This window comes from Zalophus californianus, chromosome 10 (assembly GCF_009762305.2).
Source record: "Zalophus californianus isolate mZalCal1 chromosome 10, mZalCal1.pri.v2, whole genome shotgun sequence".
Taxonomy (NCBI): Eukaryota; Metazoa; Chordata; class Mammalia; order Carnivora; family Otariidae; genus Zalophus; species Zalophus californianus.
Genome location: NC_045604.1, coordinates 5,210,734 through 5,263,915, shown reverse-complemented (window position 1 = coordinate 5,263,915; position 53,182 = coordinate 5,210,734). Strand labels below are relative to the sequence as shown.

General features: G+C 42.6%; 1 protein-coding gene across 3 annotated transcripts; it reads left to right on the top strand.

The window, feature by feature from the left end:
* The first annotated feature begins 5,606 nt into the window (after window positions 1-5,606).
* SLAMF1 (signaling lymphocytic activation molecule family member 1) lies at window positions 5,607-39,337 on the top strand. Of its 3 annotated transcripts, XM_027609741.2 has the most exons (8): window positions 5,607-5,965; window positions 13,595-13,933; window positions 15,733-16,017; window positions 24,837-24,973; window positions 25,836-25,870; window positions 27,505-27,588; window positions 35,180-35,272; window positions 36,666-36,699. In XM_027609741.2, exons 1-8 carry the CDS (start codon window positions 5,890-5,892, stop codon window positions 36,697-36,699), a joined length of 1,083 nt encoding a protein of 360 aa, XP_027465542.2. In that variant the 5' UTR covers window positions 5,607-5,889. The 3 variants fall into 3 exon arrangements, 2 of the variants coding, with proteins under 2 accessions (XP_027465542.2, XP_027465540.2); XM_027609739.2 differs by lacking the exon at window positions 25,836-25,870 and having other exon boundaries at window positions 24,837-24,935; window positions 27,515-27,588; window positions 36,666-39,337; XR_003522855.1 differs by lacking the exons at window positions 25,836-25,870; window positions 27,505-27,588 and having other exon boundaries at window positions 24,837-24,935; window positions 36,666-39,337.
* The last annotated feature ends 13,845 nt before the right edge of the window (window positions 39,338-53,182 follow it).

Here is a 53,182-nt window from a genome sequence, read left to right as displayed (position 1 = left end):
TTCCATAGACATATGGTCTTCCTCAATCTCAGAGGGGGGTTCCATATAGCCAAAGGGAAGGAAGTGCTGCTTTGTCACAAGTGATGGAAGTAAGGGGAAGGAAACGCTGCTCACTCAGGATTCTCCTGTTGCCCATACCTTCATCTGTGCCAGAGGGAATATTCCATGGATAACAGGTGATTGACCAACACAAGCCTAAGGATTGGTTAAAGTTCTTGCCAAGTGTAATGGAAGTGGTATGGTGAGTGGAGAAAGCACAGACTCTGGAGTCAGGTAATGCAGGATTTGAATCCAATTCTTCCATTTTGGGCACTCTGAGCCATTAGACAAGTTATTTAGCAGCTCTGTACCTCAGGCTGTAAAATAGTGATAATTATACCTGCTTTTTCCTATTATAGAAATTAATGAAATAACGTATGTGGAAGCCCCAGGCATCCAGGGAGTTCAATTAGTAGGATTTCCTTCAGCCTTACCTTCTTGAGTATTCATGGGGATAATGAGTACACTCCAGGGAAAGAGAAACAGGTTTTGACCTGGAGTCAGGGTTCCCAAGTTTGGTTCAGTTCCTGCCTTCCATCACCACCAGCTCTGCTTCCTTCATAGGGTTGTTGTAAAGATCAAATAAGGTAGTGAATATGAAGGCTTTTGAAAATGGACTTATAAACATGAGGCTTTATCACTTGTATATCTTTGGTTGTGGGTCTGTCCACATCTGCTCTTTACAGCTGATGGAAACAGCTTGGTATACTAGATAACAGTAACTACAAACTTCATGGTGGTCACCTTGCCCCTCAGGTCCTATCTTGGTTTCCTGTATATCAACTATATCAACTATAATAACAAACTTGATGTGGCTTTACTCTAAGTCTTTGTAAATATTCTTTATCAGGTCGAGAAAGTCTTTATTTCTGGTTGGCCAAAAGCTCTTATTATCAATTTTGTTAATTTTTTTCACACCTGTTAATATGATCTTGTGATTCTCCTTCTTTATCTTGTTGATAGGATAGATTGATTTTTGAATGTTGAACCAGCCTTGCATGCCCGGGACAAATTCCACTTGGTTGAAAACATCCCACTTTTTATACATCGTTGGATTTGATTGGGTAATATTTTGTTAAGGATTTGTGTACCTATGTTCATGAGAGATACCGGCCTGTGGCCTTCTTTTTCTTGTGATGTTTTGGTCTGATTTTGATATTAGAATGAGTTAGAATATTGAATAGAATGAGTTAGAAAGACAGTATAGAATGAGTGAGTGAGTATGCTTTCTGATTTGGAAGGTTATTTAATTGTTGATTCAATTTGTTAATAGAAATAAACCTATTTAGATTGTCTATTTCATCTGTGAGTTCTGGCCAATTATGTCTTTCAAGGATTGGTCCATTTCATCGATGTTATCAAATTCATAGGCATGAAGTTGTTCATAATATTCCTTTGTTGTCCTTTTTATGTCCATGGGTTTGGTAGTGATGTCCCCTATTACATTTCTGATATTAGTAATCTGTGTCCTCTTTTTTTAAAAATTTATTTAGCTTGGCTAGAGGTTTACCAATTTTGTTGATCTTAGCAAAGAACCAGCTTTTGCTTTCATTGATTTTCTCTATTAATTCCCTGTTTTTAATATTATTGCTTTCTACTCTAGTTTTTATTATTTCTTTTCTTCTGCTTACTCTGGACTTAATTTGCTCTTCTTTTTCTAGTTTCCTAAAGTGAAAGCTTATATTACTGATTTTAGGTCTTTTTTATTTTCTATTGTATGCATTCATTGCTATCAATTTTCCTCTAAGCACCACTTTTTTTGTGTGTATGGCTGAATCCCACAAATTTTGATAAGTTTTGTTTTCATTTTCATTTTGTTCAAAATACTTAAAATATTCTTTTGAGATTTCTTCTTTGACCCATGTATTATTTAGAAGTGTATTATTTAATCTCCACATATTTTCAGATTTTCCAGTTGTTTTTTTGTTACAGATTTCTAGTTTAATCCCTCTGTGATTTGAGAGCAGACAATGTATGATTTCTATTCTTCTAAATTTGTTAAGATGTGTTTTATGGCCCAGAAGGTGGACTATTTCGGTGAATGTTCCATGTGAGCTTGAGAAGAATGTATATTCTGCTGTTATTAGGTGAAGTAGTCTATAGGTGTCAGCTGATTGGTGGTGGTGTTGAATTCAATGATGTACTTACTGATTTTCTGCTTATTGGATCTGTCCATTTCTGGTAGAGGGGTGTTGACGTCTCCAGTGATGATAGTGGATTCATCTATTTCTCATTGCAGTTCTATCAGTCTTTGCCTTATGTATTTGAAGCTCTGTTGTTAGGCACATATACGTTAAGGATTGTTATGTCTTCTTGGAGAATTGACCACTTTATCATTATATAATACCCTTATATTTCTGATAACAACATTCATTTCTTTGAGGTCTACGCTGTTTGAGATTAATATAGCAACTTATGCTTTCTTTTGATTAGTGTTAGCATGTTTTCTCTTTCTCTACCCATTTACTTTTAATCTTTATATGTCTTTATACTAAAGTGGGTTTTGTTTTTGTTTTGCTTTGTTTTTTGAATCATACTTCAATTTATTGGCATTGTCAGGCTGTGAACAAGACAGGTATTTTTTTTCCCATGAAGGGAGATCTTTTTCAATCTGCCCTAACATGTGCCCACACATCATCACCTGGAAAATGCAGCGTTTCAAGCTTCAGTCAGAGTAGATTATTCCTTTTTCACTTTCACAATTTTTTTGCTGCTGCTGGAAGTCTTCTGGGCATTTGTTTTGAATTCTATCATCAGTGTATCTCTCACTACTTTTGCACAAATCTGGGAGTATCAGATGTAGCTGAGTGCAGTCTGTCATCAGTACACCACCATGATGTCTCAAGAGTCAGTGCCTCTGGCCAACTTGCAAGGACATGTCAATGCTGGCTTAGTGGGCAGCCCAGCTACAGGAAGATCAGGCCTGAGAAACAGAAGGAGCAGGACTCTGGACCTGCCAATCCTGCCACCTCTTGCCCCTATCCACCTCCCTAATGGTCCCTGTTGTCCACCAGGAGCCAAAAGGGTCTCGTTTTTTTTTTAATCCATTCTGACAATCTCTGTCTTTTCATTGGTTCATTTAGATCATTGGCATTCAAATTGTTTCTTGATATCGTTAGAATATTATTTACCATATTTGTTACTGTTTTCTATTTGTTTTTCTTGTTCTTTGTTGTTATTATTGCCTTACACTCTTTTTCTGCCTTTTGTGGTTTAATTGAGCATTTTATTTTCTCTCCTTTCTTAGTATGTATGGTATACTATTTTTTTAAACTTTTTTTTGTGGTTATTCTAGATTTTGCAATATACATTTACAACTAATCCAAGCACATTTTCAAATAACACTATACTGCTTCATGTGTAGTGTGAGTACCTTATATAACAAAATAATCCTAATTCCTCTCTCCTATCCCTTGTATCATTGTCCTTCATTTCACTTATATATAAGCATTCAGAAGCATATATATACATAAGAAATATACATAAGCACACACAATTGAATACATTGTTGTTATTATTATTATTTTGAACAATGTGTTATCTATTAAATCAATTAAGAGTAAAAAAATAAGTTTTTATTTTACCTTCACTTATTCCTTGTCTGATGCTCTTCCTTTCCTTATGTAGATCTGAGTTTCTGACCTATATTATTTTCTTTGTCCCTAAAGAACCTTTGTGAATATTTCTTGCAAGGCAGAACTACTGGCAACACATTCCCTCAACTTGTGTTTGTCCAAGAAAGTCTTTGTTCCTCCTTCACATTTGAAGGATAATTTCTCAGGATTCAGAATTTTAGGTTGGTGGGTTTTTTTCTTTCTCTCAACTCTTTAAATATCTCACTCTATTCTCTTCTTGCTTCCAGTCACTTTTTTTTTTTTTTAGGTTAAAGAAATGAGCAACATCAAAGATATATATTGCAACTTCATTTGCTGGTCAGTGACATTAGTGACTTTTTGCTGAATAAGATGGTAGTTATTAAATACTGGAATAGTACTTCCTCAAATTTGGCATGCTATTTACAACATCAAGGCTACAGTCATGATATACTTTTTTTTTTAAAGATTTTTTGTTTATTTTTTAACAGAGAGAGAGACAGCGAGAGAGGGAACACAAGCAGGGAGCATGGGAGAGGGAGAAGTAGGCTTCCCACCATGCAGGGAGCCCAATGTGGGACTCGATCCCAGGACCCTGGGATCATGACCTGAGCCGAAGGCAGACGCTTAATGACTGAGCCACCCAGGTGCCCAGTCATGATATACTTTTAAGTGTAATCTGAATCTTTATCTTTTCTTTATCACTTTCTTACATCTATAAAATCAACAAAACATTAAAACCAAAGCTCTGGTTCTATCATTTGCCAATAGGCTCCCACCCTGCCTGATTTCAAGCTACCAACATGGTGTCATTGAAGGTAGTACAGCAGCCCATATGATATCTGGTTTATTTCCACCATAGAGATACAATAGTGGTAAATGTCCTCAAGAGCATAGATAACAGTAAAATGTTGTGAACTAATTAGAAAGTAATGAGTTTTGAGTTTTTATTCCTTTAGTTTTAATATAATTTACTTAACTGTAAATTGATACAATTTGAATTCTTAATAATGGTAATATTTATCAATCACCCAGCTCACAAGATTCCTGAAAACTTAACAATCGGCTCTCACTAGTTGGTACATGCTGGCTCCCTCACACCACCAGGTAGTATTGTGGGGAGGATGCTTGAGTGTCACATGAGAGAGGGAGAAAAGCAGTGAAAATAAAGAGTAAGTTCACATATATCACCAGCTCTTGTTACCCTAATTTCCTCAGGAAGGCCCATTGGAGAGTGTCTCTCATCTGTTAAAATGGGCTTTTTTATTTTTAAGATTTTTTTATTTATTCATTTGAGAGAGGGAGAGACAGAGAGCCCACGCAGGGGGAGAGGGAGAGAGAGAGAGAGAGAGAGAGAGAAGCAGACTCCCTGCTGAGCTGGGAGCCGGACATGGGATTCGATCCCATGACCTGGGATCATGACCTGAGCTGAAGGCAGATGCTCAACCATTTGAGCCACCCAGGCGTCCCTAAAATGGACTTTAAAAACAAGAGTCTAGCCTCTCAAAGTAAAAGATGGTAAAAGCATCTTTCCAGTGTTTTCATTTTTATAGCTTAACTCATGGAAAAGTATGTCTTTCTTCTGCCAGTTTTAGTCCCTTCCCCTCCACAAAAAGTTAGACACAAGCTCTGAAATAAAGGTACCCCCTCCAAACACAACCCAGAGCTCATTAAATTCTACCACACTGCACCTAGCTGGGAAATTGGGTTTCTGCCAACTGATCTGTCCTTGCCTTCCCCATGTCTCTGTGGCTTTGGCATCAGGACCTGACTGCATGTGAAGTTGTGGAACAAATCAAACATGAGACGTAAGAACTCTTTAAGGTTTAGTCATCCAAGTTCAGCCTTGAACTAACTGACCCAGATTTCGGGACGGTCTAACAAGACTCCATCTCTTCTTTGCACTCTAAGAAGAGTTACCAGACAGAACTACCAGGGAAGGCAGGGGTGGGTAGGAGGGGGGTAAATTTCTGCTCAAGGCTGGGTTTGCTGAACTACTTTCCCGTCTTTAGCAGTCTGAGCATTTGACACGAACTTCTTGGGAACAACAAAGTGATTTAAAGCCTGAAAGGAGATGAGCAATCCTCGAGACTCAGGCAGAAAAAGTCCCAGTGATACAGGAAGCCATCTGGTTCCTGATGCATAACTAGGCGGCAGAGCTACCTCTGCCTGACACGGACCTCACTCACTCTGTCGTGGCGTCTGCAAGCAGCTGCTGGGCTCCTCAAGCGGCTCCCTTCCCTCTCTTCACCGGCTGATGGATCCTAAGAGGCTCCTCTCTTTGAACTTCCTGCTGTTTCTCTCCCTGGCTTTTGAGCTGAGCTGTGGAACAGGTGAGTGTTCATCTATTTGAGGATGTGAGTCCTGCCATTACCTGCCAGGAGTCAGCGAGCCCATGGATGGAGAGAAGTCGTAGGGGCTGGGGGTTGTGGTTTGGCTGCCTCTCTCTCAGGGCTTGGCTCAGAGTTCCTTCTGACTCTTTGAAAGGGGAAGGAATATTGTGGGTTCCTGGATGCCAAGGCTCAGCCCCACCAATCTTAGTTTCCACGGAAAGCAGGAGCCCTCAGCCAAAGGCACTGGTCACATTCCAGACCAGGCTCTCAGGGTGGGACGTTCTAGTCAAGGTTCTGGTTGAGTGGTTGTTTTCACATCTGACAAAGACCCAGGCTAAGGGGCTGAGAAGGACGGATGGAGCTTGGGGAGAAGATGACTCCTATATCCCTGCCCTTGAAGGGGATCCTCACACATGTGAGCAAACCAGAGCTATGGTCCAACAACAAGGAAGGGCTGTAGGGGGAAGGGAGGGTAGAAGTGAAGTGAAAACCTCAGGCATCAGCTGAGAACAGACAGTGGCCACAGTGTGGTCATACTGGTGGCTACTTTCCTGGAAGAGAACCTCCCAAGGCAGTGAGATAGGGAGAGGCCAGGATTTCTGGAAATGCAAATTGGGAACTCTCTAGGGTCAGGGCAGCTCTAGCGGTAGAGCCAGACACACAACACAGGGTTTGGGGCTGGGCTCTGCTCTTGTGTTTCTGGCTTGTGTTCCTCTCAGAGGCGAGCTGGGGTTCTCTGTTAGTAGTATCAGTGCTATGAGAAACAGTATTTGAGAAAGAAAAAGCCGTACAAGGAGTGGACTTTGGGCTCAGTGAGGAGTGTTGAAGTGCCTGAAGGCCGGTTACACTAGAGGAGGCAGCCTGGAGTGGAAGCAGCATTAGGGAAGGGGGGAAATCCTGAGGCTCTGGGTGTTTTGCACTTGGGGTTTTCAAGACCGCAAATCCATTAAGGACTTTTCCAGGAAAAGTCCAGAGATACACTAGGGATGTTGGAGAGGCTGTGCATGGGATCTATCTTTTGCCAGACTCCCAGATAAAGAGGACATTTCTCCACCCCCTGTTTCCCTTGAAATCAGACAGACCCATAGCTATTGCTTTCTGAGGTCTAGGGAAGGGGTGATTGAGCTCAGAGTTCAGAAAACCAAACTGAACCACTTTAAGCCACCAAAGAGAGAGCCAAGACTTCCCAGTGCACCTCATTTGTGACTCTACCATTTGGGGATATTTTTCAGTGACTATCAGGAATGATGGGGTTGAACAGTGGGCTGGACTTCTTAAATCTCTGTGCTTGCTTGCCTGCTGGCCAGCCTGGCCCATGGTGTGCCCATGGCAGCAGGTGCTGACAGCGCTCCACTGGAGGTTTGGAGGTCCCTTGTTAGTGAGAAGCAGTACAGCCCCGTGGGGGCTTTGTGACCAACCTTTGGCATCTGTCTTCCTTGCATTCCGTTTTCTCTGAAATATGCACATTTTTAGTGTTTTTATTTTTAAATACACACCCTTTTGTGAAACCCCAATTAAACACAGATGGAAAAGCTTTGCAAGTGGGACAGGTCAACCATGACAGTTACTCAACCAAGAAGTGCGATTCTTGTAAAATCAGGACCCACCCTCTTTCCCATCTCTACTCAGCTTGCCTCCCAATTCCCTGTCAGAATTGTAAAATCAAAAGTCCACATGTCCCTTCCCCCAATAAAGTGAATTTTCCATTCCCTCAATGGTATTTTTTGAAAATAGACTTTATTTTTGGAGAAATTTTGGGTTCACAGCAAAAGTGAGCAGAAGGTACCAAGATTTCCCCCTCCTCCCACACATGCATAGCCTCCCTGTTATAAGCATCCCCCGCCAGAGGGATGCATCTCTTACAACTGATGAGTTGCCCCAGGGGGATTTTGTATTCCTCCATGTGGGTCTGCCCCACCTCCTTCACACACATGAAGGACAAGTGTGTGGGTTCCAGACTTGACCCATCTTTGTTCACTGGGCCATTCTATCCCAAGATGTAGATCTAAGCACTTCTCAAAAGACTTAATACTGGGATACTTTTTTTCAAGAGATTTAATACTGGGATATAATGCCATCACCTTCACATCTCCAGCACCAGACTGGAAATCAGAACATCAGGGCTCATTGGTTTTATCCATAGACTGACTTTGGGCAATCCCATTGAGTAACTATCTATTAAGGATATGTGATGTGGCAGGAATTGTGCGAGGTGTGGGGGAAGCAAAATGAACATCCACAACCTCTGCCCAGCACCTGACACAGTGTCTGGCACATCAGAGCCCTTCCACAAATGATTGTTGAATGAATAATAATAGTATGCACAGCTTGCTTGCAATATACCAGGCACTGTCCTAAGTGCTCTGTATATTATTCATTTAATTCTCACACCAACTCTATGAGATATGTTATTATTGTTACCAGTACAATTTTATAGAAGAAGGAATGAGAGGCACAGAGAAGTTTAGCACTTTCTCTGTAGTCACACAGCTTGACTTCAGAGACCTCAATAAATGAACCTGGATAAACTTATGTTCGGTGGGAGTGGGAGGCATGTTAAAATTTGTATCCAGGTCCCATGGTAAAAATTAGAATATGCTATCTATAATTGGAACATATAAGTTGATTTTAATTGAATTGAAATGAAGTGCAGGAATATTCAAAAGGTGAGAGAAGTTGATAAAATTATAGAAGGAAGTAGAGGGCATATGGAAGTATTTGATCTGGAATTGGGAAAGTGGATAGGAACTTCTTTCATCATGTAAGTTTTCATTTAATTTTTTTATTAACTAGTTTGTTTATTGGAAGAGTATCACACATATGTCTATTTAAAACTTCAAAAGCACAAAAGGGTATATACAATGGAGACAAATCCCCCTACCGTCCCCCCTGCTGGAGGCAACTGCTATCACCAGTTCCTTGTGTATCTTCCCAAATATATACACTGGATTTTTGTAAGACTTGAAGAGAGTATTCCAGATGAAGGCACCAATGCAGAGGTGAGGTGTTGCGAGTGTTCAGGGGGATGGCAAGTGACCTGCTGAGCTTGAAGCCTAGGGTCCATAGCCAAGGCTTTTCCATCTGCTCAGCTGGCAAGCAGGGAGAAGGGTCCCCATCATTTCTCCCCACACTGTACTTCTTAGGGATGTTTTACAGATGAAACAGAGTACATTCTGATTTTGGAGAAGGGGGGAACTTAGACTCTGTAGCCATTTGCTCACTCATTCAGTTTTTCATTCTCTTGAGCAACAAGGATTTACTGAGTTTCCTCTATGTCCCGGGTGGCTGTTAGGACTATAAGTGGATAAAACAGACACAGTCACTACTCTCAGAAGCTTATTCCTGAGTAAGGATGACAGGCATAGAATCAGAGTTAAAAGCGTGATGAGTGATGTGAAGGGGACATACAAAGGCACTGGAGGGAGGCCTAGATGAGGCTAGGGGTCAGAGGCAGAGACGGGAAGGATGGAAGGAGTTAGTCAGGAAAAAAGAGGGCAGTAACTGGTGTGTTCAGGCTGGGGCATGGAAATGCAAGTACTCTGAGTCAGAAAGACCCAGCAGCATCAAGGAACAGGGTGGCGGGGGATGGGCAGGGTTGAAGAGGATGGCTCTTGGGACTGGAGGTTAAAGAACAGCTTCTCTTCCGGGGCCTAGATTTGCTGTAAGAAGTGTGAGGACTGGAGAGACGCCCGCCTCCTCTCCCTGAAAGCTATGGCGAGAGGCTGTGAGCCCATGTGAACGTGTTATGACCCGGCAAAACAAAGCAAGTGGTTATCGTTAGGTGGGAATCCCGTCTTGTGAAGGGTTGGCCAAGTGGGGCTCATTTCAGGAAAATATCCATGGGTCCATGTGAATCACTCTACTTTCTGAGTAGAATTACCCTTGAAGAAAGTGAGTTGATGTTAATGGCTACAAATGTTTCCTCCAGATTCTTTGAGTAAACAGGACTGACTGAATCACAGCCCGCTGGAAAACACGCATCAGGCAGTAGGATGTTTCAGGAGGGGGGACTCCACTTGAAGGGTTTTTGTGAACCACTTTAAAGTCCCCGCTTGTTTTTCCACTTGTGCTTAGGTGGTGCTGGTTTCTGGTACCCCTTCCAGACCCAGCCACTCACACGCACTCGGTTGTGAGATCACCAAGCTTCATGTGGGTTACAGGGTGTGAGGGTTTCTTCCTAACCGATTTTTGATCTCACTCCCCGTGCGTGAGTGTGCAGATGCTGCCCAGACTGCCTTCACATCTGCTCCTTTTCTTTTTCTCTTTCCCTTCCTATTTTCTTTCATTGATTTCTTTGGTGGTCGTGGTGGCTCCTCCCTATTCTGTCTTACATCCTCCCTTCCCCTCACTTTTCCTTAATCGTTACTAGTCTCCACCAATCTCACCGTAATTTCAGCCCCGGTGGACTGCCTATTGTTTTCTCCCAATCTCTGGATCTCTAGCTTGATACGAGCTGGGCCCTTTATGGGCCCGTGTTGAGATTTCAGGGCATTCTGGTATCAAGAACATCTGGACCAGTTTGTCCAATTCTCCAACAGCCCATGTGAGCCACAAGTCAATGGTGTCCTTTCTAGGTGACTGCACTCCTTAACCCGGCAGTTTTGTTTTACTTCTCTGGCTTCCTTATCAACTAAAGCAATCTATGCTCTCTGAGTCATGGGCTCATTCTTTTATGAGAATTAGCTTATGGTTAAGTTCAGTTACATAACGGACAAAGCTAAATGAAAGAGATTTTAGTTAGGTAATGTAGCTTTCAGCACTCATATTTTGAACAGGTATTTATTAAACGCCTACCATATACATGTTTTGTGGGTTAACTATTGTTGTAGGTCTTAGACACAAAACAATGAACAGAGGGGCGCCTGGGTGGCTCAGTCGTTAAGCATCTGCCTTTGGCTCGGGTCATGATCCCAGGGTCCTGGGATCAAGCCCCGCATCGGGCTCCCTGCTAGGCAGGAGGCCTGCTTCTCCCTCTCCTACTCCCCCTGCTTGTGTTCCCTCTCTCACTGTGTCTCTCTCTGTCAAATAAATAAATACAATCTTAAAAAAAAAACAATGAACAGAATGAAATTCTTCCTCTTAAAGAGTTTGCATCCTAACCAGGGACACAAAAATAAAATAAAATAATGTACGATGTATCATCTGACAGGGGTAAGTGTGCAGTCAGAAGGGGTGTTTATTTTATATAGGATGGTCAGAGCAGGTTTCTCAGAGGAGATAATTTTTTATTGTTATGTTAGTCACCATACATTACATCATTAGTTTTTGATGTAGTGTTCCATGATTCATTGTTTGCATATAACACCCCGTGCTCCACGCAGAACGTGCCCTCTTTAATACCCATCACCAGGCTAACCCATCCCCCCACCCCCTCCCCTCTAGAACCCTCAGTTTGTTTCTCAGAGTCCATCGTCTCCCATAGCTCATCTCCCCCACCGATTTCCCCCCCTTCATTCTTCCCCTAGAGGAGATAATTTTTTGAAAATAAAGTGAGGGAGTGCGCTATCCTGATATATAAAGAAAAAAGATATCTAGAGAACAGCAGAAGCAAAAGCTCTGAGCAGGGAATGTTCTTGATGAGGTGTTTGAGCCAGTACAACCATAGTGCAGTGAGTGGAGAGAGAGGGCAGGAGAGGGGTCAGGGACAGGTTTACCCAGAGTCTTTGAAGCCATAACAGAGCCTGTGGATATCTTTTCTATGGGTTTCAGAAATCCCTGGAAGTTTTAAAGCAGGAGAGAGACAAAATCTGACTCAGTTTAAAAAGATGACTCTGTCTACTGCACAGATGCCAGGAGATTAGTTGGAAGCCAATGGCTATGTCAGGCTGTGACTCCGGTGGCAGAAATGAGGGAGGTTTGAGGTGCTTGGATTGCAGACATGTTCTGAAGTTAGAGCCAACAGGATTTGCTGATAGACTCTGTAAGGAGTATGAGAGAAGGAAATGAGTCAAGCATTTGGTCTCAGAATTTGGGAGAGTTTCAATGTTGTCAGTGGGAGGGGCTTTGGAGCCAAGAGTTTGTTTGCTAAGTTTGCAATGCCCTTTCGACCTCCAAATACTGATCCATGTAGGCAGTTTGGGTGGGAGATCTATCTCTGCAAGCGTTCCAGAAGTCTGTCAACCCATGCAACTGGATGAGCATGGCTGGGAGGGACGAGGTCTGAGTACTGAATCCTGGGATGATCCAATATTTAGAGGTCTTTAAGAGCAGCAGTTTCCAGTCAGGGAGACTGAGAAGGAGAAGCCAGTGAAATAGGAAGGAAACCAGGAGAGTGGGGTTCTAGGGATTGAATGAAGGCAGTGTTTCAAAGAGGGACTGATGAACCATATCAAGGGCTCCTGAGAAAGCAAGATGAGGATGGAGAATGGATTCAGCACCATGGCACATACAGTGACCTTGATAAGAGTGGTTCCAGTGAGTAGTAGGGAAGAGCAACTGCTAAGAGTAGGTACAGGAAAAATGAGTCAGGAAACAGAAACAGAAAACACAAACACACATTAAAGGACTTTGCAATAAAGGAAAAGAGAGAAATGAGGCAGCAGCCAGGGATGAACCTGGGGTCAGGGGAGGGGTTTGTAAGATGAGGGAAACGGGTTGGTATGTTGTGTGTTGGTGGAAATAACCCATAACATTCTATACCAGTAACAAAGCTGATGGTGCAAGGGGTGGGGGCTATTGCAAGAGCAAAGGCTTGAGGTGGGTGAGTGTTCCATGATGGAAGAGGCTAACCTTAATGGGAGCATAGACCATCCATCTGGGTAGGTAGGTTTCTTGGTGGTAGTCTCAAATGGAAGTTCTCTTCTTATTTCTTCTACGTTTTCAGTGCAATGAGAAGCAGAGTCATCAGCAGAGGCCATGGGTTTGAGGAGAGAGGAGGTGTTAAATAGTCAGCAGTAGGATCTCTTACAGTGATTTGAAAGGGTGTGGTTTTTTTTGTTGTTGTTGTTTTGGGTTTGTTTTTTGTTTTTTTTTGTTGTTGTTGTTGTTGGCTCAGCTCTTTTGAAAAAGAGAAATAAAGTAATTTCTTACCCTTGATATTAGAAACTATCTTATGGTCTTTTCGAGAGCAAGAATTCCACAGTTTGAACACTGGGCTCACCACTCTCCTAGCTCTACATCCCTCAGACTTTTCTCTTTCTTCATTACCTGAAATGATGCTCTGTAGCCTTGGTCTCCTGGGCTCACGAGATCAGAATCAGCTTCAGTTGCTCTCTGCCCTTCATACTATGTACCCAGGGGTGGTGAGAAGTCTGGTCAAGGAATTAGCAGACCTGGCTTCTAGACCCGTTGTTGGTTGTGTGACTTTAGGGATGTCATTTAACTTCTCTGTGCCTTAACTATAAATCTGAGTTGACAGGATTATCTCCCAGATCAAAGAAACCCAGTGTCCTAGTTAGTCTGTACATCTCCTTTGTAAGTAATTTTAAGATTTACATTGGGATTTTTGAAACATTGAGAATATAGTGGGACTGTCATGACCATTCTTATAGGATACTAAGGACCTGGCAACCCCAGGGATAGTGCAAGAGGAAGAGGGAGCACCTTCCATCTGTCATTCCTGATCCACAGACAGGATGTGATTCTCAAAGGCCCCTACAAAAAGGGACTTTCTTATTCTTCCTCACACAGGTGAGAGCTTGATGAATTGCCCAGAGATTCCTGGGCGGTTGGGAAGCAGTTTACTGCTGTCCCTGGCATCTGAAGGGGTAAGTAAGAGCATGAACAAGAGCATCCACATCCTCGTCACCAGAGCAGAGTCACCGGGAAACAGTGTCAAGAAGAAAATAGCGTCTCTGGATCTTCCAGAAGGGGGTTCTCCACGCTATCTGGAAAATGGCTATACATTTCATCCGGAAAACCTGAGCCTGGGGATCCTGGAAAGCAGAAAGGAAAATGAGGGCTGGTACTTCATGACCCTGGAGGAGAACTTTTCAGTTCGACACTTCTGTCTGCAGCTGAAGCTCTATGGTAATAATGGGGCTTCCCCAGTCTGCACGGGCCAGGGTGGGGGGCACCCGAGATCATCCTTTACCTAAGGATTTAGGCGTCTCTCAGAAGTAAGAGTATCCAGGATTGGGAGCAACTTGAAAGGTCACCTAGTCTAGGGTGTTTAAACTGTGCTCTAGGAAGAGGTTTTAGAGATTCACAAAACTCTTTTTGTCCAAATTGCTCACTGATGGTAGTTGATTAGCACTAGTTAGCCCTACCCCCATTTCCCAAAGAAAAGGAACCCAGTTGCCTATGGACTACAGGGCCTGTGGTCCCAAGAGTCTCAATTAGCAAATAAGACTTGGTTTGAAAAAAAGGTTTTTTCCCTCAATTTTTAAAATGTTTGAATACCATAGATCGAGCCCAACCTCTTTTCCATCGATGAGGACATTGAAATCCAGGGAGAAGTGGTTGGCTTGTGCTTATACAAGTCCTCGTGGGTGGTTCCCTGAATCAGCCCATGCACCACTCACATGCCCTGTGCTCTGGCACAGGACCGCATCTACCTGGGGGAAAAGCACTTTTTCTCATTGAAACAGAGGCTCTGGTTATAAAGCCGCTCAGCTGCAGAACTTGAACTAGAACATAGGTCCATCTGAAACCAAGGCCAGTGCTTTTTTGAGCCTCTTTAACTGCCAGCCCCTCTTGAATGCACGCAGAGTTTGTGTCTCTTTGGCCCGGAGGCTCTTTGAATTTCCAGGAATCCTGACAACAGCCATGCAGGTTGTCCTGCTTTCTCATAGAGAGACTTTCTTGTCTTTGAGATGGGACAGAGAGCCCCACCTACCCAGCATTCCCCTTCCTCCACATAGTGTAGGCAGGCTCCCCTCAGCCCTCTGCCAGGTACGGGAGAGCTCTGACTACTCCAATAGTGGCCTAGGGATGACACATCATGCATTTCCTAGAATAGTTCACTGCTTTTGTCACATCTTGTCACATAAATTCTTACCTTGGAAGATAACAGTTTCTGCAACCGTGAAAGAAAGAGGCTGGGTTTCAGAGTCAGACAGCCTTAGGTTCTGATCTCAGCTTGAGTGATATTATGTGAGACACTCCACCTCTCTGGGACTCAGTTTCCTCATCTGTAAAATGGGAATACTTATAACTAAGGTTATAATTGTTGAGAAAGTTGTCGAGAAGATTAAAGACTATGATAGATGTAAAATTCCAGAATCATGCCCATCCTACAGTAGTTGCTCAATAAATACAACCTGCCCCCTTGCCTTGGCCATTTCACAGCATTAGAGTGAGATCCCCACCCCTGCCCCACTGCCCGACACAGACACACACAGACACAGACACGGACACATACACACACGGACACATAGACACACAGACAGACGCCCACCCTTCCACCCACGCACACACTCCAGGTAACACCCCACCACTATGTCATTCTTTCATGTCTAGAGGTAATACTTTAGCCAGTGACAATTAAACCATGCAGGATTAGTTGGCAGAAAACACCACAGGTAGAAAACAGAAGAGCAACTCAGATTGGGAGCATCAGCAAGAGCAAGCAGATTCCTAACAGTAGTGGTAGGAGGGAACTAAAAGACAAATGATTTTTCCCTATTTTGCGCTGAGGTCGTACTGGAAAGGAGTATAGTGGAGAGAGAGGGATTTGGGGGAACCAGCAGATCCCCACTAGAAATAAATCACACTGCAGACCCACAGGGAGGGAAAACTACCATTAGGCTGCATTTTCTTCTAACAAGAAGGTCACGTTAGAATCTCAGGGGGTTCAGTGATGGCTTCCTTCCTCCCCCTCCTGACAGAGCAGGTCTCCACTCCGGAAATTAAGGTGTTGAACTGGACCCAGGAGAATGGGAACTGCAGCTTGACCCTGGCCTGCGAAGTGGAGAAGGGGGACTATGTGGTTTACAGCTGGAGTGAGGAAATGGCTACCGATCCACCGATCCCAGCCAACGGTTCTCACCTCCTGCACCTTAGCCTTGGCCCTCAGAATGTCAACAATGTCTACTTCTGCACCGCGAGCAACCCCATCAGCAGCCGCTCACAGACCTTCACCCCGCAGTCCAAGTGCAGGCCAGAATCTTTAGGTGAGTGCCCTGGTGGGGGCGGGCGTGGCACATTGATGATATGGGCTCAGTCCTCACCTGGAGTAAATGCTCTGCTCCCATAGCCGTGGCCTCCACCTTGGTAATAACACTTTCCATTTTCTCTATAGTTGAGAAAAGCCTCCTCATGTGCATTCAGTGAATTGCCTCAGCTCATCACCACCAGGTTGACATTATGCTCGGTTCATACTTGAGGACAACAATAAGAAATGATGGGGCCAGACCCAGAGTGCAGGCCTCCCAGTTGCGATTCTTCCTCTCCCCTCCTGTCTTGGCTCCAAGCTGCAAGGGCAGCTGGGTGAGAGAATGAAGGGGGCAGGTCCCGACTCCCCAGTCCATACTCCACTAATGGTGGGTCAGGTCTGTACCATCAATAAGTACTGTTGACCACCTATGCACAGAAAATTGGGCATGGATATGATACATGATCTCTGCACTCCAGCAACATGCTATAAAGATAAGACATGAAATATTTGCTCAATAATGAACAGCAGGATATAATGAAGGGCCACATTTTAGCGAATGGACAGTGAATCTCATAGCAAGTCAAAGGCCAGGGGAGTCAGCTCTCAGACTGAGACCTGGACTGTTTGGGAATAATAATAAATCATGTAGTACTTTGTTATTGGCAGAGCACTTTCAGTGGTATGATCTCTTCTGATCCTCACAATAACCTTACCAGATACGTGGTATCATCGTCTTCATTGTACAGATGAGGAACTTGAAGGTCGTAGCATTTAAGTACCCTGCTCGAGTTTCTTCAAATTATAAACAGTAGAATCAGCACCTGCACTCATACCTTCCGACTGCTCAGTCTCCAGGAAGAAGAGCCTCATTATTCTGCTGTCGGAGGAAGGGAGGGCTGGCTGATTAAGTAGTTGTTTGAGGTCGGAAGCAGGAAAGACAGACCACTGAGCCTTTTCAATAACAGATCGTGTGTCCATGCCTCAGGGGTGCATGGGGACAGAAGGACCTGGGTTTTGCCTTCAAAGAATTACCTATGTCATGACATTCTCCTTCCTGCATCCACCACAGGGAACAGGAGTCATTCCAAGGAGACTTCAGCCCACAGTAGACTTGGTGTCTGTGCAGGAGGCTTTATAGAGTTTACAGAAGGTGGCCCCAGGGACCCTCGACCCAATGCTGTTCTGTTTACTTACAAGGATAAGGTCACTTCACCTAAGACTTAGATGCTTTATCTAAAATAATAACAACTGACAGACCTTAATTGTTTATTGTGTGCCACTTAGGTGGAATCTCATTTAATCTTCACAGCCACCAAACAATATTAGTATTCCCACTTTATAGATGAGGAAAGAAAGATATCAAAAGCTCACACACAGAGCAAGTAACAGCTGAGCTGTCTGATCCTGGAATCCTCACAGGAATTAGTGGAAGAGATAATGCACAAAAATCGCGGGGTTTTTTCTTGGGGGCACAAGCTTCTGTGGTTATAGCAACCCTCTTAGAGCAAAGACAGGACACCAAGTGTTTTACCCTGGCCCATCTCAAAAAAGGAAGAACTCTCTTCATGCTTCTCAGTGTGACTTAAGAAGAATTGAATTAGTGCATCCCAAAGTCTTGATAGTTCATGAAGCTTAGGTAGGGGCACTTGGCTCAGGACATTCTGAAGAAACAGGTGAAGATGCTCCTACTTACCTAGGCTACATTAAGGACCAAGTATGCACAATATGACCAGCTTTACTGAGTATGGAACAGGCTCTATTGAGGGGTGAAGGAACATGAACAACAGAAACATGGCATCGTGAGAAAGCCCTGTGAGGATCTCGACTCAGCCGTTAGGAGAACCACCTGACATGAGGCAGTCTTTTCACTGTCTTGGGCCCCTGTTCCATCATCTGTAAAATGAAAAGGGTGACCTAGTGAAGTTCTGTCCAGAGTCCATATTCTATGATTCAGTTTGCACGTACATTCATAAGAAGTGCTAACAAAAGGTTACAACAAGTATTAGTCTGCTGAGGCTGCTGTAACAAAGTACCATAGATGGGGTGGCTGAAACAACCCAAACTTATTGTCTCACAGTTCTGGAGGTTAGAAGTCCAAAATCAAGGTGTTGGCAGGGCTGGTTCCTTCTGAGGCTGTGACAGAGGGGTCTGTGGAGGTCCCTGTCTGTGGCTGGCAGGTGGCTGTCTTCTTCTGTCTGTTCACACTGTCTCCCCTTGAAGCATATCTCTGCTCAAATTCCCCCTTCTTATAAGGACACTGATCATATTGGATTAAGGCCCCCCCTGTAACTAGGGCTGCCATAACAGAATACCATACACTGGGTGCTTGAATAACAGAAATTTATTTTCTCACAATTCTGGAGGTTAGAAGGCCAAGATCAAGTGTTGGCAGGGCTGGTTTTTCTTTCTGAGGCCTCTCTCCTTGGCTTGCAGAAGGCTACCTTCTTGCTGTGTCTCTATAGGGTCTTTCCTCTGTGAATGCACATCCTGGTGCCTCTTTTTGTGTCCAGATTTCCTCTTCTTATAGGGACACTAGTAAGATTGATTAGGGCTTCCTCTAATGGCTTAATTTTAACTTAATCACGTATTTTAAGATCCTATCTTCAAATACATTCACATTCTGAGGTACTAAGCGTTAGGGCTTCAACTTAAGAATTTGGGAGGGATACAGTGCAGCTCATAGTGCCACCCTGATGACCTCAATTTAACTTGATTACCTCTATAAAGACCCTGTTTCCAAATAAGGCCATGTTCTAAGGACTTCAACATATGAATTTTGGGGGGGAAAAACAATTCAATCATAACACAAATAGAGATCCCTCTGGTGCCTGGGTGGCTCAGTTGGTTAAGTGACTGCCTTCAGCTCAGGTCATGATCCCGGAGTCCCGGGGTTCGGGTCCCGCGTCGGGCTCCCTGCTCAGCAGGGAGTCTGCTTCTCCCTCTCGTGCTCTCTCACTCTCTCTCTCTCCCTCAAATAAATAAATAAAATCTTTAAAAACAACAACAACAACAAAAAACAAATAGAGATCCCTCCTCCCTTCCTCTAAGGATGAGGGACAACAGCACATCAAAGATTACATAGCTGGTCTGTGGCGTGCCATTCCTAGTCCACCAGGTTGCCTAAAGACAGAAAGCAGAGTTTTATTAGTTTATTGATTTGTGTTTGCAAATGAATATTATTAATTCTTTAAAATACTGTGCTTAGTTTGACAAAACTTTTATTGAGCTTCTACTATGTTCCAACACTGTGCTCGGTGCTGAGTACACAAAGACGAAAAAAGCCATGATTTTTGCCCTTAAGGAAGAAGATAGTTTCTGTAAATAACTTATCCTCGATTGTGTGGTGTGATGGGCAGAATGGAGGTAAAAAGAGGAAGTGATGATGGACACCATCTGGAGGAATCAGAGAGAGCATCATAGAGGATGTGACATAAACTGGATTTTGAAGAATAAACAGAAATTATCCAGGCAGATAAAAGAAAGACATTCCAGGCAGAAGGAAAAGCAGAGGCACCTGGGTCTTGTCTGGTATTATCCTGTAGGCAATGGGAAGTAATAAAGCTTTTAGGTAGAGGAGTAACATGATCACCTTTGCGTTGCAGAGAGAAAATTCAGTGGTGTGGAGAAGAGGTGGGGGCAGGGCAGAGGCAGCAGAAAGAGAAACTAGTTGTGGGGAAGAGCTACCATTGCAGTGATCCATCAAGAGATGACAAGGCCTGGACCAAAGCAGCGACCATTAGTTTAATGAAGACTTCATACAAGGGACTTTCCAGTCTTGGGATGAAGTGGTGGGGTCTGAGAGTTTATTAAAGGTCTCTTCACCATGCCAGTTTTCTAATGACATTTGTCCAGGCTCTCAGTCATATATATTCATCCTTTTTCCAATTGCCACATCATTACTTTACAGTAAGAGACATTTTAATGTCTCTTGCTATGAAGCATCTTTATTGCAAAGTCCAAGTCTTAGTTTGCTTACAGAGCACTCTTGGGGAGTCATGCAAAGCATGTTCATGTGGGTCAATCGTGTATGACCTGCTGTTGTTCTTCATGACCATCTTCTGAAATAGTTGTATCTATGCTAGAATGAATAATACAAAACCTTAAGTAATTCGGCTAAAAGGGAATGCCCCTGGAAGCTCATCTTGAAAAGAGGACCCTTTTCAGTAGATTAGCAGAAAGTTGGCTCAGCAAGTCTGGGTTAGCTCAGAGGAAGAAACAAATGACACCTACCAGTGAGCCCCAGGGGCTCCCCCTCTCTGACAAGGACTTTCTAATAATGGGAGCACCCACTGCTACAGAGTCATCTAGACGTTCCATGCACAGAGGCAAGTCCCTCTTCATGGTACTCCCAGTCAAGTAAGCATGACAATAGTGGTAGAAGGATGGAACCTGGTACCTCTCATGGGCCTTGTTTCATGGCCACAGCTGCTGCAAGGGAAGCTGAGATGGGTAAGCCCAAGCTGGACAGCCATGTGACTGGACAAGGTTTGTGCTGCCATGGAAGCGTGGGGGCAAACTGTGGGCACAGCTGCCAGCCTCTGACCCACAATGCTGGTTGGGACAGGCAATGTAAGGGGTTTTTCTGGAAACTGTGAACTCTGTAAAAATGTGTACTTGGATGGTCCCAGATCTCAAATTAGTGCATGGTTTGTGTGAGCATCCTTCCCCCACCCTCAATTCTGAGTGGAAGCCACCATCAGCAAGAAGGTGGTTTTTTTTGTTTTTTTTTTTAAGATGGCTGGCTTCTTCAAGTAGTTGTGTGCCTTGCAGACTGCTTGCTGACAGAACCACATGAAAGGCAGGAAAGAGATCTAGCATTCTCAGACCGTTATGGTAGCGTCTTGGATCTCCTGGGGGCAAGCTATATTTGTTTCTCAGAGTCTCTTTTGTTTACTTCTTTATCTCCTTAAAGAATAAGTTTTGGGGACTTGAAGGAGGTGAGAAGCTTTTGTGTTTCTGTGGCAGCCGACTTTTAAAGATAAAAAAGGTCCTCCAGCATTCTCCTTGGAGGCATGCCTACTTGCCAAGTTGTCACGGTTTAAATCACAGCCAGTAGGGTAGAGGAATGGTGCTGGAGTTCTCAACCGGCCTCCTTGGCTGCTTCTAAGAGGCTCCAGAAGGGAAAGGCCCCAACTTTCCTGTACGGGAATATTCAGATTCGGTTTCTTTGCGAATGAACGAACAACATTGCTCTGATTGCTGAGAAGCACCGATCTGAGAGTCCTCACTGAGGAAGAAGATGGAGAACTGGAGTCTTCTGTCACAGGAAACGGTGGTTTGAAAATGGGAACACAGGTGGTGCTGAGGGCACAGGCACTCCCTCTTTTTCTGGTTCCATCTCATTATTGTGAAGCATATGCTAAGTAGGTCATCACTCATTCCCATCGATTCCTGCTTTGAGCCATTCAAAAGTAAGTAACCCTGCATTCCTTCTGAGACCTTCTGATATTTATTCAGCGCTGTGATCATTCTTAACCAAAGGATACAGGACAGTCCTCCCCCCAGCTTTGTTTTATGGCTTCTAATTTAATCTACCTTCCTTCATCATGCGCTTATTAAGTGCCCCCCTAACCCTACGTTGTATCAGGTGGGAGGCAGTGCAAATAAAGCACAAGGAACAGGGTCTACCTTCTGGAATTTACAATCTAGGTGGGACCTTACTAGGTAGGAAAATATTATCATCTTAAGAAACCTTTACTAGAATTCTTCTCATAAGGAACAGGGTACCTTCATGTAAATGTTAGAGGGCAGAAGGTAAGACCCACCCCAAGGAATCCAGCTGTGGGTTATACGATTCTGTATGACAAAGGTGACAGATATGGTTTGTGCAGATATAGGAAGAGAAGAAGAGGGTCTGAGCCTGTCAGATGGTGGAAAGCTGCCCGGCTTACAATGGACTCTGCTCCCTGTGACCTTTCAGCTCTTCAGTAGAGGATTCATATCCACAAAATTCTTGGTGTAGGTTTTGGGCATTTTTTGTGTGAAAACTGATGAAAGCACAGAGCCTTGCATGCAGGATAGCCCCAACTGCAGCAAGCAGAGCCACAAGAGCAAAGACTTGGAGGACCACCAGGAAGTAATTACCAGAAATTGCAGGAATCCCCTGCAGCCTGACCCCAACAAGCCATAAAAGTAGCATTTTGTCCATGTTTATCCAAATTGCTAAGGGCATAGAGTTTCTGACATTCAGTTTCCATATAAACATTCAAATCACTAGATAATAGTGCCAAATAGATGAGCACCAAGTGCAAGACCACTTGGACCTGCTAGATAGGGAAACCAAGTCATAGGCAAACAATAGGATGGGGCTGGAGTGTCTCTGAACACCAGTGAAGGGACTTCTCTGGATGTGAGATCAAACCTATCTTCTGTCTTTCCAATCAATCAATAGGACCTACTGTGTGTCAAGTCCTAAGACAGCCACAAAAGAGGTAAAGAGGTGGCCTCTGGCCTCTGAGAGGCTAGCAGCTAGGTCGGGGATTTGAGGCTAGTGGAAGGAGTTGACATTTCTGCACCACATTTATGCTCCAGGCATTGCTCTGGGCACTTCCCATAATTATTTCCTTGGCTTGTTAGAAAGACTCTGTGAACTAAATATTGTTGTACTCATTTTGCAATCAAGGGGACTGAGGCCCCAGAAGTTATGAGCAATCTATCTGAGGTCGCAGAGCTATCAAGTGGTAGGTCCAGAATCTGAATCCACCTATCTGGTTCCAAATGACCTCGCTGAAAATGGTCTGCACCGCAACGGTAGTGTCACAACTCAGGTTCTAAGACACATGACGAAAACCAAGGTGCTGCACAGTCCCAGGGAGAAGGAAGAATGGGAGCTGGAATGGTCAGGGAAGCTGACACAGAGAGGGTAGAATTGGCCTGGGGGCCAGCATTGGGCAGGCCTGGTGGGCAGCTGAAGTTTGGGGGGGTGCACAGCACAGGGGACAAGAATGGGCAGGTGTTGGAGGGAGGATGTTGACGGTATGGGCACCTCCCAGGTCTTTCCTTGTGGGGGGCCCATCGCCGTAGGGGAAAACACAAAATGTCAAGTCTTCATCCTGCCCAGCTCTGCCATCGGCTTCTCTGTGACTCTGGGGACACCTCTGAATCTCAGGGTCCTCAACATAAAATTAGTGAGTTGGGTAAGATAGTACAATAGCTCCTTTAACAATTAAAAGCCTCTGTGGACCTATCACTTAAGTCCTTGAACAGATTCAAATTACTTTGTATCCAAAGACTAAGAGAAAAATTAGGGCTTATGAAAGATCTCTCAGGACAAAGGCCTCTCAGATCTGGCGGGAGACAAGCAGATGCTGAACATTTATGTTATAGGACAAGGATAGCAGATGGCTTTCATCCTCCTGACTCCCTGGAAAAGCCAGAGAAGGCTGGGGCGCAGTCCTTTTTAGTTCATGTGAGAAGGTGAGCCACAGAGCGTCAGCAGCATGTACCAGGTGACAGGGGAAAGGCTTGCTTGGCAGGTGTTCCCAGTGCAATTTTGTTATCTGCTACGTTGTGGTTCAGAGGCAACCCCTTGTTGGTTGGTTTTACTTTATTTGTATCTCAAAGGAAATTTGAGAGAAATAGTACCTTTTAAAAGGATTGAAATGGTTGGAGTCTTTGTTCTTAAATGAACTGCTGTTTTAGAAGGTCCCAACCTAGGTGAGGGACGAAGGAAGAGGAAAGAGTCTCAAAACAGTCAGAACAACTGTAACAATCTGCTGGGTCAGTTCCATGGGCTGATGGAACACGATGGGGCTTGGCTGCTGCCGTGCAAGTGTCAACTGTGTTTAGAGCCTTAATGCTATTACCATGGGTCTCTCTGACTCTCCAAGAAGTCTGTCTTCAGCATTCAGCCACGTTTCCACCCCTAGACCAAGCTCTAGTATATGAAGGTCTCCGTGCCTGCTTCCTTATGCACAAAATGGGAGTAATGAGAGTCACTACCTTGTAGGATTGTTGTGAGGATTAAATCCATTAGTACACACAATGCACTAAAAATAAAGCCTGGCCCATTGACAATGCTCCATAGTTGTCTGTTATTATCTGAGTAAGCTGGATGTCTTGTTTGCTGGGGCATTAGGTCTCATTCACTGTTTTTCAAGGTACTGCTCCTGGCTTGGAAGGATTTGGTGAAGTGCGTACAGGAGAGAAAGCAAAAAAAAAAAAAAAAAGAAGAAGAAAAAAAGTAGCTCTATGACCTTGAGCCTGGCTGACTGCTACTCTAGGACTTGTATTAAGCACTGGAATCCCTGAGAGGAAAACACACGTGCTTTTCTTTCAGTTCAGGTTCAGTGGGTTCGATAGAGTTATTTGCATGGGAGGACAATAATAGTACTATTATGTTTATTTTTAAAGAACAAAAGTCGGTCGTTCTTCCTCCCAGTGTCACATGAGCATGGTGTGAGAGTGTGGGGACAGCAGGTGGAACCGGCATGTTCTCTTTACCAAAGTGGTTGCAGGACTCCTCAGAGACTTAAAACCAGGGAAATGGGCAAGCGATGTGGACTTGGGACAGACAAAGATGAGTCTGATTTTGGATACGTGGTCATGCAGGTGCAAATCAAGCATTTGAATAGAAAAACCGCTACAGGAGTGAGGACATTTCCATAGGAAATTAAGAAAGTCAAATATGGTGAGAGGAATTAGGATAAGAGAAGAGGTAGGAAATCGTTAGTGGTCTGCAACTGCTGTCTGAAACCATTAGAATGGATGTGTCCCCTGAGAGAGAATATAGACAGAGAGCACGGGGCTTGGGCTCCCCACTTCCGTGAAGGATGTTTTTAAACTTACAGTACTGTTGAGATTGCCCTTTGACTTTTTTTTTTTTTTTTTTTTCAGAATCAACACAATGGGGACTGTACGCTGGGCTGTTCTTAGGGGGCATCGTTGGTGTCATCTTGATTCTCGAAGTGGTAATACTGCTGTTGAGAAGAAGAGGTAGGTGTCTGCCAATAAAGAGATTCATATCAGACTCTGTGGTAAGCAGGGAACCTCTCTGCACAGGCAGATCTGCTTGCACCACTCTGGCTTTCTGCCTGAAGCACCTTTGCAATAACACTAAATACACATATCCTGGGACCTTGCTCAATTCAGTCTAATTCAGTATGTCTTGATCCCTAATTAGGCCATGGAGATGGAAAGAGGGATGAGCCACAGAGGTTGAATGTGGGAGACACGACAGAGATCGTTCATGTTCAATATGACTAGCACTGCTGGGGAGGGAGGTACAGGATGCTGAAGGCGTCCAGACAAGAGACTTGACAACGTTCACTCGACACAGAATCCAGGGGACTCTTGGATCTTGTTCAAGAAAAGTTATAATTACGGACCAAAAAAAAGGGGCATTATAATAAGATGTTTTCATCCAAGGGTTGAAACTTTTCTAAAACCTCTTTTTATTCTTGCAATTTCCCTCCGAGAATAGTAAGTTAGTTGTCTCTACGTGACTTAGCAGTGGGGTAACAGAGGCACAGAGAAGCCGTGTGACTTGTGCAAGTTCACCCACCCAGCTAGTGAGAGAACCAGAACTGTATGTCTCCCAACAACCAGGCCACGTGCCACTGGGAAGACCCACAGCAGAGGGAACGCTTTTTACTAAGATTTTTACACAAATTCTGACTCATCTTGGGAAACTGTACAATTTGTGAGTTTGCTTAAGGCCTAACTAAACAGTATAGAAGATCACCCAGGGTAGTTATTAAGGCCCAGTATTCCCTGGCAGTTTAAACGCCTGGGGGATGTGTCTCCTGGCCTCCCCTCCAAAGGGTCCCCTGGTTCCACGTCACAGGGACATGTGCTCGGCCACACTTTCATCACCCACCCCCACCAAAGTCAGAGGTCCTGCCCCCAGACCAGGATAGGCCCCTGGGCTGGCCTTCCCACGGTGAGGACAGGACTTGATCCTCACACCACCGAGTCGATGGCTGATCTTATTCTCAAGTAGATCAGCGTTCTCACGTGTAACCTTCTCAAAAAAGCTCTTACCACAGCACTCTTGCTGGGTTTGCTTGTATAAGAAAGTCTAGATCACAGCACATCCACCTACTTTTATCTCATTTCCTCCAACTAAGAGTTAGATGGGGAGTGGTGAGGGTAGGGTGATTCAGACAGAAACTGTGATGAGAGCCTAAGGCGATGGGGCAGGGCACCCACAATTGGCTGGATAAGAAGGAAGCATTTAGATAGCAGGATGGAGAAAACGGAGATTAACGCAGCCATGCTAACCTAGCCGGAGTGGGTGCCAGGGTCCTAACTCACATTCTTTCCTCAACCACATTCTGCTCTCCGCATGTTTGCGCTCTGAAGGGAGTAATGCCCCCCATCTCCCCACAAATCCGTCACCCTCCTCATTACACATATCCATCCTTGTTTCCAGCCACCCTGTACTCCTTGGAAGCCAGGAACATGAAATCCTGGCCTCAAACCTACGGGAAAACCTACATTAATTCCTGTACCCTTTGCAAGACTTTGTTTTGATTCTGTTAGCACTTTCTAATGCTGTCACCTCCAAAATGCTGCCTGGCTCTGAAGGTGTTCAAATGGTTTCTCTGGCAATTTCATATCCAGAATACAGTGGTTAAAAACATAGGGTTTGGCATCAGACAAACTTACATTCAAATGAAGACTTTGCCACTGACGAGCTATGTGACTAAATAAATGAACTCTCTTCTGCAAAATGGGGATGATATTATGTACCACATGGTATTGTTGTGGGGATCCATGAGTCCATACACAGAAAGTACCAAATACAGTGGCGTCCATGCTTAGACGATGGATCATGGACAGGTGCATGATGGATGGATGGATACTTACACACATAGACAAATCTTTTAATGGAGTTGAATTAACACATCAATGTTTAAGTCCTATGGCCAGCAGCGGGTGGCACAAGGAGCATCTGGGAATAGTCCTTAGAGCCAATTTAAGTACATGAAGTCCTGCTAACAAAGGACAATTTCGTGCTTCAGGACACAGTAGGAAAGGACATTACACAGTCTACAACTTCATTTTACAGTTATGGTAAGAGGCCTTCAAGTGTCCCAGAAACAGAGGGGTGAGAAAGCTGAGTGAAGCAACGTACAACAAGCGGGAGGGTACAAAAGAGTAATGAGCCCTGTCCTTGGAGAACTTAGAATCTTATTAGGAGACTAGATATGCACATTAAACAATAGAGATTAAAATAATTGAACGGCATTCCAATTGCATGGAACACATACTGGGAATTTACTACGTGCCAGACACTGTTCTAAACACTTTACAAATAATATCTCCTGTGATCATCACAACAACCCTGGGGGTGCAGATACTTCAGTCCCATTTCACAGATAGAGAAATAGAATTAGAGAGATGGAGTAACTAACCTAAGGTCATGTGACACACGTGTTGGGACTTGGTGTTTGTGCCTTTGGGACTCCTGGGGCAGGTGGGGAGGTGGTGGGGGGTAAAGACCAGACAGGTCTGAGGAGAGTTTGTGGGCATGCCAGACAGAGATAACCACTGTGGTTTCTTTTCCCCAGATAAAGCAAATCATTACCAGCCAACAATGGAAGCAAAAAGCCTTACTATTTATGCCCAAGTCCAGAAATCAGGTGTAAGTTCTCTATTTTCTTTGTCTGGGGTGGGCCTGCTTCCCTGTGGGATTCCTGGCCAGTCCATCTTGCAAAAGGCATTAAACTTCAGTGTCAGATGGGACTATTTGTTATTTGAAATAATGGAAAACACTGGGTACTCTTCTGGCCATCCACGTCTTCTTAGGGAAAAATGAGGAAGCAAGAAACACATGACACACGACTCCTCCAGCCCTGGCGTTCCGAGTATCTATCTGTGGTTCCCTGTTACCAAACTCTCCCCTCTCTAGGGACAAGGGTGCAGGCTTGAGGTCAGAAGGAAGGTGCAGTAAGGCTGTTGTATGATGTGCTGGTCTGATCCAAGTGTAGGAGTTTGCAAAGCAGCATGGAGACAGGGAAGGAGGATCTTGAGGATTTTGGCTGGGTAGATGGAAGGTGATATGTAGGCTGGAGATGAAAGACCTGATGGAAGGCAGTTGGACTGAGGGAGAGCCACGGTGAAGTTGAGGAGCAGGTATGTTAGGCGTAAGAGGGAGGCTAAAGGAATATGGTTAGATGGGTAGATACTCTAGTTCTTCAGACATGAAGGCAATTCTAGGTGATGTACAGACCAGAATCTGGCCATTCAGAGGACTCTAGGACAAAGCTCTTATTTCTGCTGCCCTCTAGTGGCTTGGAGGGTTTAATACATAGGCCATCACTACCGCTGAGAACCAGGCTCTGTTTAAATATAGGAGAGTCCCAAGAGTAAACTCCACCCTTGCATTTACACATTTGGTAACCAGTTTCAACTTTAGCATGGTGCCTTCCCTATCTACTCTGTCTGATGCTGTTCTTTTTACTGTAAACCAAGACATATATACCAGAAGTGCACAAAGTATAAATGTCAGCTCAATGAATTACCCTATCGTGTTATCTAGTAAAGCAAATCTTCCCACCTTGTTTTTCTCCAACAGTTTTCAACTAGTCTTGTCCCTTCGTACTTTTGTATATATTTCAGAATCAGCTTCTCAAGTATCAGAAAAGGGGAGAAAATCCTATTAGGATTGCATTGAATCTACAGATCTATTTGAGGAGAAATTACATCTTTCAGTATTGAGTCCTCTAATACCATATAGCTACCAGCCAGATCAAGGAACAGAACATTGCCAGCAACCCCCACAAGACCTCCTGTACCCACTCCTTCATCTCTATTCTCTCTCTCCTCACCAAAGATATCACTGTCCTGACTTCTAAAAATATATTTTAGCGTGCTCTCTCTCTCTCTCTCTTTCTTTAACTTTATAAAAATGGGATTCTACAGTATTTTTCCTCTTGGGTCTGGTTTTTTTCCCCTCAGTATTACTTTCATGAGATTCATATGTCTTTGTGCTTGGATATAATGCATTTATTTTCATTGCTTTATAGAACATCACTGCATGAATATACAAGAGTTCATTTACCTAGTTGACTATTGATGGACGCTTGGGTTATTTCCAGTTTGAAACTATTATAAAAATTCCAACTATGAACATCCACATGTGTATCTCTTGGTAGATATGTGCACCCTATTTTTGTTGGGTATGTACCTAGAAGTAGAATTGCTGAATCATACAGTATGCATATCCTCAAATTCGCTAGATAAGGCCAAACTGCTTTTCAAAGTGAGTGCATCAATTTACTTTCAGGCCAGCTACACATTCTAATCAAAACTAGGTGTTATCAGCCTTTTTAATTTTAGTCATTCTGTTGGACGTGTCTTTTTATAGTTTTATTTTGCATTCCCCTAATTATTAAGGAAATTGGACAATGCTTCTTATATTTATTGGTCATATTAATATCCTCTCTCTTTAAAGTGCCTGTTAAATCTCTTGTCCATTTTCCTTAGAATTTCAGGCTTTTTTTAAACGATTAGCATAAGTTCTTTAAATGTTTTTAGCTTTTTGGCAGTTACATTTTATTTTATTTTTTAATTAAAAAAATTTTTTTGGCAGTTACATTTTAGCAAATACCTTCACCCATTCTGTGTTTCGCCTTTGCAATTTCTCAGTGACACCTGATAAAGAAAGGTTCTTAACTGCAGTATAGAGCAATTCAGTAATCTCTTCCTTTGTAGATAACGATTTTTGTGTCCTGTTTCAGAAATCTTTCTCTACTCGTGGGTAATGAAGAGATTCTATCATTTTCTAAAAGCTGTGTGGTTTATCTTTCACATTTATATCTGTTATGTACCTGAAAATGCCTTTTGGAGTAAGGTGTGAGATGGGTCAGGTTTCATTTTTCTCCAAATGGATGTCCTATCGACCACATATTGAAAAGATGGCCCTTGCCCCTGTTAGTGCCATCTTAATCACAAACCAAGAGTCCGTATATGTGAGGATCCGTTGTTCTGGTTCTCTATCCTGCTCCCTTTCCTGTTTGTTTAGGCTTGTGCCAGTAGCATACAATCTTTACAAATTCGTTATAGATTACAGATTCATGACAAGTCTGATATCTGGTAAAATGTCTTCTTATTTGTTTTTGTTCTTCTTCAAGAGTTCTTGGCCATTTTTGGTCATTTGTATTTTCATATATATTTTACCTTCAGTTTGTCAAGTTCCACCTAAAAATCCTGCTGGAACTTTAATCAGAACTGCACTGATCACTTTGAGGAGACCATACATACTTACAGTATTGAGTCTTTCCATTCACAAAATAATACATCCTTTCCTTCATGTAGGCCTTCTTTAATTTCTCTAAACAATGTTTTATAGTGTTTTGCATAAGAGACTTGTCCATCATAATTTATTACTTGGCATTTGAGCATTTGAGATTTTGGAATACTATCATCAACATTATCTTTTAAAAATTTTTTAGTTTCTATATATTATAGATACCTAGAAATACAATTAATTTTTGTATTTTAAACTTATATTTGCAACATTGCTAAACTCACTTATAAATTCTAGTCATTTTTCTACAGGTGACTTGGATTTTCTCTGTACAAAATTGTACCATCTGTAAAAAAAATTACACTATATTTCTTCATTTTCAAACCACATAACTTCTCTTCCTGTTTTACTGGCTGAGTTTTCCTATCCAGTGTTGAATGGAAGTGTTAAAAGAGGCGTCCTTGGATGGTTCCAAACTCAAAAGGGAAACTTTCAGCATCTGGCCATTAAATATGGTTTTTGCTGAAGGTTTTTATAGCTGCCTTTTCATCTGATTGAGAACATTCTCTTCTGTTCCTGGTTTGCTAAGGAATCGGCATTGAATTTTATCAACACTCTCTCTGCATCTATTGATATGGATTTTTTTATATTATCTTTTTTATTTATCTGCTGAACCACACTGATCTGCAAAGACTACACTGCATTTGCATTCCTGGAATAGAGGCGATGTAGTCTGGTCCTTTTCAAATATCGCTGGGTTTTATTTTATTAATATTTTGTTCAGAGGATGCTGTTGCTGTCCTGTTTAGGCTTCTGAGTGGAATTGGCCTGCATTTCTCCTCTCTTGTAATGGAGGTTCTGATACCAAGATTATGCTAATCTCACAAGATGAGTAAGAGTGCATGTTCATTTCCCAGTGCTACTGTAACAAATGTTTGCAGACATGGAGACTTAAAGCTACAAAGTCATCCTCTAACAGCTGTGGAGGCCAGAAGTTCAAGATGGAGGTGTGGGCAGGCCCTGCTCTTCCTGAAAATGTTGCCTTACCTCTTCCAGCTTCTGGTGGCTCCGGGCACTCTTTGACATTTAGTTGGCTTGTAGCTACAGAACTCCAATTTCTGCCTCCACCTCTGCATACATTTCTTCTCTCTCTGTCTCTGGGTCTTCTCCTTTCCTTTTAACAGTAAAAGGACACTCATCACTGGATTTAATCCAGCTTGACCTGAGTTTAAAATCCTTACCTTAAGTACATCTGCAAAGATCCTCTTCCAAATAAGGTCACATTTAGAGATTCTGGATGGACCCATCTTTTGGGGGTCACAGTTCAACCCACTACAGGGTACATTTCCTCCGGGCAGGATTGATGCTATTTTTCCCTTAAATATTTGGTAGGACTCACGGGTAAAGTTATCTGAGTCAGGGGTTCCTCTGAGGGATGAATCTTTTAAATTATAATTTTTTTGAAGCTGTTATATTTTTATTCATTTATTTATTTTTATTATGTTATGTTAATCACCATATATTACATCGTTAGTTTTTGATGTAGTGCTCCATGATTCATTGTTTGCGTATAACAGCCAGTGCTCCATGCAGAATGTGCCCTCTTTAATACCCATCACCAGGCTAACTCATCCCCCCACCCCCTCCCCTCTAGAACCCTCAGTTTGTTTCTCAGAGTCCATAGTCTCTTATGGTTCGTCTCCCCCTCCAGTTTCCCCTTCTTCATTCTTTCCTTTCTGTTATCTTCTTCTTCTTTCTTTTTTTTTTTTTAACATATACAAATATAATGTATTATTTGTTTCAGAGGTACATATCTGTGATTCAATAGTCTTACACAATTCACAGTGCTCACCATAGCACATACCCTCCCCAATGTCTATCACCCAGCCACCCCATCCCTCCCACCCCCCACCACTCCAGCAACCCTCAGTTTGTTTCCTGAGATTAAGAATTCCTCATATCAGTGAGGTCATATGATACATGTCTTTCTCTGATTGACTTATTTCACTCAGCATAATACCCTCCAGTTCTATCCACGTCGTTGCAAATGGCAAGATCTCATTCCTTTTGATGGCTGCATAATATTCCAGTGTAGATATATACCACATCTTCTTTATCCATTCATCTGTCGATGGACATCTTGGCTCTTTCCATAGTTTGGCTATTGTGGACATTGCTGCTATAAACATTGGGGTGAACGTACCCCTTCGGATCCCTACATTTGTATCTTTGTGGTAAATACCCAGTAGTGCAATTGCTGGATCGTATGGTAGCTCTATTTTCAAATTTTTGAGGAACCTCCATACTGTTTTTCAGAGTGGCTGCACCAGCTTGCATTCCCACCAACAGTGTAGGAGGGTTTTAAATTATAATTTATTACACCATTCTCCTCCCTTTTAATAATTAAGCAAATTTTTTCCTGTTTTTTAGTTGATAACCTAGAAATTATAAAATGCATCCTTGACTCACCAAAGTCTAATGTTTATTCTCTTCCTGGACAAAACTTCATCTTCCCTCTAACTTCACCTTCTGATTTATGTGCCTTTTTTGGCCATTATTTTAATTTCATGTATGTTTTAAACATAGGAGACATAATTGTTATTGTTTTATACATCAATATGCATTTGCACTTACCTACGTTTTTACAATTTTCTTTGTTCATAGTTGCAATGCTATATGATATCATATAAAGACTAATAACGTAGACAATGATTAAATGTTAATATTTTCTTTGTTCTTATTTGTAACAATGATATGATACCATTATAAAGACTAGGGTAACAGGGAAAATTATGTAACATACATTTGCTGTCTGCTAGGGAACTCTCCTAGGTCTTCTCAGGACTGCTACATTGTACAACTCTGGGAAACACTGCTCATGAAAAATATGTGAGAATGACACCCCTGGAGTTTCTGTAAATCACGCTCCCTGGACTCATGCCCTAACTGAAGACACAGGGATACAAAAATGTACTAAGTTATTACAACTATGTTTAAGAGAATTCCCTAAATCCAGGTTAAAATCCTGAAGGGAAAAATAACAATGTGCTAACCATGTTGTGTTGAAGAAGTAAGTATAGGTGGTTTCCCTTATACTTTTTTCCTCCTTTGCCAAACTTCTTCACTAAACATGAAAAGCTTAAGTTACTAACTTCTCCCTTGTGCCTCTAAGTCAGGTCATACCAAAGTCTTCACAGACAGGAAGACAGGCAGGGATGAAGGTCTCTTAAATTGTTTCACATTCTCTTCATCTATCTCCTTATTGCAAGTAATTCTTCTTAAATTCATTTTTTCTCCGAAATATAGTATCTGTGAGTTGTATGGGATCTTGAAAGTCATCTATTTGAATCACCCAATTACTGCTTGAGTTATCTTCTCATTATTACTTCCAAAGTGTTGGCTAGCTCCTTTTTGCTAAAATACAGTTTGTGAATAAGCAGCATCAGTATCACCTGGGACATTTTTAGAAATGCAGAACCTCAGGGCTTACCCCAAGTCTTCTGAAATAGAACCAGCTTTCTAACAAGACACCCACATAATGCATATGTACATTCAAGTATGAGAAGCCCTGGTCTACCCCAGGCACTTCCAGTAATGGCGAATTCCCTGCCTCCCAAGGCAATCCATTCCACATTTGAGCATCTCTTAATATTAGAAAGATCTTCACTATATTGAATCTCCAAATTCCAATCTTGGTTTAAACCCGAAGGACTCTACAGGACAAATCTAATTCTTTTTCTACATGACAATCTATCAAATATATAAAGAGAAAGATCATGTCCCACCTTGAATCTTCTTTCCTCCAGTAAATGTTTTTAATTCCTTACCTTTTCCATCAGAGGACAAGATTCTGAGCTTCTCAAGTTAAAACCCATGTTTAGTTTCTAGTCTTGCTCTACATCCAGGAGAAGTGGGGAGTAGCAATATCCTACACTGGTGTCCCTGAAGTGTGTTGAAAGGATGACTTCCCTGGCATAAGTCTTGTTACCTCCATTTAATGGGGATGTGGTCTCAATTTACCCCTACATTGACTTCATCCTGGTATTATGGATTGTAAGTCATTTAAAGTAACATCAATGGATTTTTAAAAAATGTGCCCAGTACTATTTTTGTGGGGAATGTGAAGAAATATAGGAATAATTAGTCTGTTTGAAAAAAAACAACATGTAAATATATCGGAGTGCTTTAAATATCGCACAGTTAAGTGCCATCATGTATAAATTAGACTTTAAATATCTGGGGTATTTAGGTCATTATAAGTTGGTGTAAGCAAAGAAGAGCAGAACGCTGGGAAGAGCATCCACTTTAAGCTGAGAGGCCTCGTGGGACGCTTAGCTTTGATATATCATATAAAGACTAATAATGTGGACAATGATTAAATGCACATAGGAAAGTATGAAGTCTCTCTGAGCCTTAGCTTCTCCTTCTGTGAAATATAACAACGGGATTTAACATGCAGAGTTGATGTGAGACAAATGGGCACTTGTGGAAAACATTGTATGTATGCTTATTATTATGCTTATTATATTATTAAGTTCAGTACTTGCACAGGAAAGAGAAGTCACAGGAAACCCTGTCAGAGTCAGGAATAGCAGGAACAGCGGGGTAGGATGGTATGAACTCGGGGACAGGAGTGAGACAAATGTTATGAAGATCCCATTCCCTTCAACTGCACCGGGGACAGCCCCAGCAGTCCTGGTTCACCATCAGGAAGACGTACAACATTTGGGAAGGGCTCATGGTGCAGTGGGCTGCCTCTCGAGGCTGTGAGCTCCACGATGCCACTGGGGGAGTCCAGGCAAAGCCCTGAGAATTGAATTCTGGGGAATTTGCAGGAGCATTTCCACCTGGGAAGGAGGCTGGACCAGTTGACTCTGAGGGGCTCTCTGGCTCAAAGCTTCTGGATCTTGTGCTTCTCCATGGGGAGAATCAGATGGAAACAACTCTGCTCAGCTGATTTCCTCTTTCTTTGCTTCTCTCGTAGTCTGTTCAGAAGAAACCTGATCCCCTGCCAGCTCAGGACCCCTGCACCACCATTTACGTTGCTGCCACAGAACCTGTCCCAGAGCCTGTCCAGGTGAGACATCTCTCTGAGCCTCTTCTCTTCAGGGAGGGGATGGTGGGACCTGGGTAGAGCCGAAATAAAACAGTCCTGAAGTGGAGAAGGCAAGCCCTAGAAAGCGGGTCTCAAGGATCCTCCATGGTCTTGGCTGCGGGACTTCCGGGGGACCCCTCCTGGCTGCTCACATGGGACAGCTCTCTCTCTGTTCACTAGTGTTTCTCCGAGAGCTGTCCAAAAACCACATCAGAATCTGCTGGCATATTTGCTAAAAATAAAGATTCCTGGAGCTTTCTCCTAGGATTCTGTTCAATCAGAAAGTTCATGGTGAGCAACCAGACATTTATCCATTAAAAAAACAGCCTCCCCAGAGCATGTTTACATTTGGGATTTGCATCTCGAGTCCAAGAGCTCCTGAGTCCAGCTGCATCACAGAATCACAGGACAACTTTGTAAAAAGGCTCATGCGGGGGCTCCATCCAGCCCAGTTTCATCAGAATGTTTAGGACTGGAGCTGTGCCTGGCATGAGCCCGGAAGAGAATATGGTGTGCAGCCCAGACTAAGCCTCACTATCTACCCCCACTGCAAGACCAGCATGGATCAAGTTTACTCGATAGGAATTATTTCTTTTCCTAAATGGACAGAAATAAATTCTGGGCTGAAATCTTGGCTTCAGTGGCGTTCTAATAAATAAAGCATTTTAGGAGATAATTGAGGAACAAAAGGCCACAGAAATGCCTACATTGACTCCTCTGCCTCAAAGCTCTTACTGGACTCACACCCGGAGATGCCTGGGAGGATGCCCTGTCTGCATCCGGAGGTCTATTCTCAGAACACTGTCCTATTCAATGGGGGAAGTAAATACATGACTCCGATTTTAAAAAGCTTTAAGAAATAATGTAGATTTTTAGTGATGTTTTCTTCATCAAAAACAGTCTGTTGTATTTCACATTTTACAGCAAAACTTCCTGAATTCCTCCATTCCTGTCTTTCTCTGACTCTTGAATCTACTCTACCTAGAAAACGTCTTCGCCTGCAGTCCTGTCTTTCCTCTCCCGTCTCTGCTCCAATTTTTCCTTCTCTCTTTGGGTCTCACTATCCCTTTCTAAAGCTCCGTCAGTTAGAATTCTCTGGGTTTCTCCAACTCTGCCCTGTGCCCAACAGCAAAGCAAATGGTTTTCCTTATAAGGCAAGGTCAGGGCAGAGAGCAAAGAGAGACATCTTCTGGGTCTCCCCAATGGTGATGGGGTGCACACACCTGGAAGGGAGCTGGAGCCCTGAGGTTCCGCTCCCAGCAAGTCACTGCGCCACCTGATACCTGAGACTCTTTCCTTTTACTAAGCAGCGCGCTTTCCATTTGTAGCCTGTGAAGCTGGTGCCTCTGCTCACAGACTTCTGTTTTGTCTCCAGGAACCAAATTCCATCACAGTCTATGCCAGTGTGACACTTCCAGAGAGCTGACACCACAGACTCAGTGAAGGGACTTCCTGAAGGAATAAACACTGAACTTGACTCCATGTCCCAAGCTCCCGTGACACTCTGCACATCTGTACTCTTCTCAGATCAACTCCTCGGGGATGCTTCTTCCACAGCCACCTGTGGGATGGACAAGGGACTGAGGCTTTCTGAGCACTCAGCCTGCTCCCCAGAGCCCAGGCCTGGAAGAGAGAACTAGAGATACAGCTTTCCAGCTTTGTGGCATAGCAGATGGAACGAGTAATGTGGGTCCAGGGGGCCCAGACCTCCAGTTGTCTTGCTCCGTGCTGGGACCGGACAATAAGAGCTGAAGGCAGGAAGCTGCGACATCTAGTACCTCTCTCAGACAGCTGACGTCTGCAATGTCTTACGTCTCGGCTGCCTGTGCTTGGTCCTGGGAGCTGACCCCGATCCACCCAGACCTGATCGAGGCTCTGCGCCTCACTTTCTCTCTCTGGACGGGCAGTGAAGGGTGAACTCCTTATTATATGTAGAACACTCTGAGATTATTCTCTGAAAGAAGCTAATAGTATTTTATTTGCAAACCGAGAAGCTGAAGGGTCAATAAACTGACAACATGACTGTGAAGTCTCTGAGCTTTGAATAATGGAAGGAAAATCACCTGAGATTCTCAAAAAATTATAGAATATTTAAGTTTAATATTATATAACATATATATACTTACATATGTAATGTTTAAGTATAAGAATACTTAAAAGTATTCCGTGCAGATGGCATTAGGTTTAAAGAAACATGACAGGTGTTTGGTGGCGCCGTTACAGAGGAACTCGGCGTAATCAGAACTTGTCCCAGGCTGATCTTTCACTTCTCAAAAAGATCTTTAAATCCCTACTTCTCTGTTTACTCCATTGAGCAACGCCTGTGGATCCTCAGCTAAGATGCTCTCGCTGTGTCCTGAACCCGTTCACATCCATGGCCTCATGACATCTGGGTCTTTACCAGGCACCTGCACTCCCCTTCTCACACTAAATGTATCCTGATGTAGAAAATTAACATATTGTAACCCAACAGCTTCAAATAATTGCATGCTGAATAACTTAAATTGCAGGCTGCAGACAGAAAGAGCCTCTTCTAGCAAAGTCCTATTTTCTTCCTATTCTCTGCTCTCAGGCAGGCCTGCTTCAGTTTAAGCTCTTAGTTCAGTTGGTTAAATAGGTTCTTGGAAGACCTTGGTGAACACTGGTTCAGGAACCACCAGCCATCTCCTGACCGTATAACAAGGGTACCGACTTTCCAGCGCAGGGATGTTGGGCACCTGCTGCACTGCTCTTGTCCTCCTGGAACTAGACCCCGACTCCTCCACCCCCTCCCTGCCTCCGCTGGACTTGGAAAGTCGACGTTGCTGGCGTGCTGTCTGCACCGAAGTGATCTCTCCAGCGTCCCTTCATCTCTTCCGTTCTAGGTTCTAATTCAGAGTCTGGGACTGAGGGGCCAGTGTTAGGTCATGCAACCATGTTCTGCCTCCAAGGGAGGCTGGGAAGTGAATATCTGACATGTTCCACTTTCACAGTGGTTGGTGAGTTCTGCCTCTTACAAGTTAGGGAATTCCGCAAACACAAGCGAGATTCAACACTGAGCAGGCAAAAAAGAAAAAAACAAAAAACAAAAAACAAAAAAGTCCACTACACCACCCTCGTATAAATGTAGGCTCATTAGCTGTCTGTTCTCAAAAACTGAGGAAGCTACTATCAAGGATTTGTAAACCTTGGGGTTATGAGCACTCAGTTCCTTCCTACAACTCAGAGTGTTCTAGCACGTCAGTTCTCAACACTTGGGTTTTTTTCTGTGGCCGAATTCTACCCGATGGAAGGAAGGAAAGAAAGGGGGAAAGAAGAAGCTCTCTCTTCAAGATTCCCTGACCGAGGCTCAAGACCTCACTGAGGAGGATGGCTGTGTCTTGTGGACTTTCAGGCTGTCCTTCAAATGACGGTTAGATGTCAGGTTCTGCACCATCAGGCTCCAGATTCAAGTCGGAAAGCGCAGACGCCTCAGCTCACCCCCTTCCCTGGGGGCACTGCTGGTGGGGCTGGAGCTTTCCTTTTCCTCAGGCCTAAAAAATGAAACCGATACTTTAGAGTCCAGTTTCCCCATGTTTCTTTTCTAATGTTTTCTTTTGACTGAGCATATTCTGAATTCTAGAGAACTCAAGAGGAACAGACCATTCTCGGTTTTAAGGGTCTGGGCTCCAAAATGCAACTGGGTGTAGTCCCAAGCCTCTTGAGTACACTTAACTCTGCTCCTACAAACCGATGCGATTGGTGAACAGTGCACAGGCGGGCTGAAGAACCACTGATGACAGTAAGTTATGTCTCTTCCTGAGTTTTTGTTTCTACCTCCTGGAAATGAATAAAATTCGGACAGTCCATCAAGGAATTTGCCCTTTTGTCTCGTGCTACCTGGAAGATTCATAACATAGCAATATGGCAAGACACGTTCCACAGCTTTGTGCTTCTGCAGCTATGAAACACTGAGGTGGGGGCGCCTGGGTGGCTCAGTCGTTAAGCATCTGCCTTCGGCTCAGGTCATGATCCCGGGGTCCTGGAATCGAGCCCCGCATCGGGCTCCCTGCTCGGCGGGAAGCCGGCTTCTCCCTCTCCCACTCCCCCTGCTTGTGTTCCCTCTCTCGCTGTGTCTCTGTCAACTAAATAAATAAAATCTTAAAAAAAAATGAAACACTGAGGGTGGCTGATTGGGTTTGATGAGCTGTGAAGCTGTCTGTCCCTTTCCTGGGATGCGGGCAAGGGTTAGGTCTGTGCCCCCCAGTCACCAGAGTCAGGAGCCACCGTCCCCCAGAGAAGACAGCTGTATGGGCCCACGCCTGCCAATATTTCCAAGGTGATATCAATAATAGAGTTGCCTGGGTAGCTTTAAAAAAATACTGATGCCCAAACCCTACCTCAAACCCAAACGAAATCTGGGCGGACGTCTTCAGAGCCACCCACCTAAAGGCTGCGTTGAAAGTCGGAAGGGATTTGTGACGCGTTGCCTACAGCGGCCACAAGAGGGAGATGTCGCAGCACCGTCCCCTCCACACCAGCCTCGCCAAAACCCTTCCGCGTCTGAAGGAGGAGGACTCAGTAGCGGCGGGGCTCAGTGAAGCGGTGGCTGGATTCACATCAGTTCACAACACTGACAGGCTGGCGGGGAGAGCTGACCCCTCCCCTGGAGACAAGGAAGCCCAGGGTGGACTGGTGGCCGACTCTAGTCAAGGTTCGCTGCAGTAAGTCTCTGTCACAGAAGACTCCTACTCAGCGCTTCACCCATTCAACAAAGTTATTAAGTTCCTACTAAGTGTCAGAGCTCGTCATCTAGTGGGAGATGCAAAGAGCACAGACGATGATCGCAGCCTTATGCTAGGTAGACAACCATGTGACCTACTGGGACTCGCGTGAAAAGAAGGAGGTGCTGTTAGTAATGACAATGGGGCGGTGGCCGGGCAAACCAGAATGGGGAGTCTCCTCAGCAGAGGAAGAAAGGGATGCTCATTTAGCGCAGAGGAGGTGCACCAAAGCCAAGACTTCAGGAGTGAGGAGAGTAGGCTTATTTTACGTAAGAAGTTTGAAGTAACAATGGAAATGAAGTAGAACATTTCCAGCTGAAGATAAGACACAGCAGCTCAGAATTTAAAAACAAAGCAAACCAAAACGAACCAAGATATCAGATTTACTTTTATGGCAGTCACACTTCCGACCTGAGACTAGGAAGAGGAGGGAAAAAAAAGCATAATTTATGCAAATACCTATGCAAATATTTTACTCTCTAAATGTATGCAACCGTTCTGCAAAATATATACTCCTGCTGACAGTACATTAGAGCTTCTGTCCCTGTTCCTCAATAGCACTTGATATTAGCTGATTTTCTTGGCCAATCAAGTATGTGATCTAGTAGTTATTTTAATTTTCATTAAAATTATGTCATTTTTAGACAGAAGTCTGTCTATTTGTAGACATAATTTTTTGAAAATATTTTTATGAAACTATTTTTCCAGTTCACCATTATAATAAAAACCAATTTGTCATCCAACATATTAATATTTCAGAAATCAAATAGTATTAATTAGCTAAGTGCCCTTTTAAATCTCAAACATCCTTTGGTTCGGATGATAAAATTATGTGATTATTCTAGAAAGAAGAGAACAAGGAATTGACCCATGGAGTTCACAATGTGGAGATCATTCCAGCTTACTGAGAGAAATAAATGCTAAGTCATTTTGTTAGGAGGTAGGGATAGCAATACTAATTAATTCTTATTACTGATGGAAAAATATAGATCTGTATATGTTTCTTAAAATGTAATATGTAATCGCTAGTAGAACCGATTGGTTTCCAGATGTAGGACAGTCTATTAAGGCATTAGGACATATTGGCGAGAGAAAGAACGAGGCAGTAGAAAATGTGGCTTCTGTCTGACCTGGTTGTGGATGTAATGCTCCACCAAGAAGAAATTAGGAGGACACACTACAGCGAGCTGGCCCAGGGGCACCATCATGAAAATGTCACATGGCCAGGTCAACTTGAATAAAAAGAAACATGGCCATCCTTCTGACAAATTCTAATTGTATTTCAAGCAATTTTTGTTTCATGGATGTAAATGCTATGCTGTTAGGTACCTGAAAGTTTTACGGTCACTACATCCTTTAAGCAGACTGCGTCTACCTTTTATCATCATGCATGCTCTCACTCAAACCCCACACTACAATGTGCTTATCGCACAGAGCTCACATAAAAAGGAAATTTAGGAATTATGTTGGAGGCTTGATGACAGCAGGTGTATCGACTACTTGACAGAAGTTCAAGGACTAGGAATCACTAGAGAATACACCATTTTCCAAGGAAAGGTGACACCAAATATATAAAATGTCTAACAGTAATATTGAGAGTCTGACATTTGGGGATATTCAGTCAATCTGCATACTTGCAACAAAAATTGAACACAGTGTAAATTGAGTTTCAGGTTCCCAAAGTGCTCTCTACTCAAGAAAACATGTGTAGGAGACTCCAAAATATGCTTAAAATATATGTATATATATATATATGTATTTACATATGTATACACCGTAAAACAATTACTGTACGTAGAATAATGAGCACTCCAAAAGTTATTTTGTACCTTTTGTGATCCTACCCACCTGCCCCACCCATCCCCCAACCAGGTAACTATTGATGTGCTTTCTTTCTTTTTTTTTTTTTTGGTCCCTATAGATAAGTTTGCATTTTCTAAAATTTTTCTGTAAATGGAACTTAGAGTACATTTTGTGTCTGGCTTCTTTCACTTGGCATGATTATACTGTGATTCACCCATGTTGGCATGTGCATTAATGTTTTAGTGCTGAGTGGTATTCTCTTGTATCAATATAACACAGTTTGTTTATCCATTCACCTGTTGATTGGCATTTGGGATGTTTCCAGTTTTTGGCTATTACAGATAAAGTTGCAACAAACATTCGTGTACAAGTCTTTGTATGGACACATCCTGTCATTTCTTTTTAGTAAATGCCTAGAAGTAGAAGAGTTGAATTATGTGGTAGGTGAAGTTAAACTTGTTAAGAAATTGCCACTGGTTTCTAAAGTGCTTGTAATATTGTCTTAGTCCATTCAGGCTGCTATGACAAAAGACCGTAAACCAGCTGGCTTATGAACAACAGAAATTTATCTTTCACGGTTCTGGAGGTTAGCAAGTGCAAGGTCATTATGCCAGCAGATTCGGTGCCTGGAGGTCCCAGGTCCTGGCTTGTAGATGGTTGTTTTTGTGCCGTGTCTTCACATGGTGGAAGACGGAGGATGCTCTCTGCACCCTTTTTTATAAGGGCATTAATCCCACTCAGGAATGCTCCATTCTCATGATCAAATCACTTTCCAAAGCCTCCACCACCTGATAGCATCACATGGAGGGTTAGGTTTCAACGTATGAATTTTAGGGGGACACAAACATTCAATCTACAGCAACCATTTTAGGTACATATATACCAGCAATGTGTAAGAGTTCTGGTTCCTCCGCATCCTTACCAGCATTTGGAACAGGGAGTCAGGTTTCTCCCGAGAAACAGAACCAATTGGATATCTACCTGGTAGCTAGAATGAGGTTTCTCGTAAGGAACTGGCTCATGATGATGATGGAGGCTGTAAAGTCCTACAGTGTGCTGTCTGCAAGCTGGAGAACCCGGAGGGCTAGTGGTGTGACTTCCAGTCAGAGTCCGAAGGTCTGAGAACCAGGAGCATGGATGGTGCGAGCCCCAGGCGAAGGGCAAAGATTGATGTCTCAGCCGGGGCAGTCAGTCACAGAGAGCCAATTCAACCTTCCTCTGCTTTACTCAGTGCACCAATTCAGATGCTAACCTCTTCCAGAAACACCCTCACAACACACTCAGAAATAATGTTTTACCAGCCATCTGGGTATCCAATGGCTCGGTCAAGTTGACACATAAAATTAACCAACCCAGTGAGTCTTTTTAATTTTACCCATTTTAAAGGATGTGTAGAAGTACCTCATTGTGGTTCTAATTTGATTTCCCTAAAGGCTAATGATGTTGAGCATCTTTTCATGTACCTGTTGGCCATCTGTATGTCTTCTTTAGAAAAATGTCCTTTCAGATTTTCTGTCCATTTTTTAATTGGATTTTTTTTTTTTTTGCAATGGAGTTGTATGAGTTCTTTTATATTTTGGATATTAGCACCTTATCAGATATATAATTTGCAAATATTTTCTCCATTCAGTAGTTGCTTTTACATTTTTCTGATGGTTTCCTTTGCTGCACAGAAGCTTTTTAGTTTAATGTAGTCCCATTTGTTTTTGCTTTTGTTTCTTTTGATTTTGGTGCCAGAATAAAAAAATCATCACCAAGACTTATGTCAAGAAGCTCACTGCCTATGTTTTCTTCTTAGGGTCTTGTGGTATTCGAGTCTTTAATCTATTTTGAGTTAGTCTGTCTATGGTGTAAGATAGTGGTCTGTTTCACTTTTTGCATGTGAATGTTCAGTTTTCCCAACACCATTTAGTGAAGAGACTGTCCTTTCCCCATTGTAGATTCTTGGCTCCTTTGTTATAAATTATGTGACCATATATGTGTGGGTTTATTTCTGATTTTATTTATTTGACCCCTCTCTCTTTTTTTATTGGTGAGAGTCTTTTCAGTTCTGTTTATCATTTCGAAGACCAGCTCTTCTTTTCATTGATCTTCTTCCCTATTTTCTTTTTCATCCCTATTTCATTTATTTCTGCTCTAGCCTTTATTAATTCCTTCCTTCCACTAACTTTGGGCATCACTTGTTCTTCCTTTTCTAGTTCCTTGAGGTGGAAAGTTATTTATTTGCTTTTTTTTTTTTTGAGGTAGGTATTTACTGCTTTGAACTTCCCTCTTAGAACTGCTTTTGCTGCATCCCACAAATTTTGATATGTCATATTTCCATTTTAATTTATTGCAAGGTATCTTAAAATTTTTTATTTCTTCTTTGACCCATTAATTATTCAGTAGCATGCTGTTTAATCTCCACATATTTGAGAATTTTCCAGTTTTCTTTGCATAATTTCTAGTTTCATACCTTTGTGGTCAGAAAAGATATTGATATGAATTCAATTCTCTTTAATTCATTAAGACTTGCTTTGTGGCCTAACCTATGACCTATTCTGGAAAATGTTCCATGCATACCTAGGAAGAATGTATGTTCTCTTGTTTTTGGATGGAATGTTCTGTGTATATTTCTGTTAAGTCCATTTGGTCTAGTGGGTCATTTAAGGCTGATATCTCCTTATCATTTTCTGTCTGGATGATCTATGTGTTGATATAAATGGGTATTAGAGTCCCCTACTATTATTGCCTTGCTGTCAGTTTCTCCCTTTAGGTCTATTCATATTTGCTTAATATATTTACATGCTCCTATGTTGGGTGCATAAATATTTACAAATGTTATATCCTCTTGTCAGGTTGACCCCTTTATCATTATGTAATTGGATGTACATAACTTTAGATGTAAGGACACACACAGACTGAAGGGGAAGGGATGGAAAAAGATATTCCATACAAATGGAAACAAAAGAAAGCTGAAGTAGCTATACTTATATGAGATAAAATAGAATTTGAAACAAAAGATAATATATATTCAAGTATAATATATTTTATTCTGCCTTGCTTTATTTATTTTCTTTGGAATGTAACCCCTTCCCTCTGCATGGCTGTTTGAGGGAGAAGCTGATCATTAATATTTCCCTCAGAATGAAATTGAGCTGGAATAGGTCAACAGCGTTAGGTTGAATTCATCTGTTATTAACCCAGCCCTTCACCTCCTTCACCACCAGTGCCTTTTAGAGCTTGCTAATATTTGAGGTGGGACAGGGTTGGGCTGTAGTTTCAATTTTTTTGTCTATTTTTATATTAAAACTCTAGAATCCAACTATTATGAAATATGGGGTATCTTACAATGTGTCTTTGATTTCCAGTCCCTCCTCAGTGCCACTTTCTCAGCAAAATTCTGGAGGGGATGGGAATTGTTGGGCAAAACTATTTGGTTTTGCATTAGAGGCTTCTAAATTCCATCCTGTCTTGCCAGTTTCATCTAAACTTGTCCTTCTTCTCAAAGTCTGTGTCTTCTGGTCTGAACCCCAGATCAGCCTCCTGCCGAAGTCTTGAGCTATTTAGCTCTCTGCTCAACTACAAAGGGCACATTTTTCACTGGAATTCAGTCCATCAAGGGTTTTTTGCAAACACCATTCAGTGCATGTCCCATAGAAAAGTATGATTCTTATTTGGTTTTTGTTGTGTTATTATGGAATGGGAGGACTTTTGTATCTTTCTGCATCATATCAAGAGAAGAAGTCTCAAAAGTTAGTATGTTCTTAGGGAGGCGGAGCAAGATGGCGGAGGAGTAGGAGACCTGGATTTCGTCTGGTCTCAGGAATTCAGCTGAATGGGGATCAAACCATCCTGAACACCTACGAACTCAACAGGAGATCGAAGAAGAGAGTAGCAACAACTCTGAACAGAGAAGCAACCACTTGCTGGAAGGTAGGACGTGCGGAGAAGTGAATCCGAGGCGATATACGGGAGGCTAGACGGCGGAGGAGGGGGCCTCTGTCGCCTGCTTCTGGCACGTGGTAGAGCTGGGGAGCACAAAATCGGAACTTTTAGAAGTCCTCTCCTCTGAGGGACGTCACTCCAGTGGCTAACCGGGGGGTGGAACCCTCCTGTGACAGTGTGGTCTCAGGACCCTCGGGGTCACAGAAGGACCAGGGGTGCCTGAGTGTGGCAGAGCTCCCAGGTATCGGAGCGGGGAAGCTGGCTGCAGAGACGGAGCCGAGGCGCGGGCTCTCAGCTCGGGGTTGCCATAAACTGTGACCCGCGGCCCAGTCGGGCCTCTGCTCCTCCAGCAGGGACCCAACAAGCAGCAGAGCCGGGGAGACTCCCCTTGCTCCCCCAGGAGGAGCGGCGTGGGAGTGCACCGCAGGGATCTGCTGGGTTTGGAGACTCCACACAGGGTCGGGTGCCAGAGATACAAACACTTGGTCACAGGCCGGGTGAGCACGGAGTGCGGACGGAGAATGGGGAGACGGGAGTGACTGACTGCTTTTCTCTGGGGGCGCACTGAGGGGCGGGGCCCCGAGTCCTCGGCTCCTCCAGGCGGAGATTGGGAGACTACCATTTTCACTCTCATCCTCCAAAGCTGTAGCAAAAGCTTGCAGGGAACAAAAGCTCCTGAGAGCAAACCCGAGCAGATTGCTTAACCCGGACCGACAAGGGTGGGGCAATTCTGCCTCCGGCAAAGACATTTGGGAACCACAGCAACAGGCCCCTCCCCCAGAAGATCAGCACGAACAGCCAGCAAGCCAAGACCAAGTTTACCGATCAAGGAGAACGGGAGAATTCCAGTGCTAGGGGAATACTGCACATAGAATTCATGGCTTTTTTATCATGATTCATGAGTTTTTCAAAGTTAATTTTTTTAACTGGTTTTTTTTTTTTGGAATTTTTCTTTTTCCCTTTTTCAACCAACATCTTATCAATCCCTTTTTAAAAACATATTTTTTTTATTTTTCATTTTTAGGGTCATATTCTATCCCTTCATAGTAGTTACCTTTATTTTTGACATATATAAAAGTTGTTCTCTCTTTAAAATTTTGAGATACAGTTTCTTCTAACAGATCAAAATATACCCTAAAACTCTAGTGTATGGCTTTGTTCTAGTCTCCTGCCTGATCACATTCTCTCCCTTTTTTTTTCTTTCTTTTTTTTTTTAATCTTCTTCTTTCTTTTTTCAAACAACTTCTTATCTTATCAATTCCTTTTGTAAAATCTTTTTTAATTTTCTTCTTTACAGTCATCTTCCATCCTTTCATTGTATCAACCCTTATTTTGTACATATATTAAGTCTTTCTTTCTTTAAAATTTTAGGAGGCACTTTCTTCTAACAGACCCAAATCCACCCAAAATCTACTGTGTGGCACTGATCTATGCACTAGCCTGATCTTATTTGATCATATTCTGTTTTGTTTTGTTTTGTTCTGTTTTTGTTTGTTTTTATCTTTTTCTTTTTCTTTTTTTTCTCTTTCTTTTTTCTTTCTTTCCCTTTCTTTTCCCCTGGTTTCAGGTCTTTTCTGTTTGTTTAGAGTATATTTGCTGGGGACGTTGTTACCTTGTTAGCATTTTGTTCTCTCATTCATCTATTCTCCTCTGGACAAAATGACAAGACGAAAAAAAATCACCTCAGCAAAAAGAACAAGAGGTAGTACCGTCTGCCAGGGACCTACTCAATACTGACATTAGTACGATGTCGGACCTAGAGTTCAGAATCATGATTTTAAAGATACTAGCTGGGCTTGAAAAAAGCGTGGAAGTTATTAGAGACACCCTTCCTGGAGAAATAAAAGAACTAAAACCTAACCAAATCGAAATCAAAAAGGCTATTAATGAGGTGCAATAAAAATGGGGGCACTAACTGCTAGGATAAATGAGGCAGAAGAGAGAATCAGCGATATAGAAGACCAAATGATGGAAAATAAAGAAACTGAGAAAAAGAGAGATAAACAACTACTGGATCACAAGGGCAGAATTCGAGAGATAAGTGATATGATAAGACGAAACAACATTAGAATAATTGGGATCCCAGAAGAAGAAGAAAGAGAGAGAGGGGCAGAAGGTATATTGGAGCAAATTATAGCAGAGAACTTCCCTAATATGAGGAAGGAAACAGGCATCAAAATCCAGGAGGCACAGAGAACCCCTCTCAAAATCAATAAATATAGGTCAACACCCTGACAATGAATAGTAAAACTTCTCAGTAAGTAACTTCTCAATAGTAAAACGTCTCAGAGACAAAGAGAAAATCTTGAAAGCAGCTCGGGAGAAGAGATATGTAACCTATAATGGTAGAAACATTAGATTGGCAACAGACTTATCCACAGAGACCTGGCAGGCCAGAAAGGACTGGCATGATATATTCAGAGCACTAAATGAGAAAAATATGCAGCCAAGAATACTATATCCAGCTAGGCTGTCATTGAAAATAGAAGGAGAGATAAAAAGCTTTCAGGACAAACAAAAACTAAAGGAATTTGCAAACACGAAACCAGCCCTCCAAGAAATATTGAAAGGGGTCCTCTAAGCAAAGAGAGAGCCTAAAAGCAGCATAGACCAGAAAGGAACACAGACAATATATAGTCACAGTCACCTTACAGGCAATACAATGGCACTAAATTGATACCTTTCAATAGTTACCCTGAATGTAAATGGGCTAAATGCCCCAATCAAAAGACACAGGCTATCAGATTGGATTAAAAAACAAGACCCATCAATATGCTGTCTGCAAGAGACTCATTTTAGACCCAAAGACACCCCCAGATTGAAAGTGAGGGGGTGGAAAACCATCTACCATGCTAATGGACACCAAAAGAAAGCTGGGGTGGCAATCCTTATATCAGACAAATTAGATTTTAAAACAAAGACTGTACTAAGAGATCAGGAAGGACACTGTATCCTACTTAAGGGTCTATCCAACAAGAAGATCTAAAAATTGTAAATATCTATGCCCCAAACATGGGAGCAGCCAATTATATAAGGCAATTAATAACAAAGGCAAAGAAACACACTGACAACAATACAATAATAGTGGGGGACTTTAACACCCCCTGACTGACTGAGCAAAAGATCAACAAGGAAATAAAGACTTTAAATGACACACTGGACCAGATGGACTTCACAGACATATTCAGAACATTCCATCCCAAAGCAACGGAATACACAGTCTTCTCTAGTGCCCATGGAACATTCTCCAGAATAGATCACATCCTAGGTCACAAATCAGGTCTCAACCGGTACCAGAAGATTGGGATTATTCCCTGCATATTTTCAGACCACAGTGCTTTGAAACTAGAACTCAATCACAAGAGGAAAGTCAGAAAGATCTCAAATACATGGAGGCTAAAGAGCATCCTACTAAAGAATGAATGGGTCAACCAGGAAATTAAAGAAGAATTTAAAAAATTCATGGAAACCAATGAAAATGAACACACAACTGTTTAAAATCTTTGGGATACAGCAAAGGCAGTCCTAAGAGGAAAGTATATAGCAATACAAGCCTTTCTCAAGAAACAAGAAAGGTCTCAAATACACAACCTAACTCTACACCTAAAGGAGCTAGAGAAAAAAGGAGCAAATAAAGCCTAAACCCAGCAGGAGAAGAGAAATAATAAAGATCAGAGCAGAAATCAATGAAATAGAAACCAGAGAAACAGTAGAACAGATCAACAAAACTAGGAGCTGGTTCTCAGAAAGAATTAACAAAATTGATAAATCCCTGGCCAGACTTATCAAAAAGAAAAGAGAAATGACCCAAATCAACAAAATCATGAATGAAAGAGGAAAGATCACAACCAAGACCAAAGAAATACAAACAATTATAAGAACATATTATGAGCAACTCTATGCCAGCAAATTAGATAACCTGGAAGAAATGGATGCATTCCTAGAGATGTATCAACTACCAAAACTGAACCAGGAAGAAATAGAAAACCTGAACAGACCTATAACCACGAAGGAAATTGAAGCAGTCATCAAAAATCTCCCAACAAACAAAAGCCCAGGGCCAGATGGCTTCCCAGGGGAATTCTACCAAACATTTAAAGAAGAATTAATACCTGTCCTCCTGAAACTGTTCCAAAAAATAGAAATGGAAGGAGAACTTCCAAACTCATTTTATGAGGCCACCATTACCTTGATCCCAAAACCAGACAAAGACCCCATCAAAAAGGAGAATTACAGACCAATATCCTTGATGACCATGGATGCAAAAATTCTCACCAAAATACTAACCGATAGGATCCAACAGTACATTAAAAGGATTATTCACCATGATCAAGTGGGATTTATCCCTGGGCTGCAAGGTTGGTTCAACATCCGCAAATCAATCAACGTGATACAATACATTAACAAAAGAAAGAACAAGAATCATATGATCCTCTCAATAGATGCAGAAAAAACATTTGACAATGTACAACAACCTTTCTTGATCAAAACTCTTCAGAGTATAGGGATAGAAGGTACATACCTCAATATCATAAAAGCCATCAATGAAAAACCTACAGCGAATATCATTCTCAATGGGGAAAAGCTGAGAGCTTTCCCCCTAAGGTCAGGAACGCGGCAGGGATGTCCACTATCACCACTGCTATTCAACATAGTATTAGAAGTCCTAGCCACAGCAATCAGACAACAAAAAGAAATCAAAGGCATCCAAATCGGAAAAGAGGAAGTCAAACTCTCACTCTTTGCAGATGATATGATACTTTATGTGGAAAACCCAAAAGACTCCACCCCAAAACTGCTAGAACTCATACAGGAATTCAGGAAACTGTCAGGATATAAAATCAATGCACAGAAATCAGTGGCATTCCTATACACAAACAACAAGACAGAAGAGAGACAAATTAAGGAGTCGATCCCATTTACAATGGCACCCAAAACCATAAGATACCTAGGAATAAATCGAACCAAAGAGGCAAAGGATCTGTACTCAGAAAACTATAAAATACTCATGAAAGAAATTGAGGAAGACACACAGAAATGGAAAAACGTTCCATGCTCATGGATTGGAAGAACAAACATTGTGAAGATGTCAATGCTACCTAGAGCAATCTACACATTCAATGCAATCCCCATCAAAATACCATCCACTTTTTTCAAAGAAATGGAACAAATAATCCTAAAATTTGTATGGAACCAGAAAAGACCCCGAATAGCCAGAGCAATGTTGAAAAAGCAAAGCAAAGCTGGCGGCATCACAATTCCGGACTTCCAGCTCTATTACAAAGCTGTCATCATCAAGACAGTATGGTACTGGCACAAAAACAGACACATAGATCAATGGAACAGAATAGAGAGCCCAGAAATGGACCCTCAACTCTATGGTCAACTCATCTTTGACAAAGCAGGAAAGAATGTCCAGTGGAAAAAAGACAGTCTCTTCAACAAATGGTGTTGGGGAAATTGGACAGTCACATGCAGAAGAATGAAACTGGACCATTTCCTTACACCACACACAAAAATAGACTCCAGATGGTTGAAAGACCTAAACGTGAGACAGGAGTCCATCAAAATCCTAAAGGAGAACACAGGCAGCAACCTCTTTGACCTCAGCTGCAGCAACTTCTTCCTAGAAACATCGCCAAAGGCAGGGGAAGCCAGGGCAAAAATGAACTATTGGGATTTCATCAAGATAAAAAGCTTCTGCACAGCAAAAGACAGTCAACAAAACCAAAAGACAACCGACAGAATGGGAGAAAATATTTGCAAATGACGTATCAGATAGAGAGCCAGTATCCTAAATCTATAAAGAACTTATCAAACTCAACACCCAAAGAGCAAATAATCCAATCAAGAAATGGGCAGTAGACATGAACAGACATTTTTCCAAAGAAGACATCCAAATGGCCAAAAGACACATGAAAAAGTGCTCAAGATCTCTCGGCATCAGGGAAATCCAAATCAAAACCTCAGTGAGATACCACCTCACACCAGTCAGAATGGGCTAAAATTAACAAGTCAGGAAACGACACATGTTGGCGGGGATTTGGAGAAAGGGGAACCCTCCTACACTGTTGGTGGGAATGCAAGCTGGTGCAACCACTCTGGAAAACAGTATGGAGGTTCCTCAAACAGTTGAATAGAGCTACCATACGATCCAGCAATTACACTACTGGGTATTTACCACAGAGATGCAAATGTAGGGATCCGAAGGGTACGTGCACCCCAATATTTATAGCAGCAATGTCCACAATAGCCAAACTGTGGAAAGAACCAAGATGTCCATCAACAGATGAATGGATAAAGTAGAGGTGGTATATATACACAATGGAATATTATGCAGCCATCAAAAGGAATGAGATCTTGCCATTTGCAATGACGTGGATGGAACTGGAGGGTGTTATGCTGAGTGAAATAAGTCAATCAGAGCAAGACATGTATCATATGACCTCACTGATATGAGGCATTCTTAATCTCAGGAAACAAACTGAGGGTTGCTGGAGCGGTGGGGGTGGGAGGGATGGGGTGGCTGGGTGATAGACATTGGGGAGGGTATGTGCTATGGTGAGCGCTGTGAATTGTGCAAGACTGTTGAATCACAGATCTGTACTTCTGAAACAAATAACGCAACATATGTTAAGAAAAAAAAGAAGCAGATAGCAGGAGGGGAAGAATGAAGGGGAGTAAATCGGAGGGGAGACGAACCATGAGAGATGATGGACTCTGAGAAAAAAATTGAGGGTTCTAGAGGGGAGGGGAGTGGGGGGATGGGTTAGCCTGGTGATGGGCATTAAAGAGGGCACGTTCTGCGTGGAGCACTGGGTGTTATGCACAAACAATGAATCATGGAACACTACATCAAAAACCAATGATGTAATGTATGGTGATTAACAATAAAAAAATTTGAATAAAGGTTATTTTCAAGGATGAAAAAAAAGTTAGTATGTTCTTGATAAAAATATCCTAGTTATCTGGTGATCTAAGGCTGAAAGAGAGAGAAAAGAAACTGGCCCAGGTTCAACAGGAGGTACGTCCTTGAGTAAGATACCAATCTAGAATTTCTAAAGACATAGACATGAGACCAAGAACAGCTGCAAATGGCCAGAGAGGATTGAACATTCCTAGAGAGAAAGAAAAAGGAAGAAAGGAACACAAAGTTGGGTTTTCAGCAGCTTTTGGCAACTTCATATTCATTCTTTCTTTCTTGCTTCTCTGTGCAATGAATAGATGATAGAGGTGTGGTTTTGCACCTGTAACAATTACATATTTCAGGAAATAATATGGTTCAACCTTATGAAATGAATAAATTAATTTGGGAAACTTCATTTTTATTTTCAATGTTTCTTTGGTCCCAAACAGCTGCCTGGTTCACCACATACTACCTTTATGTAGATAAAGGTATTCAATTACTCAATTTTGAGCA

Excerpts from the sequence above, each read along its gene's own strand:
- SLAMF1 (XM_027609741.2), top strand. The coding sequence starts at position 5,890 with ATGGATCCTAAGAGGCTCCTCTCTTTGAACTTCCTGCTGTTTCTCTCC. Across the intron at positions 16,018-24,836 it reads GTGCAGGCCAGAATCTTTAG|AATCAACACAATGGGGACTG; the intron begins GTGAGTGCCCTG and ends TTTTTTTTTCAG. Across the intron at positions 35,273-36,665 it reads CTGTCCCAGAGCCTGTCCAG|GAACCAAATTCCATCACAGT; the intron begins GTGAGACATCTC and ends TTTTGTCTCCAG.